The sequence below is a fragment of the Dendropsophus ebraccatus genome, chromosome 1 (genome assembly GCF_027789765.1).
Source record: "Dendropsophus ebraccatus isolate aDenEbr1 chromosome 1, aDenEbr1.pat, whole genome shotgun sequence".
Classification (NCBI taxonomy): domain Eukaryota; kingdom Metazoa; phylum Chordata; class Amphibia; order Anura; family Hylidae; genus Dendropsophus; species Dendropsophus ebraccatus.
Genome location: NC_091454.1, coordinates 207,997,249 through 208,057,297, shown reverse-complemented (window position 1 = coordinate 208,057,297; position 60,049 = coordinate 207,997,249). Strand labels below are relative to the sequence as shown.

General features: G+C 44.6%; 2 protein-coding genes across 2 annotated transcripts in view; both read left to right on the top strand.

The window, feature by feature from the left end:
• COLGALT1 (collagen beta(1-O)galactosyltransferase 1) overlaps positions 1-504 on the top strand; it is a 21,451-nt gene extending 20,947 nt beyond the window's left edge. The window contains exon 12 of the mRNA XM_069945988.1: positions 1-504. This exon is cut by the window's left edge and continues 495 nt beyond it. The gene's annotated coding sequence lies outside the window, so the exon portion shown is untranslated.
• Positions 505-31,629: 31,125 nt separating this feature from the next.
• On the top strand, positions 31,630-59,584 carry LOC138784247 (adhesion G protein-coupled receptor E3-like). Its single transcript, XM_069959762.1, has 20 exons — positions 31,630-31,696; positions 33,945-33,980; positions 37,759-37,938; positions 38,129-38,221; positions 39,065-39,196; positions 39,693-39,770; positions 43,405-43,527; positions 45,880-45,941; positions 47,264-47,344; positions 51,839-52,007; positions 52,166-52,276; positions 52,360-52,544; positions 52,709-52,876; positions 54,026-54,220; positions 54,770-55,005; positions 55,571-55,631; positions 55,722-55,813; positions 57,016-57,184; positions 57,300-57,401; positions 58,327-59,584. The coding sequence occupies exons 1-20, from the start codon at positions 31,666-31,668 to the stop codon at positions 58,387-58,389; spliced, it is 2,367 nt and encodes a 788-aa protein (XP_069815863.1). The 5' UTR covers positions 31,630-31,665; the 3' UTR covers positions 58,390-59,584.
• The last annotated feature ends 465 nt before the right edge of the window (positions 59,585-60,049 follow it).

The following is a 60,049-nucleotide window of genomic DNA, read 5'->3' as shown; positions in this document are numbered from 1 at the left end:
AACCAGGGCTCTTTAACAGGAAAAAAAGGAAAAGGATCGCCTCCGCTCTGGGTTTATTAATAATTATATATTATTTATATATTTAGTTGTGCAAATGGAAATTGCCTCCTTCTATCCAGTATAGGGCTGAAAACCAGCAGCTGAGCTGTTCTGAGGGTAGTCTATAGGAGTGGCCAAAGAGTGATGGTGGATGTGGTCACGTCTTATAATAAATGTGAGACGTGTGTAGGTGGTCCGCCAGCCTCCTCACCCAGCTGCTGGGGTTACACAATGAATCTTGGTTCCTCATTTTACACTTGATCAAAGAAGCAAATCCTGAAGTCATAAAGTCTGATCACAATAGTCGTGTCACGTATACTTGATGGGCTTGTATGGGCCGACGTTCCTTGTTTCTAGTGACTTGACAGGCTGCATTCTCTTACACATAGGGATTTTCTATTTATAGAGCAGGGATAGGGAACCTTGGCCCCCCAGCTGTTGCATAACTACAACTCCCATCATGCCTGGACAGCCAAAGCTTTAGCTTTGGCTGTCTAGGCATAATGGGAGTTGTAGTTTTGCAACAGCTGGAGAACCAAGGTCCCCTTCTATATAGAGATCAGAGAAGTGCAATACTTTCTGATGTCCTGATCTCTATGGAAAGTGTCAAGGAGGCAGGCTCTTCACATTAGGTGCCCTATACTCTCCTCAGTCCCGCCTCTCAGTTATGATTGACAGCTCTAGGGATCCATCTGGAGACTGCTAGAACTGTCAGTTTTAGATAAGAGGAGGAGCCTGAGAATCTCTTAATAAAGAGAGTACGACTCCCATTTTTAGACACAGTTGGTGCTGGCTGAAGGGAGAGAAACAGCAGATAATGTACTTTGTTCCCCAATCTGTGTATGGGGCTGTTAGCGTGTTGGTCTGATGGCTCTAAATTGCTGACACTCTCCATAAAATAAAATAAGTTCTGTTTATGCACCTACCACTAGATGGCGCTGCTAGCGACTGAATCTCGAAGAAGAATCAGTCTCCTTCTCCCTCTGGCGGCTGACAGTATAGTCTCTCCCTACAGATGGGTATGCAGAGTAGTGAATGTATGTCGTGTATTACATTCACTGCCTTAATCATCCTGTGCTTTCTACCCGACTTGATTTCTGAATCTTGGTGGTGGGGAGATTGAGAGTAACAAATAATGAATGTATATTGCAAAATTGCTTTTATATCACATCTAATGTTGTGATATCAAGCAAGTTTGCAATATACATTCATAATTTTTTTTATCATGCTGTAAAACAAAGCTATACTTACCAGAAATCCGTGTTGGTTGAAAAAAAGTCTAAACACAGGAATTCCGGCCAGTACAGAGAGTCACGACTCAATGTGTCCATCAATCACATGACTGCCTTCTCTCTGTGAGCGCTCAGCTGGCCTGGGGTACACAGGACTTCCTGTCTTCTGACTGTTTCCTGTTTTTTGAGAAAAAAAAGTTAGAAAACAGGAAGTGCCGTGTTTTCCATGATAACTAAAAAAAAAAAATAGAACTTGCTTTATATCACATCTACTGTTGATTTAGATTTTGGAAGTTAGAACGACAGTGACACTTTAAATCTAGACAATGACTATGATATTTAGTAATGGGACCTGCCCTTAAAGGGGAACTATAAGCAGGTTAGGCGAATCAAACCTGCTGTTATGGTCTCTATTGTACAGGAGACACTGAGGAGGAAGGTATGTCTCTTACCTTCCTCCTCTGTGCCGTTAGTAGTTAGCTCCATGGTCTGGTAAGACCATTAGGAGCACTGCCCTGCCCCCATAGCGCCTTTCTAATGATAATGAATGGAGCGGACCATCCAGTGCCGAATCGCCGCTATGGGGGCGGGCAGACCTTGGAGCACATGACTGACTGCAGAGGAGGGAGGTAAGAGACATGGCTTCCTCCTCGTTGTCTCCTGTACAATAGGGACATATGCTGCGTTTACACGGAGCGATAATTCGCCTGATCGTACCATTAACGATTTTGAAGTAACTATTTTGTTTTTATAACGATATAGCATTTAGACGGAACGATATATCGTACGGAAAAATCGTTTTGCGATCTCTTAAGCCTATCTCTTACATGGGTAAAATCTGTGAACCGCTGTTTACACGGAACGACCTGCGACCTGCGAATTTTTTGCGAACGACTATTTTAAAACATGCTGTAAGATCAAAATGAGCGATTTCTCGCTCGTCGTTTGATCGTTTGCTGCGTTTACACGTACGATTTATCGTTCGATCGTTATCGTGCAAATTCGAACGATAATCGTTCCGTGTAAACGCAGCAATAGTTAGATTAGTCTAACCTGCCAATAGTTCCCCTTTAATGAATTGATGCTAAATATTGTACTTAAAGTGAATGTCTACCTTTTAACAGAGCATCACGTTTAAGTCCAGGAATATGACACTGTAAACATCTACTTCCTGTCGGCCATAGGGTTCATTGCATAAAATTACACAATATAACTAGTTGGGGCAAAGACATGCTTGATGGAGTCTAGACCATAGACCACAGACTGCACAATCATTTAGTCTATAAAGGTAGCTGTACATTCTCTCTAACTGTTGGCCAACCATACACCTGGGAAGGTTCGGCAGGGCCAAACATCCATGTTTCCTTTATGGGGGGAGGAGGGATAGGCAGCTGCTAATTACTATTATAATATTTCTTAATGCAGGTAAATCTGCAAGGGAGGAAGCAGCTTTTTTCCTTGTGTAGTCAGCACACCATATGACCGACAGACCCCGAGCTTTAGTTCACATATCTTTAGCTTTCACTCTATATAGTTGTAGAAATGCTTACTGCGTCTTTTGTAATAAAGTTTCCCATACTCCCACAGAGAGAGAGAGACGTCTACACCATGTTCCTCCTTGAAGCCCTATTAATATACACTTGGTTACTTGCTCTTACAGTAACTCCACCACGCGCTTCCTCGTACCCATCAGCCATAGGGATTGGCCATCCCTACTGAGGTCTCCTGAGGTCATTTCTGCTTTTAGTAGATCATTCCTCTTACTATACTTAAGGCAGAATTTCCCCCAGAAATGGCGCCCCTCTCCACCATGGGCTGTGTCTGGTATTGCAGATAGCAGTAGTTAAGTCTGGGGCTGTTTTCACGTTCCCTTTTCCTCTCCATAAACCCTGTTTATTGCTGCTTTTACATAACCATATTTTTTTGCACTCTTTATATCCCATTCTCGTGGTTAGCCAAGTAAGAAATGGAATAATTCCCAGCAGAGGAACGTAGGAAATCTGGAATGAATCATAGGATAGGAAAGAAAAATTCCCATTTCTCTTGTATGGGCTTCATTCCCAGGGTTTTTTTTAAAGACATTTTTATATACAAAACACAGCTCGACGGATGTTTTAGTACTACAACTCCCAGCATGTCCTGATAGACCACAGCAGAATGGTGGAATAATTTCTCATTTGTGTTCATGACTTACTCTAATACCCAAGGTATGCCAAGTAAATGTTGAGAGAATGCAGCCAATCAACTTACAAGGAACGTGTGACATCAGTGTCTGACTGGGGTATCTGGGGCATCTGGGGCCCACCAGAGAAAATGATCCTGGGGGCCCACCAGTGAGAAACAACAGGTCAGTCAGTGTTTGTGCAGGTTCTAAAGCTGGCGGCCCACCGGAGGATCCTCTGGTCTACTAGTGGGCCAGTCCGACACTTTTTTTTTTTTTTTCCTTCTGGAATTCAGCCAGGTTCACCCTGCATTTATAATGTAGATCACAGGTATCCATCCTGCCGACAATGGGATGGCGATGAATACTATGGCCTCCATCCACAGTTGCCATTAATTTCAGTGGCTTCAGTAGTTACTCTGTTCAGGCCAATTTCCACTGGTATGTGCTAATTTAATGGGACTCGATTATGCCCCCTTTGGACCCTTGCACACTACACAAATCACGCAGATTCCTTGCGTGATCCCACTTGACTCTCCGCCAGTCCCATAGGCTCCATTCTATGCTCAGACAGATTCAGCGGTCCGACTTGTCAATTCTTTGAGCGGACAGCCGAATCTGCGTGATCATAGAATGGAGCCCATGGGACCAGCGAAACTTCAAGCGGGGAGGGGCGAGCAACAGAATTTGCGGCAAGTTATCCACGTGATTTCCTTACTGTGCATGGGCTCTTTAAGTTAATAGTTCACTAGTTTATTCGAGCCATTGAAATGAATGACACCCACAAGTATACGCCAGTATCCTATTCTCGATAGGATGCACGCGGGTAATACACAGGGTGAACCTAATCCCAAAAGGATTCTAGCCTAGTTTTTGTGGAATTTTTATTTTATTGAAAGTACTACAGTCTTTTTATAGATAAATTTCCCCTTTTATGATTACCGCTTTGTGTGAGGGTGGAAGATCTCTTGTATATGTATTTTGGAGTGGAAGACGATCACTTCTCTAATAACTGACTTCAATGCAAAGGGATTCTTGGATTCTTTAGTCGGAGGGATTAACACTTTCTAAAGGGAGGGATTTTTTTTTTTTTCGGTACTGGTGACTAAGGGCCCTATTCCACCGGACGATTATCGTTCAGATTATCGTTAAATCGTTCGAATCTAAACTGTAATCGTTCGGTTGAAATGTAGTGAACGATTAACGACTGAGCGAGAAATCGTTGATCGCTTTATAAGACCTGGACCTATTTTTATCGTTGCTTGTTCGCCAATCGTTCGCATTAAATAAGAAATTGTTCGGTCGTTTGCAATAGATACGAACACAATAGCGAAGAAAAAAAATCGCAATTACGATCAGAAGTAACGATTATCGTTCCATGGAAATGAGTGAACGTTTTCAGGTCTTTCGCAATAACTGTCGTTTGAGATCGCTAATGATTATGCAAACGATAATCGTCCGGTGGAATAGGGCCCTAAGGGAGGCAGACAGGGGTACTTGGGTGAAGGCTTAGAAGCCCAGTGCTGGTGGCCACCTGTTGTTTACAGAGTTCTTTATATTTTTGTGCTTTTTCCAATAAAATAATTTTTACAATAATTTTGTCGCTTTGTGGTTTCCGGATTGTCATCCAACCACTCTAGTTAAAAATGGCACCATCACAGTTGTCTTGCCCTCTGCAATAAATTGAATAGTGTATTTAGATGGTTAACTGCCCTCCATGTGATAGCCTGGGTTTTTCCTAATCTGTTGGCGGATCGCTTTACTTACTAAAAGTTCCTTCCTCCAGAAAACAGCTCTACAAGTTTGCGCACTACAGGGGAGATTTATCAAAAATGGTGTAAGTGAAACTGGCTCAGTTGCCCCTAGCAACCAATCAGATTCCACCTTTCATTTTTCAAAGAGACTGTGAGGAATAAAAAGTGGAATCTAATTGGTTGCTAGGGGCAACTAAGACAATTGTGCCTTGCACCAGTTTGATCGATCTCCCCCTAGGTGTCTCCCTTCCTTGCTATGTGCTGTTCACTGACTGTTGTGAGGGGGAGAAGAGGGAGCAAGAGAGCATAAGAAAGCCTGGACTGCAAGCTCAGCCAGTGTGCTTTCTAAAGATGGTCCACACGTGGCCTAAAAGGTAAAGCAAGGCTTCCCTGTCATCTCTCACCACCCATGCACCAGCAGGCACACTGGTATTTTCACAAGGGACCTGCCTTAATCTGTATGTTCTCAGTTCTGCATTGTCTGGTTACACCTCCATTTAGCTTCTTAGAAGCCGTCACCACTTAATGTAACCTCTTCATTTGTGTGCTGTTTCTTTTCTGTTCCTCCTGTAGCACCTTGCCAACTCAGTGCATCAGTAACCCCTTTTCCCTTACTTGACATGTAGAGTGGGGTACTGTGTCTATCATCCCTTTTTTAGTGCCGCCATGTTCATCCAGCAGCAAATCTTGGAACAGCAGAGAGGAGTAGGTGCTATGTTGTGATTGGCCACAGAAGTGAGTGAGGAAGTACTTCTGTGTAGTACTGGCAGACAGCCCAACTCTGGTCCGGCCTACTGAAGTGTAAGAGAAACCACTGTGTACCATGGAGGGGACTCTCCTAGGCTCAATAACAGCAGCGAGACCCTAAAATCACCTTGTCACTACTCTGAAGGGTTATCGTGACCAAACCTGCAAAATTTAAAAATCTTATGAAACTATACTTGCATAAAACTACAATCTTATGAAAGTACACTTTGCTTCATGTGCTCCATGATAGATAAAGAAATGTCTTGAAAGGAAGGAGAATTGCTAAAGAGAGTCTTGTAACACTGCCATGTAACCTTTTTGCATGTGTCGGCAAAACTGCTGTCATATGGAGAAAACCCATACATAGACCCCCCCCCCCCCCCCCCAAATCCAATGGATTCCAGAAAAGTGTCATTGTGGCCACCTGTGGTGTTTGTCTGCTGGACAGAATAAGTCCTATGTATGATGGAGGCTTCAAAGCGACATTAGTAATAGATGGCTCACTTCCCAGCTGATGTCATCTTAAAGGGGTTATCCAGCGCTACAAAAACATGGCCACTTTCCCCCTACTGTTGTCTTCAGATTGGGTGGGGTTTTGAAACTCCGTTCCATTGAAGTAAATAGTTTAATTGCAAACTGCACCTGAACTGGAGACAACAGTAGGGGGAAAAGTAGCCATGTTTTTGTAGCGCTGGATAACCCCTTTAAGGGTATGTGCACACCAGGGGCGTTGCTAGGGTCCTAAAACATCCGGGGCCCAGGCCCTCTGAGTTCCATCATAAGCGGTTAGTGAAGGAGCCTAGTGCAGAAGCTAGTAACCCCAGTGACTGCTTTATTAGCCCAGCTCTATATCTGCCACTCAATAACTGCAGCTCAGCATAAACAGGCAACCACCTGCCCTGGGCTCCTGTCAGGGTCACTGTCATCGATAATGGTGCACACCACTGCCCAGGCAGCTCCTTCACAGCGCCCCCTGTACACAGCCTCTGGGAGGTCTGCCCTAACTCCTCCAGGCCAGTGTTTCACAACCTTTTCTACCTCATCTCCTACCAGATAACGTTTTACAAAATGCAAAAACGTAATTCAGTGACTCACAGGCAGGGCCGGCCTTTGGGGTGTGCGAGCTGAGCGGTTGCACAGGGCGCATCACTCCTGGCCAGCTAGGGGGCGCTCTGGCAGTCAGCTGCACACTTAACTGGTCTGGCAGAGACATGTTCTGTCTGTCTGCCAGAGCGCCCCTCTAGCTGGCCGCCTGCCCTCCTTACATAGTAGTTGGTTTGGGCGCTCCAGACAATAGACGGGCTAGGGACCTGGCAAAGTAATGTTCCGGGTTGATCCCGGTAAGCCCCGCCCCCCGCCGACAAGCCCCGCCCCCGGCACCCACCACATGTGGGAGGCTGACTTTTTTCTTGCCACATTGCAGCCTGCAGGGTGCTCAGGTCCCATCAGTGCGGTGACCTGTGACCTCTGCCCAGCCATGTGCGTCCTCCCTCCTCCTAATCAGCAATGCTGCAGCCTCCAGGATCCTGGGCCCCTGCTGTAAGTCTGATGATTGTCTCTCCTCTGTCTCTCTACCTCTTTCCCTTCTATCTATCTATCTATCTATCTATCTATCTATCTATCTATCTATCTATCTCTATCTATCTATATATCAGCTGAAACAGTGCATAACTACTGCCCCCAGCATACCCCAACATCTAAACAGTGCATAACTACTGCCCCAGCATACCCAACAGCTAAACAGTGCATAACTACTGCCCCAGCATACCCAACAGCTAAACAGTGCATAACTACTGCCCCCAGCATACCCCAACAGCTGAAACAGTGCATAACTACTGCCCCCAGCATACCCCAACAGCTGAACAGTACATAACTACTGCCCCCAGCATACCCCAACAGCTAAACAGTGCATAACTACTGCCCCCAGCATACCCCAACAGCTAAACAGTGCATAACTACTGCCCCCAGCATACCCAACAGCTAAACAGTGCATAACTACTGCCCCCAGCATACCCCAACAGCTGAAACAGTGCATAACTACTGCCCCCAGCATACCCCAACAGCTGAACAGTACATAACTACTGCCCCCAGCATACCCCAACAGCTGAAACAGTACATAACTACTGCACCCAGCATACCCCAACAGCTAAACAGTGCATAACTACTGCCCCCACGGTAAACAGTGTAATTGCCAAATAGGCCAAGTGCAAATTTGCTGTTTTTTAGTGAAGTCACATCCCAGAGAAAAATTCAAAAAGTGATTAAAAGGTCACATATATAACGGGGGGGGGGGGGGTAGATGATTGATAGATACATACATAGATGGTACTTCTATCGGGGGTCGGGGGGTTTGGAGGGGCTGGGGTTTAGGGGTGGAGCTTGTTGTAGTAGGATTTAGTATATTGTATCTAAATCCTACAGCCTCCTGTCCCGTTTGTGGTTTTATTGTGGGGGGTTGTCTGGAGGGATGGGAGGCTGTGAGATTTAGTCTATGTCACCATTAGGGGGTATCAACAGGGGCGGGGGGGGGGGGGGGGGGCGCCAAAAGAAAGTTTCGCACAGGGCGCCATCTACCCTAAGGCCGGCCCTGCTCACAGGTGACGTCTTCTTTGATCTGAAATGTTCTCGTTCCCTTTTCCTCTCCATCCAGCCCAGGCCTCCATGATGATTTCTTCCAGCTGCAATTCATCTCCTCAGAACCTGCCAGACAAACATCTTAGGCTCTGCACTTCTCCTTTAACTTCCTTCCCTTTTCCCCTCCTATAGGCTCCCATACAGTACTAATGCCACTGCTTGATGTCAGTGAGTAGGTGGGTAAGTGTGTTGCCCCCTGTATGTAGGATCCCCTGCTGTGCCCCATAGTAATAATGCCTCCTGCTGTGTTACCCCACATTGTAAAATGTCCTCTGCTGTGTACCCTCATATTGTAATAATGCCCCCGCTGTGCACCACCATAGTAATAATGCCCCCAGCTGTGCACCCTCCTACACTAATAATGCCCCCCAGCTGTGCACCCTCCTACACTAATAATGCCCCCAGCTGGGCACCCCCATAGTAATAATTCCCCCAGCTGTGCACCTCCATATAGTAATAATGCCTGTGTGCCCTCCATACAGTAATAATGCCCCAGTGTGCCCTCCGTATAGTAATAATGGCCCTGCTAAGCACCCATATTGTATAATGCCTTCTGCTCTCCCCTCCATATAGAAATAATGCCCCTGCTGTGCCCTCCATATAGTAATAATCCCCTCTGCTATGCCCCCATATAGTAATAATCCCCTCTGCTGTGCCCCCATATAGTAATAATTCCCCTGTTGTGCCCCCATATAGTAATAATTCCCCTGTAATGTCTCCTGCTGTGCATCCATATAGTTATAATGAACCCTGCTGTGCCCTCCATATAGTAATAATGTTCCCTGCTGTGCCCTCCATATAGTAATAATGCCTCCTGCTGTGCCCTCCATATAGTAACAATGTCCCCAGCTGTGCCTACTATATATTAGTAATGCTCCCTGCTGCACCCACCACAGTAATTAAGTTCCCCTACTGCCTGCAATTAACCTGACCGCCATCCACCCCCCCCACACACACACACACTACCCCACCGGACCCCCCCATCCCCCCACACGCTACCCCACAAACACACAATCTTACCAGACCCCTCCACACACACGCATGACCCCCCCCCCCCCCTTCCCCATGCGCGCGCACACACACACACACACACACACACACACACACACACACACACACACACACACACACACGCTACCCCACCCCACCCCACCCCACCTTGGCCCCATCTTAACCCCCCCAACACACACACAACCTCACCTGACCCCCCCCACCTCCACACACATATATATTATCCCACTTGGGCCCCATCTTAGACCACACACACTACCTCACCCCCTCCACACACACATACTACACAACCTGACCCCCCCCCTGTCCACACACACACATACCTACATAGCATACATACATACATACATACATATTACCCCCCACCCCAAATACACACTCCACCTCACCTGACTACCTCCATACACACATACCCCACCACCCCCACACACATACATATCACCCCACCTGGGCCCCATATTAACACACCCCCACCCCCGGTTACAATACTCACCAACTTGCACCAACAGCCAGGTAATCCAGGTCGCTGTCAAGAAGCGCGGCAAGGCAGGAGCTTGCCGGGTGACTTCCTGGATTGTCCATCAGTGGCAGGAGAGAGGCTGGGCAGGAGCGTGGCGCCGCGGCGCCCGCATCAAATGCACAAGTGTCGGGTGATGTCACTGAAGATGCGTCTGAGCGGTCTGAGGCGTCTGAGTGCAGCCAATCAGAGGTGCGGATAAGGCCAGATGACAAGCCATTGTTTTATCTGTAGTTGCGGCACCTAATTAAATGAGTGGCTCCATGCAAATTGGGACGGTTACAGATGAAAACCTATAGTCCTGTCCGCAGTTGCGGGTCTATGGCCATGGACAGCATTGCAGATGAATGAATTAGGCCTTACACTCAATTACAGTGAATTCAGAGATATGCTCCTGAATAACAAAGATTCCGCACACTAGTCCTCTCCATTATGTGCATGTGCTCAGTAGTCCTCGATATTCATGAGCACCAGCTCCCTCTGCCACCGGTTGCTAATTGGCTGTTGACTATCTATACTGTTTGAAGTTACAAATCAGTAACATAAAACCCATTGTTAAACAACAGTCAAAGAAGTAACCTTAAAGGGATTATCCAGCGCTACAAAAACATGGCCACTTTCCCCCTACTGTTGTCTCTAGTTTGGGTGGGGTTTTGAAACTCCGTTCCATTGAAGTAAATGGAGCTTAATTGCAAACTGCACCTGAACTGGAGACAACAGTAGGGGGAAAAGTGGCCATGTTCTTGTAGCGCTGAATAACCCCTAAGAAAAATCTTAGTAGCTCTAGTAGCTTCAAAAGTATAAACCACTGGTTCATCACTGTTCATCACTGGTTCATCAGTCTGTGAATAATGAATATGGACTATATTCAGGACTAAGAGGAAATCCTGAAATTAGGAAAGGGAGGCCACAAAAAAGGACCCACCACTCTCCCCTCCTGAACTTCTACAGTATATAAATTTTTTCCTTGACTGTCTGAAATATTACGTGGTGAAGCTTATATGTATGGCCGCTGTGACTTGTTCTGTATTTGCACCATGTTATGTGACGGTAATAACCATTTCTGTTTGTTCCCCTTATCTTAGCAAAACACTAAATTACATGAGAAAAACTCATTAGTTATGTAAACGATGTAACGTGAAGCAATGAACCGCAGGAACCCGCCCCGCGCTGTGATAATACAATGTGGAGTCTGTCCTAAGGATGATTTATGGTTTTTCTCCCTTATAGTATAAGGATATGGACACACAATATTCTATTCATATGAATGGGATTGTTTCTGCAGCGTGTGAATTCCCCTGATGACTCTGATATGGGGCCGATATACGGCGGACAGAAAACCTGCCCCATTTATAGAAGCAGCCAAATCAATAGGAACTTAGCAAGTTTAATTCACACGTCGCAGGCCTTTCTTTAATTCTTAAAATGGAACAAAACAAATATCAAAACATTAAATTTTTTTTAGAAATTTTTAAAGATTTTTTTTTTCCCCTCCATAATCCACATGATGAGATACCTGTAAACGCTATATTTATATATATATATATTTTTTTTTTTATTGATAAATTCAGATGGCAAATACTATCTGGTCCAATTGTTGCGAAGGATGGAACCACAGAAAATATATATATATATATATATATATATATATATATATCTATATCTAGATGGAAATGGTTGTTTTCACGTAGAGTGTTTTCAGATGGTTTTTGATGCTGCATATTTTGTATTTTGTTACCGGTATGAAAGTGGACCCTGAAAGGGTTTCCTGGGCTGATATGATTGTTGGCCTATTAACCCTTAGGGGACACAGCCAGTTTTCATTTTTGCGCTTTCGTTTTTCCCTCCTTGTGTATATAAGGCCATAGCACTTGCATTTTTCCACCTAGAGACCCAGATGAGCCCTTATTTTTTGCACCACTAATATTACTTTGCAATGGCAGACAAAATTTTTGCCTAAAATATGGCATGAAACCAGAGAAAAATTATCTGTAGTGAAATGTAAAAAAAAATAAAATAATGCAATTTTTTTAATTGGAAGGGGGGGGGGGGGATTTTTACGGCGTTTGCCCTAGGATAAAACTTGGCTTTAAAAAAATTAAAACCTTTTTAAAAAATATATATATATATGTTCCTTAACCCCTTAGGGACCAAGCCTGTTTGGGCCTTAATGACCAGGCTCATTTTTCAAAATTTGACCTGTCTCACTTTATGCGCTTATAGCTCAGTGATGCTTTAACGTATGCTAGCGATTCTCAGATTGTGTTTTTTCGTAACATATGGTACTTTATGTTAGTGGCAAAATTTGGTCACTACTTTGTGTGTTTTTTGTGAAAAACATCAAAATATAATGAAAAAGTTGAAAATTTTGCACTTTACGAACTTTGAAATTCTTTGCTTCTAAAAAAAAAAAGGCACATGACAAAAATTAGTTAGTAAGTCACATTATCAATATGTCCTCTTTATTCTGGCTTCATTTCGTAAACATATTTAACTTTTTTAGGGTGTTACAGGGCTTAGAAATGTATCAGCAAATTATCAAATTTTCATGAAATTTCCAAAACTGATTTTTTTTTAGGGACCAGTTCTTTTTTTTAAGTTGATTTAGGAGGCTTGTATGCTGGAAACCCCCATAAGTGACCCCATTTTGGAAACTGGACACCTTAAAGAATTAATCTAGGGTATAATGAGCATTTTAACCCTACAGGGGCTGGAGGAAAGTATTCACAATTAGGCCGCAAAAAAAAGGGAAAATAGAAATTTTTCAATACTTTAATCTTAACAAATATATTATCTCATTTTCATAATAAACATGAGAGAAAATGCACCCCAAATTTTGTAACGCAGGTTCTCCTGAGTACAATGGTACCCCATATGTGGGCGTAAACCACTGTATGGACACACAGCGGGGCTCAGAAGGAAAGGAGCGCCAATTAGCATTTTCAGTGCAGATTTTGTTGAAGAGGTTTCTGAGCGCCAGTTGCGTTTGCAGAGCCCCTGTAGTGTCAGCAGAATAGAACCCACCCCAAAAGTCACCCCATTTTGGAAAGTGCACCCCTCAAAGAATACATCTTGGGGTGTGGAGACCATTTTGACCCCACAGGTGTTAGAGGAAAGTATTAAAAAAAAGACAGTAAAAATGAAAAAATAGAATTTTTCCAATAACATTTTTGTTTAGTTTGAAATTTCTCAATTTCACGAGGAACAGGGGAGAAAACTCACACCAATATATGTAACGCAGGTTCTCCTGAGTAGAACGGTACCCCATATGTGGGCATAAACCACTGTGTGGGCACACAGCGGGCCTCGGAAGGAAGGGAGCGCCAATTAGCTTTTTCAGTGCATGATTTTTCTGAAGAAGTTTCTGAGCGCCAGGTGCGTTTGCAGAGCCCCTGTAGTGTCAGCAGAATAGAACCCCCCCCCCCCCCCCCAAAAGTCACCCTATTTTGGAAAGTGCACTCCTCAAAGAATTCATCTTGGGGTTTGGTGACCATTTTGACCCCACAGGTATTGGAGGAAGGTATTCAAAACTAGACCGTAAAAATAAAAAAATAAAAAAGAATTTTTCCAATAACATGTTTGTTTGGTTTGAAATTTCTAAATTTCACTAGGAACAGGGGAGAAAAACAGGTGGTTACAGGCAGTCTGTGGCAATCTGGGGTGGTTACGGGCAATCTGTGGTGGTTACGGGCTGTCTGGAATGGTTATGGGCTATCTGGGGGGATACGGGCAATCTGGGGAGATTACGGGCAATCTGGGGTGGTGACGGGCAATCTGGTGTGGTTACGGGTAATCTGGTGTGGTTACAGGTAATCGCAACGATACCAAATATGTATAGGATTTGTGTTTTTGATCACTTTTAGGTAATGTTTTATAGTGTATGGGGAATGTAATGCATCTTTATTATTGGGGGGGCTGGGGGGGGGGGCTGTGTTGTGTTTGGTGTTTGTGTTTTTTTTTCCACTTTTTTTTTACTTTTACACTAGTGTACATTACTGTACACTAGTGTAAAATACTTTGATCACTGATACAATACATTGCAGGTACAAGTATCAGCCATAGGTGTGAGGTGCAGCACTCTTTTTCTTCCCTGAACCGTATTTTGTTTCTCTCTTTTCTCCGTGTTTTGCACTCCTCCTGGTGAGACCCACATGACCGCAATTAGCAGGAGACACCTGAGTGCTCATGGTTTTAATCCCTCCTGTCTGTCCCATTCTATTTTTGATAGTTATGGTGAGTGCAATACCTTATCCAGACTTGTGCTGTTTGGGGGCAGCTTCCTCCGCCGGTGGTGCTGGCTGGGTCTTGGTGTGGCATTTTTGGGTCTGGTCCTGTGGCATGGGGGTTGCAGGGCCGTTCCATGGCCTCCCTTCCCTGACTGTGCACGCCTGCGGGGGTGGTGGTCGCTGACCGGCACAGTGTGGACTTAGTGTAGGGACCCATGTGTATCAGATACCTGCACGCGGTACATGGGGCAGTGTGGCTTGATCAATTCACATACAGAATTCTGATGTTGTTAATGCAGCCGAGAGGTACAAGTATCAGCCATAGGTGTGAGGTGCAGCACTCTTTTTCTTCCCTGAACCGTATTTTGTTTCTCTCTTTTCTCCGTGTTTTGCACTCCTCCTGGTGAGACCCACATGACCGCAATTAGCAGGAGACACCTGAGTGCTCATGGTTTTAATCCCTCCTGTCTGTCCCATTCTATCTTTCATAGTTATGGTGAGTGCAATACCTTATCCAGACTTGTGCTGTTTGGGGGCAGCTTCCTCCGCCGGTGGTGCTGGCTGGGTCTTGGTGTGGCATTTTTGGGTCTGGTCCTGTGGCATGGGGGTTGCAGGGCCGTTCCATGGCCTCCCTTCCCTGACTGTGCACGCCTGCGGGGGTGGTGGTCGCTGACCGGCACAGTGTGGACTTAGTGTAGGGACCCATGTGTATCAGATACCTGCACGCGGTACATGGGGCAGTGTGGCTTGATCAATTCACATACAGAATTCTGATGTTGTTAATGCAGCCGAGAGGTACAAGTATCAGCCATAGGTGTGAGGTGCAGCACTCTTTTTCTTCCCTGAACCGTATTTTGTTTCTCTCTTTTCTCCGTGTTTTGCACTCCTCCTGGTGAGACCCACATGACCGCAATTAGCAGGAGACAGCTGAGTGCTCATGGTTTTAATCCCTCCTGTCTGTCCCATTCTATCTTTTGATAGTTATGGTGAGTGCAATACCTTATCCAGACTTGTGCTGTTTGGGGGCAGCTTCCTCCGCCGGTGGTGCTGGCTGGGTCTTGGTGTGGCATTTTTGGGTCTGGTCCTGTGGCATGGGGGTTGCAGGGCCGTTCCATGGCCTCCCTTCCCTGACTGTGCACGCCTGCGGGGGTGGTGGTCGCTGACCGGCACAGTGTGGACTTAGTGTAGGGACCCATGTGTATCAGATACCTGCACGCGGTACATGGGGCAGTGTGGCTTGATCAATTCACATACAGAATTCTGATGTTGTTAATGCAGCCGAGAGGTACAAGTATCAGCCATAGGTGTGAGGTGCAGCACTCTTTTTCTTCCCTGAACCGTACAATACATTGCAGTACCTGATGTACTGCAATGTATTGTATCATGTCTCATGCTGACAGGCAATAGCTACGGCCACCCCTGTCAGCATGAGGCATCTCCATGGTGACCCCGGGGACCTTCATTAGGACCCCGGGATCACCATGGAGACATCGGGACCCCGGACGGTGCTGCGGGACATTGCGATCGCGTAAGTGACCCACAGCGCCGTACGGGATCCACCGGGACCCGTTAGATGCTGCTGTCATGGTTTGACAGCGGCATTTAACGGGTTAAACTGCCCGGAGCGGAGAATCCTCCGCTCCGGGCAGTTACAGGAGGGTGTCAGCGGTCACACTGACCGCTGATCACCCGTCCTGCAGCCGCCGCTGGGCGGTAATTTATTCCGATGCGCCCGCCGTTAAAAGGCGTACGCATCGGAATAAAGCCCATTAGTGGCCGCCGTGAAAAGGCAGCATGGCGGTCACTAAGGGGTTAAAATCGCTCTATTACCATGCCTATAACACTTTTATCTTTTGGTCTATGGGTCTGTGTGGGGTGTCATCTTTTGCGCCATGTTGTGTTCTTTCTATCGGTAACTTGTTTGCGCATATGCGACTTTTTGATCGCTTTTTATTACAATTTTTCAAAATTTGATGCAACCAAAAATGTGCAATTTTGACTTTGGATTTTTTTTTAAACTTACGCCATTAATCGTGCAAGATCGGGAATGTGATAATTTAATAGTTCAGGCGATTACGCACGCGGTGATACCAAACATGTTTGTTTGTTTGTTTGTTTATTTTTATTTATTTATAAAATGGGGAAAGGGGGGTGATTCTTACTTTTATTAGGGGAGGGGATTTTGTATTAATAAAAAAAGACATTTCTTTTACACTTATACTAGAAGCCCCCCTGGGGTTAGGGTGATTCCCCCTGGAGTTAGGGTTATTCCTCCTGGGGGTTAGGGTTATTCCCCCTGGGGGACTTCTAGTATGACTGCTCTGATCTCTCATTGAGATCTATGCAGTATAGATACTGCATAGATCAATTAGATCTGTGCTCTATTGCTTTCGGCTGCTGCAGCCGAAAGCAATAGAAAGCCGAGCCGGGATCAGCGCCATTACGGCACCGACCCCGTCCCGAAGCAGATGCGGGGATCGCTCCTCAGCGATCACGTCGCATCTACATCTGTATGCAAATACTTAATTAGCAAGCACGGTGATCGGACCCTGCCCGCTAATAGCCGCGGTCCCCGGCTGCATATAGCACCTGGGATCGTGGCAGTTCAGAGCGGGGTCCCCGCGTGACCCTCCCCTGAACTCCCATAGCAGCACCAGGACGTTCAGTAATGTCCTGGTGCAGCTATGGGTTAAAGTAAGGAGCTGCAGTCGCCCCAGCGCCAGTATATCGTGGGCTCCTGAACAGCTGATCAGCAGGGGTGCCAATAGTCGTTTCTCGATTGATGGCTTATCCTGTGATTAGGCCTTGTGTTATATAGTTCCGGGGGGGGGGGGAAACCTTGAAGCCTAACCCCAGCTAAAAATGGAAGCAATCAGCAGGAGATTAACCCCTGTGTTCTCCACAGGATGTTCACAAGACTACCATAGGGTCGTGGAAAAAATTCTGTAAACTGACAATGGGGCGTGACAATTTTCTGTTCATTTCTGGGTGTGGTGCTTCATGGATGGACTTGCCTTCACTTCATGTCTTATACATCATCTCTGAAGCAGGTCCCCACTCATCTAAACCACAAATAATGTTACAGCCAACCGCATTTCCTAAAAGAAGTATAAATGTGATGGCAGCCACAGTGGCAACCTCTCCAGTCACCAATCCCCGCTAGGGGATCCTGACGGTCACTGCTCCCAAAAGGTGGGTAAAGGTTTCTATGTAATTCTAGGTGATTTTAAGAAACTTTGTAATTGGGTTTATTACGCAAATATGCCATTATCTGCATTCAAAAAGACTTTTCCCAGCCACCCCCTTCCTCCTCTCTCTTATCCACTGCTCATTATCAGGAAATCTCGACTCTTTTACATTAGTCGAGCCCTGTCTGTTCTATGGAGGGGGGAGATTAGTCGCCAGCAGAGAACAAAGGATTACACAGTGGGACCTGTGTGAAAGCCACTATTCAGAGGTCAGAGAGGTCAGTGCTGACTGTCAGAGGAGATAGCCCGGTGATGTAGTTGTAAATTAACTCCTTCTTGTCCTGTTTTGGTGCCCCATCTCCCTCCACCCCTCCCCTCTCCATAGGAGAAACATGAAGATGGGGGGAGAGCTTCAAACTGCTTTTTCATGATAAAAATGCACTTTTCGGCTAATAAACCCAATTACAAATTTTCTTAAAATTGCCTGTATCAGTGTGGAAGTAGTTTCTGGGTATTGCAGTGCGCTCACTGTGCAATGCCCCAGACATGATACTTACGGCGCTCGTCATAGTCATAGGGTCCTAAGGTTGGGGCCGCAGGATGATGCTAATCTAAAGCTTTCCTATAGTTCTGACATTGCCAGGCCTCTCTGTGCTCCCCTTCTTTCTCTGGCTAATTAAGTTGTTCCTGCCCTGGGTAGAGATGGCTAAGGGGCAGTAGAGGGTGCTACCCACAGGTGTCTGGAAGCTTCTAGAAAAAGCCTGTGTAGTGACGAATCTTTCTTCGGTGTCGAATTTGTTGCATACTTATTGTCACACCTTCCTCTTTTTATTTCCTGCCTTGTTATCAGAGAGATTTTATTTTTACATGCATTAGTTTCCATGAATAAATCTCCTGCCCTGTTTATTTTCTGTTCCAATAAGCCTTATAGAGGAGGGGTATATGTAAGATAATCAGGAGACACCTGTGCTTTGGGGTAGCAGTAGGTTTAAAAAAAAGAAAAAAAAAACCTCCACCCCACTTGGAGCTGCTTATGAATTGTAATAATAAGGATTCTTTACAGTACAGCATTGTGTGACTGAACAGAGCCTGGTTGAGTATTATGCACTGATAAGTAACCTACTATGGTTGCTTGTTTGCAATGTGCACAAGAGCTAACCATCAAACAATTTTTCAACCAGTCATATTGGAGGCTAGTGGTAAGAAACAATGGCCCAAGAGGGCTCATTGTTACATATCTCTGCAGGAAGAGCTATGATGACGTTGCTTACATTGTGCATCTAAGCTGCCTTCCCATGCAGGAAGAGAGCGCTGAGGCCAGTGATTGTAGCATTGAAGGCAAAGGACACCGGAAAGGTGGTGGCAAATATACAGTCATGGTCAAAAGTTTTGAGAATGATACAAATATAAATTTTTACAAAGTCTACTGCTTCAGTTTTTAAAATGGCAATTTGCATATACTCCAGAATGTTATAAAGAGTGATCAGCTTAACAGCAATTACTTGCAAAGACAATATTTGCCTAGAAAATGAACCTTATCCCCAAAACACATTTCAACATCATTGCAGCCCTGCCTTAAAAGGACCAGCTAATATCGTTTCAGTGATTGCTCCATTAACACAGGTGTGGGTGTTGATGAGGACAGGGCTGGAGATCAATCTGTCATGATTAAGTAAGAATGACACCACTGAACACTTTAAAAGGTGGCTGGTGCTTGGCATCATTGTTTCTCTTCTGTTAACCATGGTTATCTCTAAAGAAACACGTGTAGTCATCATTGCACTGCACACAAATGGCCTAACAGGGAAGAGTATCGCAGCTAGAAAGATTGCACCTCAGTCAACAATGTATCGCATCATCAAGAACTTTAAGGAGAGAGGTTCCATTGTTGCCAAAAAGGCTCCAGGGCGGCCAAGAAAGACCAGCAAGTGCCAGGACCGTCTCTTAAAAGTGTTTCAGCTGCGGGATCGGGCTACCAGCAGTGCAGAGCTTGTTCAGGAATGGCAGCAGGCAGGTGTGAGTGCATCTGTGAGGTGGAGACTCTTGGAGCAAGGCCTGGTCTCAAGGAGGGCAGCAAAGAAGCCACTTCTCTCCAGAAAAAACATCAGGGACAGACTGATATTCTGCAAAAGGTACAGGGAGTGGACTGCTGAGGACTGGGGGAAAGTCATTTTCTCTGATAAATCCCCTTTCCGATTGTTTGGGACATCTGGAAAACAGCTTATTCGGAGAAGACGAGGTGAGCGCTACCACCAGTCTTGTCTCATGCCAACTGTAAAGCATCCTGAAACCATTCATGTGTGGGGTTGCTTCTCAGCCATGAATAAAGAATGGTACCAGAATGTCCTCCAAGAGCAACTTCTCCCAACCGTCCAAGAGCAGTTTGGCCATCAACAATGCCTTTTCCAGCATGATGGAGCACCTTGCCATAAAGCAAAGGTGATAACTAAATGGCTCAGGGAACAAAACATAGAGATTTTGGGTCCATGGCCTGGAAACTCCCCAGATCTTAATCCCATTGAGAACTTGTGGTCAATCATCAAGAGACAGGTGGACAAACAAAAACCAACAAATTCTGACAAAATGCAAGCATTGCTTGTGCAAGAATGGACGGCTGTCAGTCAGGATTCGGTCCAGAAGTTGATTGAGAGCAGCCAGGGAGAATTGCAGAGGTCCTGAAGAAGAAGGGTCAACACTGCAAATATTGACTTGCTGCATTAACTCATTCTAACTGTCAATATAAGCTTTTGTTACTCATAATATGATTGCAATTATATTTCTGTATGTGATAAAAACATCTGACAAACACACACAAAAACCAGAGGGCAGCAGATCATGTGAAAATATAATATTTGTGTCATTCTGAAAACTTTTGGCCATGACTGTAGGTCCCAGTCTAAAAAACCCTATACAAGTGTCTACAGATAGGTAACATTCCCTTCTTAGAGAGATTCTGGCCAATAACCATATTTTATTGCATGGTTTATAAGACTCCATGTGACAGTTTTGCATCCCGCTCAAGGATACATCCCCTCTGTCATATCCCGTAGTGTTCCAATACCTGTGTTGCAGCTACAGTTTCATTGCATACCCTTAGGTGAAACAGTAGTGTAAGGGGTACTATTTACATATGCCTTGTAAGGAAGAGTGATGCCTTGATCACATGATACTTTTTTCCCAGCTCAGTTCTCTATGCAGAATTCTCTAGAACAGTTGTGGGAGGAGTCTGTAGTTCAACCCCCTGAACCCAGAAGGGATGGAGCCAAACCAGTCTAGGTTTGGCTTTATTCAGGGCAACATCTCTTGGCTCTGTTTCTTCTAGGCCTAGGTACACTTAGGCCTACAAAATGCAATCGCTAGCTCAAATGCTGTCCTGTATCTTTCTGCATACAATTTCTGATGCTCAAGATTTTGTTTTTTTGTTGGCGAAGGTAGTTTTCCTACATGAGGCCTTTTGAGACAATTTTTGGAAAGAAACCAAAAAAAATGCACATTACGTTTAAGATTATGGAAAAAGGCTTGCAAAAGCCTGTAGTTCAAGTAAAGTGGTAATGAAGCTATGCCTAAGTTTTGCCACTAGATGTCGCTATTATTTGTATATGCATTTGTATGTTGCACAGCTGTAGTTAACAAGGGGTTATTGTTTGTTTGTAATCTGCACACCAATAAAAGTTATTTTCTGTTCTCCACCTATCTCTATTCTCCTTTCTTTTCTATGCACTTTCTTCTCCACCACTCACAGGAGGTATTACACACCCTGTAGGAAGTAGTCACATGGGGAGAGGAAGTACACACCCACACTTAGTCAGTCCAGTGTAGTCTAGTCGGGAGTGTGGTAGTGGACAGACGTATGGGAAGCAAAGAGACTCTTTTCTTCTTGAAAGCAACACTTATTCTAATTATGCAGTGCTAAACCACTCAGGAGAGGACAAGTCAGAGATCACCCCAACCCACGTCGTTGAACGTCTCTAAAAGTGCAGGACAGTATCCTGAAACAAGAAGAACTGATTCGATAGAGCAAAGTTGCTACAAGCCTATGTACTCTATCTCGCAGCACGGGTGTAAGCCGGTAATCTTGGCCAACCTGCTCAACTCGGGTAACAAGGTCTGGGGCTTGTGTCACCCTAGGAGGATGGGTCACCCGACACTGTAGGGCAACAGGTGGTACAGCGACAAAGGTCGAAACACGGGCACAAGTAGTCTTCTACTTTCAAGTATTCTTGAGTATTCCATTTCTTCTTCTACTAAAGTTCCGGCATAGCACACTTCTAACCTGGGTTGTTCCGGCACCTACACAGTCGTTACACCATCCCTGGGTCATCTCCCCTTTCTGTGGGTGGCGGTACTGATAGTTCGGGTGGGTCACAACTCCACTCCGGACCACCGTGATAAGTACCCAAGGGACGCCCTCACAGCCCGGCAGGTCACCAACCACAGGGGAAAGGGTATAGCCAGCCTTCCTAAAATAAAAGCAGGTGTGCCCCCATACCTGTGTGCCCAACCAGCACTGGCGTCACGACAACCTACCATCCGACTGAGCTATATTCAGGCCAACCACTGTATTAGTGGCGTCACACAGCACCATCTGGCAAGTGACCGGTTGACCATAGTACTCCACAAATACATAACCATGTGCATATTATATTTTTTAAATTTAAAGTTTTTTATTTTCAAAGACAAGAAAAGAGAGTATACAATACAAATGGGAACTCTGAGGGGAAGGGGTAAATACAAGGAATGATGTAAATGCACAGAATGCAATCGTAATCGTGAACTGTAACAAAGAACAGTAGGAATGTCAACATCCGTAACATGACCAGAAAAAAACAGGATCAGTATTCTGGTCGATCTCAGCATAAGTCATTACAAAAACAATGTACTATCATATGCAAGCTGTACTGCAGAGATAGGAGAGACAGAAGCAAGAAGACGACAAACAAAACACACCGGACAGGAGAGGACAAGACAACAAGAGGATCATAAAAGAGAGGCTGTCCCTGGCGGCAAAAGAGGGGGGGCACCCTTCGGGCAACTAGGGACAGAAGGACGGTTTCAGGCCGTGGCGGTTCTATAAGAATCAGAATCCAGGAATAGGAGCCATTGGCCCCAAGTGGCCGTGTGCCTCTTCACTGCTGCCGGGGTAACAGCAATGAGGTCCTCCATGTGATGTGTCTGGGCTATTTCCGCAAACCATTCGTCAATAGTCGGAGGGTCGACGGATTTCCATTTCCGAGGGAGGACTGACTGGGCAGCTTGGAGCAGATGGCGTGCCAGAGATTTTTTGAAGCGTGACTGGGCTGTGGGGAACATGAAAAGCAGTGTCGCTTCAGGGGTATTAGGGATAGTGATGCCGGTAATTTCCTTAATGAGGCGCAAGACCGTGGGCCAAAATTACCGCAATTTGGGGCATCCCCACCAAATGTGTGTCATGGTGCCTCCCACGCCCCCACAACGCCAACAAATGTCAGGGACCAAGGGGTACCAGCGATGAAGGGCAGCTGGAACCCGGTACCAACGGGACAAAATCTTATAACTGGTCTCCTGTGTCTTACATGCCATAGTAGCTTTGTGAGATAGATAAAAAGCCTTTGACCATTGTTGAGGCGTAAAAGTTTTTCCCAATTCTGTCTCCCAGGCCGAGCAGAAGGAGGGCAGATGGTCCAGTCTAGAGGAGAGCAACAGTTGATAAGAGAGAGAGATGGCATGTGGGGGACAGGAAGGCGCCACACACAACTTTTCAAAGTCCGACAACGTATTATGGAGAGCGTGAGTACGTGAGGTGGTCGTGTAGAAATGCTGCAGTTGAATATACTCAAACAGGTGTCTGGACAAGGGGGGTGCGGAGGGGAGAATGTCGGATAAGGGTAACAGTGCTCCCCGTTTGACCACGTGATAAAAGCGGAGAGGGGTGTCCCTAGGCGTGCCTAAGGTGCATATAATATTTTATATATTGGAACTTTGACCATCTGACATACTGGGAGTTACTGGTAGATGATTTCCAATTGGTAGTAATAAAACGGAATGAAGCATCTTTGTACAAAAAATATTTTTTTTGCTTACTTAGGGTTAAAAAAACCTGTACTTATACTAGTTTTCAGACCAGTTTGGTATTATCTTACTCCTATAAACCTTGGGGCACTCCTCCTTCAGAACTTTTTTGTAGCTTCCCAAAGAAACTGGTTTGAGGGAAGGTCATGTGACCAAAGTTCCAGCATCTTTCACCAGTGATAATAGTAGCAAACAATATATTTAACCCTTGCACGTTTTTATCCCACAGTGTATGCTGAAATAGCAGCGTGACAGACAAAATAACAAGTCATACATTTTAAACTCACAATGCCCGGGTACAGATTCTTCAGCCACACAGTAACCTTATACTACAGCAGTTGGGACATGGGTACTGGGACACTGCAGGAGGATCAGAGATAACATGATGAAGGCCATACTAGAGTTTGTGTTTAGATCCCAACCACCAGCCTGTAGAAAACACCTAGAGGGATGCCCTGGGGGCTACTACTGCAGCAAAACAGTCTGGGGTGCTGTTGGCCGGGGTAGCTTTGGCGGTGTTGTGGCAGCTCCGTGGGTGTAGGCCCACTTGGGCACTTGTCATGGTAGCCATCCCGTTGGTACCGATCCCTGGTCAGACAGGCACTGCTTCCGCAGGTTTGGATAACCCAAGTGTAACCTGGTGTGTAGGTGCAAAATGACAGACAGAGTCCAGTAGCTTAACCACAATAACGCCGGTTAAGGCATACAAAAACACAGTAGTGACATCTAGTGGGGAAAACACAGAATACACTTAGACTATATCCCACTGTGAGAACCTAATACAAGTTACTTTGCCTGGGTGCAATAGAAAGTTAGTGGCACACGTGCTGGGACACTACACTTCTACCATCATCCAGGCCCGGATTGGTAATCTGGCAAAGCGGGCACATGCCCGCTGGGCTGCCAGTATTACCAATCCGGGGGCCGCCGTTCCTGGCCCCCATGTGCGCCGGCCCTCAGCAGTGGCTGCAAGAATAGCGCAGCCGGCCGCTGCGCTATTCATTCAGCCTCTGCAGAGAGCCGGCGCCCTGGCCCTTTAACTGTGAGCGTTCAAGATGAACGCTCACAGCTTGCAGCGGCCGCACTCTGCCTCTGACTGACAGAGAGCCAGGGAGCCATTGGCCCCTGGCCCTGCCAGTCACTCCTGTGGCCGGCCAGTCTTCCTAGCTGGAAGGTGTCAGGGCCGGCCCGGGGCTGCAGACGTGCCGCGCGCAGGCACGTCTGCAGGCACCTCTAACAGGACCCCAGCGGCTGACGTCACTTCCCTGACGCGCCGCTGAGGACCTGTGAGAAGAGACGCCGCCGACGCGCTGCAGCAGGGAGAAGAGGCTGCAGACTAAAGATCCGGGACCGGAAGGAAGAAGCTGCCGGGAGCGAGGTGACAGGTGAGAATGTGTGGGTTTTTTTTTAACCCCTTAACATGTGGCCATGGTGGGGGGGGGGGCACAAGGGGGGGGGGTATTCTATATTGGGGGGGAGGCACAGGGGGGGGGCTATTCAATATTGGGGGGGATGCACAGGGGGGGGGGCTATTCAATATTGGGGGGGATGCACAGGGGGGGGGGCTATTCAATATTGGGGGGGATGCAAAGGGGGGCTATTCTATATTGGGGGGGAGGCACAGGGGGAGGCTATTCTATATTGGGGGGAGGCACAGGGGGAGGCTATTCTATATTGGGGGGAGGCACAGGGGGAGGCTATTCTATATTGGGGGGAGGCACAGGGGGAGGCTATTCTATATTGGGGGGAGGCACAGGGGGAGGCTATTCTATATTGGGGGGAGGCACAGGGGGAGGCTATTCTATATTGGGGGAGGCACAGAGGGAGGCTATTCTATATTGGGGGGATGCACAGGGTGGGCTTTTCTATATTGGGGGAGAGGCACAGGGGGGGCTATTCTATATTGGGGGGGATGCACAGGGGGGGCTATTCTATATTGGGGGGAGGCACAGGGGGGACTATTCTATATTGGGGGGAGGCACAGGGGGAGGCTATTCTATATGGGAGGATGCACAGGGGAGGCTATTCTATATGAGGGGGATGCACGGGGGGGGGGCTATTCTATATGGGAGGATGCACAGGGGAGGCTATTCTATATTGGGGGGATGCACGGGGGGGGGCTATTCTATATGGGAGGATGCACAGGGGAGGCTATTCTATATTGGGGGGATGCACGGGGGGGGGCTATTCTATATGGGAGGATGCACAGGGGAGGCTATTCTATATTGGGGGGATGCACGGGGGGGGCTATTCTATATGGGAGGATGCACAGGGGAGGCTATTCTATATTGGGGGGATGCAGGGGGGGGCTATTCTATATTGGGGGGATGCACGGGGGGGCTATTCTATATTGGGGATGCACAGGGGAGGCTATTCTATATTGGGGGGATGCGGGGGAGGATATTCTATATTGGGGGGATGCACAGGGGAGGCTACTCTATATTGGGGGATGCACAGGGTGGCTACTCTATATTGGGGGATGCACGGGGGGGGCTATTCTATATGGGGGATGCACGGGGGGCTATTCTATATGGGGGATGCACGGGGGGGCTATTCTATATGGGGGGATGCAGGGGGGGCTATTCTATATGGGAGGATGCACAGGGGGGCTATTCTATATGGGGGGATGCTCAGGGGGCTATTCTATATGGGGGGATGTTCAGGGGGGCTAATCTATATTGGGGGATGCAGGGGGGCTATTCTATATTGGGGGATACACGGGGGGGCTATTCTATATGGGGGGATGTACAGCAGGGGGGCTATTCTATATGGAGAGATGTGCAGTGGGGGAGGGGAGGCTATTATATATGGAGGGATGTATAGATGAGGATGTATAGAGGAAGATGTTGCTGGAGCATGAAGCCTAAAATGTCTGTCTGGCAGATCCCGTGGAGAGGAGTCATGGCCAGAGAAGCCTTCATGATGGCCGGAGCCAGATGGAGAAGAAAAGGAAAAGTGGACGTCTCTTCATGCAGAGAAGACGCCTACTGTGAGTGACAGGATGTAACTGCACTATAATCACCTATAAGGTCTGCAGAACCTTTACACAGCTGGGATCTACATCTGTATCAGGGTGTCAAATTCAGGCCCTCCAGGTGTTGCAAAACTACAATTCCCATCATGCTTTAGCTGTCCAGTCATGATGGGATCTGTAGTTTTGTAACAGCTGGAGGGCCGGAGTGTGACACCTGTGTTCTCTGGTCACTGCTTTGGGAGAATATTGGTCTTTATATAGCGGCTGTTATTTGGTGGATAGTGGTATCCAGTCCCCGTATGCTGAGGAGGTAGTGGGCATGGTGTGATGGTATAGTGGTATTATCCAGTCACCGTATGCTGAGAGTAGTGGGCATGGTGTGATGGTATTACTCGTCCTGTGTATTCTGGTATTATTGGTAATATTAGTGTTTTATATAGTGGATTGTATTCAGTCACAGTGTAGTGGTATTAGTCACTATGTGGTGATAATGGCCGTGCTCATGGTGTGGTGATATTATTTGTTACTTATATACTGGTAGTATAGGAAATATTGGTGGGTTTGCTTAGTGACAGTATGGCAGTAACGTGTACAGTATGGTGATAATATTTGCTCACTGGTGTTATTAACTATGAGAGTATCATGCACAGAAAGTTCTAGATAGATAGATAGATAGATAGATAGGAGATAGATAGATAGATAGATAGATAGATAGATAGATAGATAGATAGGCGATAGATAGATAGATAGATAGGCGATAGATAGATAGATAGGAGATAGATAGGAGATAGATAGATAGATAGATATCTATAGATAGATAGATAGATAGATAGATAGATAGATAGATAGATAGATAGGAGATAGATAGATAGATAGATAGATAGATAGATAGATAGGAAATAGATAAGAGATAGATAGATAGGAGATAGATAGATAGATAGATAGATAGGAGATAGATAGATAGATAGATAGATAGGAAATAGATAATAGATAGATAGGAGATAGATAGATAGATAGATAGATAGATAGATAGATAGATAGGAGATAGATAGATAGGAGATAGATAGATAGGAGATAGATAGAGATAGGAGATAGATAGATAGATAGATAGGAGATAGATAGATAGATAGATAGATAGATAGGAGATAGATAGATAGATAGATAGATAGATAGGAGATAGATAGATAGATAGATAGATAGATAGGAGATAGATAGATAGATAGATAGATAGATAGATAGATAGATAGGAGATAGATAGGAAATAGGAGATTGATAGATAGATAGATAGATAGGAAATAGATAGATATCCAGTAGGAAATATCTATCTACCAGCTTATTATGTAGCTTTGATTACACATGAGATCACAACCAGCAGACACATTTTAATAATTAAAACCTTACTACTTATACCGCCATTATATGGAGACATAGTCAGGATAAAAGGATTAAAAAAAATATAGTAACTTTTGTCCAAAAACAGCACCACCCCTGTCTTCAGGTTATGTGAGGTATTACAACTTGGCTCCATTCACTTCAATGGAACTGAGCTGCAATACCTCACTCAAACTGAGGTATGGCACTGTTTCTGGAAGAAAGTGGCCATGTTTTTCTCCTTTAAAGGGAATCTGTGAGGTCCGTACCAGGTCTAGGGCTGTAGATCTCAGCAGACAGGTGTGAGGGAGATATCACTGACAGGACCTTTAATCCAGTGTAAACTTTTATAATTGTCCTTTTCATTTCCAACTAAAGTTTCACAACAGCAGTGGCAGCAGCAGCACCCTATACGTCCATCAGTCAGAGCAGGAAGGGGCGGAGGCAGAAGGTGCTGCTGTTGCTCCACATCTGTGACACTTCAGCTGGTAATGGAAAGAATGATTATAAAGGTTTACACTAGACTAAAGGTCAGGTCCCTGACCTGTACGCTGGGATCTACAGCTGTGTACCTGGTATAGACCCCACAGGTTCCCTTTAAGGGCACGTTCATACCTAATCCAATGCAGATTTGATGCTTCTGATTTAATCAGTTGAAATGATTGCATAAATATGCGCATCAAATCCACAGCAGATTATGTTATAGCATTATTTTTAGGTGCTGATGGTGGGGTTCACATGTTTAAAGGGAACTAATAAGCCCGTTTGAGCTGATATGACTTTTATTCCCCGGCTCGTGACTAGATACAAGCGGGGAAGTAGTCATGGTGGTCGGCTCCCCGCTCGTATCTAGTCACTGCGCTCTGCCTGTCAGCGCGCTCAGAGGGGATGATTGACAGGCAGAGAGGTCCGTTACTGGCCTCTCTGCCTGTCAATCATCCCGCCGAGCGCGCTGACAGGCAGAGCGCAGTGACTAGATACAAGCGGGGAGCCGACCACCATGACTACTTCCCCGCTTGTATCTAGTCACAAGCCGGGGAATAAAAGTCATTTTCTCCGTTATAAAGCACCTGCTGCGGCCGTGGTCGGTACTTGTCGCGGCCGCTCCAGGTGCTTTATACAATGCTCCAGGGAACTGATCGGTTGATTGTTTCCCTTTAAGGGAGTAGTGGGGGACATGGCTAAATGAAGCAGAATTGATATACCATGATATGGTATGTGGGCTGCTGGGGTTTGATTGCCAGGGCTGATTTTAAGTCCCAGTCCGGCCCTGCCATCATCTATGTGAGAGTCTCTTCACTTCATCAGCTCAAGTAGTGGGGGAAGTCTGGAAGCACTCTACCTACCATGACTGCAGTGACCCTCAGTGTGAAGCAGTCCATGACCAGATCGAGACAACCATTCAGGACTACAACTCTCATCATTCATATGCTCCAACCACCAGACTATAATATGATTCTATTATACTCTATACATAAAACACTATCCATCCTACATGAACTGATCACTGAATATAACCATGATGTAATCCTATTCATATATATACTGATATATATTCATACATATATATATGTAATCCTATATATATATATATGTATATATATATATATATATATATATGTAGAGCACTACAACTCCCAACATGACCATAATACAATTCTATTATACTCTATACATAGAGCACTACAAGTCCCAACATGGTTGAGCACTGCTCGTGATAGGATTCTTAACACATAATAGGGTGCCTTACAACCAGAGATGAGATAATTTGTTTGTAATGTAACTTCGCTCATCTCTACATCCAACCCCTAATATGACCTGATCTCATAGTTGGTGTAGACAGTATATACTTCCCGCCATGTTACACCTGATACCCGTGCTGTCATCATGCTCTATAGGTTTCTGTATGTCACCACATCATTTGCCTATTTACTCCGGTAATCTGTGTCCTTCCTTCTCCTTCTGCTTCACATCACATCACGTACTCTTGTGACGGATTCCCACAGGGCTGCCGACCTCCTGAACCATCAGTTGTGAAATGCTCTGTATTTCTCTTTTGACCACCACCTCAAAATAGTTTTGCAGAATACATTTCACTACTAGACAAGAAAATGTCCCAATGGCTGCCGAACCACTGACCTTAGAATCATTCATTCTCTCTCTCTCTCTTTCTCCCTCTCCTCCAGAAAGACCGAAAAGGCAGCAGGCCGGAAAGTAAAGCCATACACAGATATCAACGGAGTACGTCGGCTTGACTTGCACTTTGCTCCACTTCAGACGAATCTCTTGTAAGGGGATGGTTCATCCTGATTTTTCTTAGGAAGTATTAGATAGATAAGGTAATCCATGAGGCAGTTACCCCACCTTTAGGTTTAGCACTGCATAATAAGCTTAAAGAAGTCTCTCAGCAGAATCATGAGCATCTAGACCCTGTTAGGGGACTTGGCCGCCAGGCCGGGGCATACATTTCTGTAGGAACCACTTTCTGTCTGACTCTCAGAACACCCACTAGAAGACCACACCCAGGAATTAACAAGGCCTTAAAAAGACTAAGCTCCCATTGGTGGGGAAAGTACTGGAAGGAACAGGGCCTAAGTGTGTGGTGTGAGGTACCCAGGCCAATGATTGACTAACAAAAGAGAACATAACACAAAGTTAGCCCCCTTTTTTTTTTTACACCTTCAGCTATGTAAGAGGTAGAAGACGTAAGACACCTATTACGAACTGTCAGTGGCACGTGATAGGGGTTTTCCTGAACCAGGAGAGCTACAGGTTGGGGAACACAGCCCATATTAATCTGCCCCATTGCTAATGCTCACCTGTCCTGGCTTCTGCACTGCTTTGGTGCTCTGACCTGTTCTGGTCAGGTCTGGATGCTGTGTAACCTAGGCAGAGCTCATTGCACATGGCCCACATTACACAGGAAGTGCTGAGTGACAGGGCAGGGGAGGGACAGAGGGCTTCCTTGTTCCTGCCAGCAATTGGCTATTTAATGGTATCAGCAAGGGGTATTGTAGAGAAAAAGGAAGTTTGTAAATCAACTGGTGTCAGAAAGTTATACAGGTTTGTAAATTACTTCTATTTCAATAATCTTCCAGTACTTATCAGCTGCTGTATGTCCTGCAGGAAGTGGTGTATTCTTTCCATTCTGACACAGTGCTCTTTGCTGCCTCTTCTGCATTCTCAGTCCACTACTCTACAGTGACAACAGTTACCCCTGTTGGCTGAACACCTTGCTAGATGACACCACAATGGCACCTATCGCTTATGGACATATACATAGTACATAGAGCTCCTACTCTGAGATGGTGTTGCTTTCTGCTGACCAAAATGGGTCATGAGGGAAAGGATCTAAACATGGGCCATGTTAGACGGAAACGTTGGGATATGTTCTCCTAGGCCAGTGACGGCTAACCTTGACATTCCAGCTGTTGCAGAACTACAATTCCCATCATGCCTGAACAACCAAAGATATGGCTTTGGCTGCCCAGGCATGATGTGAGTTGTAGTTTTGCAACAGCTGGAGTGTCATGGTTAGCCGTCACTGGCCTAGGCGGCGGCCTCCACACCTAACCCTTGTCCCGGCCTTGCTGTTTTTATATCAAACCTCTTTCAGCACAAAAAAAAAAATATTTATGCATCAGTTTTTTTCTGTATTGTGGAAGGAAGTGCTATGTAATCCCCAGTGTTCTAGGCAGATTGTATCTGGGTGCAGAGAACACTTCTCTATTTATCTCTGCACTTCTCCACATCTCTGGTCACAATGCAGACCTCAGGCAGACTCCTGCTCTATGGTGAGTAGCTGAAACTTGTTGGGGTTGTGGTATTATTTTCTACTATAGTCGCACAGATTTATCAAGCTTATGGGGTGTAGAAAATATAGATCCTCAGGTTATAGAATCGGAATGAGGCCTGTTACTGGCTGGTGAGTCTATGGGATGAACTTTCACCCTAAGGCTATGGACTCCATACTTTGTACTGATAACATATATGGGTTTCCCTGCATCTAGGCTTCCCAGTATAGCCCACTCAGGGTCAGGTTACTCTTGGGTTCAGTGAGGACTGAACATTCGTAGAGCCTACTACAGTGATGGCTAACCTTGACACTCCAGCTGTTGCAAAACTACAATTGCCTAAACAACCCAAGATATGGCTATGGCTGCCCAGGTATCATGGGAATTGTAGTTTTACAACAGCTGGAGTGTCAAGGTTAGCCATCACCGGCCTACTAGCTTGGGGGCTTAGGGAATGGTCCTGGACCCAGGGTTTGCACTTTGCAGTATAAGGCTATGTTCACACTACGTATCTTTCCGGACGTAGTGTGAACCGCGGATATTCGCACGTAGGAGGTTGATGCGTTCGCTTGAAAGTATTCGATATACGCCTGCACAGTGCACACTACGTATGAACTTACGACCGGATCGTATACGGCGCCGTGAAAAATGAACACGACCATTGTTTGGAGACGGAAATGTTCCAACTCACGGCCGTGGATTACCATGCGGTCCCGTACGGAGTACTTATTTCAGCCAAATTGAACTTGATTTTTCGATCCAAAAGGTTCTGTGTGTTTTATTGGGCTGGGCGAAGATTTCCAAGTAAATGACCTGTTTCAGATCGCTACGAAACAAGCTAGGGAAGCATAACTGTACTACGGGCGTATGTTCACGGTTCGTACGCATCCGGCCGCATGTCGATTTTTCCCACGCCCGTAGTTCCAGCCGCACATGTACGGCGGCGTACGAAATGCGGCCGGAATCATACGCAGTGGGAACATAGCCTTATACATCTCCGTACATTTGTGTATAATTTATATAATATTTTTGTTTTTTGCACCTGGATGAGGGAAAGCTCGATGTAAAATAGCTGGATGTAGAAACCAGCTGCCATTTAAAGGGATAGTTTAGTAAAAAAAAAAAAGTCATTTAAATCAACTGGTGCCCAAAAAAAATCGGAGATTCGCAATTTACTTCTAAATAAAAAAAAAAAATCTCAGTTCTTCCAGTACTTATCAGCTGCTTCATGTCCTACCGGAAGTGATGTGTTCTTTCCAGTCTCTGCTGCCACATCTGTCCATGTCAGGAACTGTCCAGAGCAGTAACAAATCGCCATAAAAAGAACATTTCCTGCTCTCAAGACTGGAAAGAAAATACCACTTCCTGCAGGACATACAGCAGCTGATAAGTACTGGAAGACTTGAGATTTTTTTATTAGAAGTAACTTACAAATTTATGGCACCTGTTGATTTGACAGATTTATTTATTTATTTATTTATTTTTTTGCTGAACTACCCCTTTAACACCTTGTTGCTGCACGCATTTAGGTTTGCACACATAAGTTCAGCTTTTAAGAGGTTGTCCAGTGAAAATCTTTTTCTTTCAAATCAACTGGGTTCAGAAAGTTATATAGATTTGTAATTTACTTCTACTTAAAAAATCTCTAGTCTTCCCATACTTATCAGCTGCTGTATGCCCTGCAGGAAATGTTGTTTTCTTTCCAGTCTGACACAGTGCTCTCTGCTGCCACCTCTGTCCATGTCGGGCAGTGTCCAGAGCAGGAGCATATGCCCATAGAAAACTTATCCTGCTCTGGACAGTTCCTGACATGGACTAAGGTGTCAGACTGGAAAGAATATACCATTTCCTGCAGGACATACAGCAGCTGATAAGTATAGGAAGACTGGAGATTTTTAAATAGAAGTAAATTACAAATCTATATAACATCTATATTTCATCTCCACTTAGCCCCATAACATAAAACCCTATAGTGATCTAAGTTGCTTTCAGCATAACTATAAGGGGCTTGGATGTCGGTGCTGGGGCACCTCTAGGTAGTGTCACATTACACCACTGCAGGGTTGTTTTTTTAGCTAAAGACAGAATGTTTTCCTAAGAAATAGGAAATATAAAGGAAGGACGTTACTTCTCTTACTGACTATGGCTAAAAAAAACCTTAAAGCAAACACCACCCTACAGGACAAGATGTCTCAAGCTTACGTGTTACGACCAGAACCCCTCATGTGACAGGTTGTTTCTTCCTCAGGGCTCTGCTGGCTTTTGAGCTGCTGTACAGTGAGAGGTAAGTCACAGGGGAAAGAAAGGGTTAAAGTAATACTGATGGCGTACGCTGTGGGAGGGGCCAGATGGTAGAAACAGATATACAATGTAATAAAGGTTTTGGTGGGTTTATGATTTGAAAAACTGTCTAAGGGCCCTATTCCACCAGGCGATTATCGTTCAGATTATCGTTAAATCGTTTGAATCTAAACGACAATCGTTCGGTTGAAATGCAGTTAACGATTAACGATCGAACGAGAAATCGTTGACCTATTTTTATCGTTGCTCGTTCGCAAAACGTTCGCATTGAATAAGACGTCGTTCGGTCGTTCGCAGTAGATACGAGCGCAATAGCGAAGAAAAAACGGTCACAAATACGATCATAAGTAACGATTATCGTTCCATGGAAATGAGTGAACGTTTTCAGGTCTTTCGCAATAGCGGCCGTTTGAGATTGTTAATCGGTAACGATTATGCGAACGATAATCGTCCGGTGGAATAGGGCCCTAAGGATGGCAAGTCGGGAGGGGAGTATACTGGAGTGCCCCTATGATGTGTGTTGGGGGGGGGGGGGCGCATTAAGTAAAGATGTCACATATCCTTGTTGCTTACCGAATGGCGGTGGTCATGTGACACACGAGAGTCTTATTACTAATTACACACTTATTACACTCGGGGGTAATATAGATGCAGCGTCCTACTATGCGGTCCTGTGGGATAAGCATGTTGGTTGTGGGATATTTGCCTTGTTACTGATGTGTTGTTTTCTGTCATTTGCCTGTGATAATTCTGTGTTACACTGTGCTTTATACTTCACTATCTGGCTATGAGAGAGGGGCCCATACATTTGCACATTAGTACATTTCATTGCATTGGGGAATATTCTGGTTTTTGGAAAGAACCATTTATGGTGCGTTCACACCTACAGGATCTGCAGCTGATTTTCTGCAGCAGATTTCATTTAAATAACTGAACACAGCATCAAATCTGCTGCAGATCCTGTAGGTGTGAACGTACCCTTAGGGTATAAATATTCCTGCTGAAATACCTTCATACCTAATCCATCAATCCATCTGGAGGTATTGCCAGACAGGAGATATGGACACAGACAATAGGAATTTGTGAAGTTGCCAAGGGCCCCATGGCACATCTAGGACCATAAGGGTTTGCGTCAGAATCACCTAAAGACCTGCACCCCACAGTCGGCATTGCAGCTCCGCTTCAGTGAGTACAGTTATTCAGCATAAATCCACTTGGAGCCAACCAGTCAGCACACATCTGTGAAGATTCCTAAGACTAGTACGCTTACCTAGAAGGGAGCATATTGTTTTGGTGACCCCCACATTCAATTCCTTGTTTACATAAGAGGCTCCGCCTAACCTCAGCCATCATTTTCTCTGATAGCTTATCAGTAACTGTGCCACCAATTGTTGTGGGAGATTAAAGGGGTAATCAATCAATCATAAACATAGTTTTTACACTTATGCTGCGTTTACACGGAACGATTATCGTGCAAATTCGCACGATAACGATCGAATTCGAACGATAATCGGCTCGGGTAAACGCAGCGAACGATCAAGCGGCAAGCGATAAATCGTTCATTTTGATCTTTGACCATGTTCTCAAATCGTCGTTGATCGTTCGCAAAAAAAATTGTAGATCGATCCGTGTAAATAGTCGTTCACCGATTTACCCTATGTGTGAGATAGGCTTAGGCGATCGCAAAACGAATTTTCCGTACAATATATTGTACCGTCTAAACACTGATCGTTATGAAAACACATCGTTACTTCGACATTGTTAATCGTACGATATGTTTGAATTTCCCGCTGTTTGCAGGTCCCTGAAGCTCCAGTTGGTGTTTTCATTTTTTCTTTACTTCCTGGTTTGGGGTTTCCCATGATGCACTTTGTCTCCTGTGATGTCTAACTGACTCTGTAAAACTGTTAGATGGCTTACAGCTTGTTCAGCCAATCAGAGCTGAGCAACCTGAGTCCTCTGGCAAAGGGAGGTTGGCCTAACAGGGCTTAGACCCGCCTCCCTCTTGATGAAGTCATTGTCACAAAATGGCTGCCACAGAGCAGCCTTGGGTCAACAGTCATTAGGTAAGAATGAGTTTACTTCGCTTCCTGGTGGGGGGGGGGGAGATAGAGAAGGGGGCAGATAGGTGATTGAAGCATATTACAAAGTTATATAACTTTTTAATGTGTTTCAATTACTGGGAAAAAGCTTTTCGCTGGAGTACCCCTTTAATTTTCCAAAATAAAAAAATCTGTCACCTCTTACTCCACTCTGCCACTGGCTGACTTTATCTGCCCCGTTATATGTCTTCTGCCTAGAGGCCAAGTGTAAATGTGGTAAGGTAGAGGAGTGATATAGAGGAGGGGGATATATACAGTGGGGATGAGGGGTAATATATAGGCAGGGTATATATGTAGTAAGGTAGAGGAGTGATATAGAGGAAGGGGATACATACAATGGGGATTAGGGGTGATATATAAGCAGTGTACTAATGTAGTAAGGTAGTGGAGTGATATAGAGGAGGGGGATACATACAGTGGGGATTAGGGGTGATATATAGGCAGTGTACTAATGTAGTAAGGTAGAGGAGTGATATAGAGGAAGGGGATACATATAGTGGGGATGAGGGGTAATATATAGGCAGTGTATGAATATAGGGAGGTAGAGGAGTGATATAGAGGAAGGGGATACATAAAGTGGGGATGAATGATAATATATAGGCAGTGTATATATGTAGGGAGGTAGAGGAGTGATATAGAGGAAGGGGATACATACAATGGGGATTAGGGGTGATATATAGGCAGTGTACTAATGTAGTAAGGTAGAGGAGTGATATAGAGGAAGGGGATACATATAGTGGGGATGAGGGGTAATATATAGGCAGTGTATGAATATAGGGAGGTAGAGGAGTGATATAGAGGAAGGGGATACATAAAGTGGGGATGAATGATAATATATAGGCAGTGTATATATGTAGGGAGGTAGAGGAGTGATATAGAGGAAGGGGATACATACAATGGGGATTAGGGGTGATATATAGGCAGTGTACTAATGTAGTAAGGTAGTGGAGTGATATAGAGGAGGGGGATATATACAGTGGGGATGAGGGATAATATATAGGCAGTGTACTAATGTAGTAAGGTAGTGGAGTGATATAGAGGAAGGGGATACATATAGTGGGGATGAGGGGTAATATATAGGCAGTGTACTAATGTAGTAAGGTAGTGGAGTGATATAGAGGAAGGGGATACATATAGTGGGGATGAGGGGTAATATATAGGCAGTGTATGAATATAGTGAGGTAGAAGAGTGATATAGAGGAAGGGGATACATACAATGGGGATTAGGGGTGATATATAGGCAGTGTATGAATATAGTGAGGTAGAGGAGTTATATAGTGGAAGGAGGTACATACAGCGGTAATAAGGGATAATATATAGGTAGTGTATACCTATAGGGAGGTAGAGGAGTGATATAGAGGAAGGGGATACATAAAGTGGGGATGAATGATAATATATAGGCAGTGTATATATGTAGGGAGGTAGAGGAGTGATATAGAGGAAGGGGATACATACAATGGGGATTAGAAGCCACATATGGATACAATATGCTCTAGAGGATTATTATAGAGAGAGAGCATATAAATACAATGATGGAGAGAGGTTACATACTATCAGTGGATGTATGTTGGATATAATACCATTACTGTATATATAGATAACACTATCCTGTATCTTGTACAATTATATTATATTGAATATTGATTCTCTTTACTATAGGAATTCGTATAATTCCCAATGAGGCCATTCATTTCACAAAGTGTAATCCATTTCTGAATCAATGTCCGGCTAATTCCACCTGTGAGGAAACAAACCATGGCGACTACTGCGCATGTCACAGCACCCACTATAATGACAAGGACAAGCTGACCATCACATACCCGGGGGGAGAGTGTCTCGGTAATGTGCACAGACTATTCCTTGTATTATTTTATACAATATAGAATCTACGATAAGGCGCTACCATGTGCCATGTAATTTGATGGGGCCGATGGGCTATTGGGCACCCTTTGGCCTCAGGGCCTGAGCTCATGGCTAATTCTGTCACGTTTCCCATACTTTTGACTGATCTATATGTTTTATCCTCCAGAATTTTGTGAGAAAGAAGGAAAACCGTTCCCATGTTCCTGTAAAGCTGGATATATTAGTAAGCAGAACGAAAAGGGACTCTATGTATGTACAGGTAAGAAGCCAGCCACAGGGTCACAGTAGGTTTGGGCTCAGTAAGGTTGGCCACATCGGTCTATAAAAACCTTGGAACAAGTAATCATCACATTCAGTTAAAGGGGCCCCGTCATTTGAAAAAAAAAACTTTATACACAATTTAGACTGCTCACTACAGGTTTGTCATGGCTTTAATGCTGCCACTTTTACTGCCTTTAAGGCCGTGCACAAAGACAGTGCAGGATCTCCTCCTCTGAGTGTGCAAACAACATAGACAATAGGCCCCGCCCACCAACTCTGGGAGACCTGAGGATTACAGGTTTAGCCTTCAGAGCAGAAATCTACAGAAAAATGCCACATATAGGATATATGATTGGGCCAGATAAAAGCCTCTCCTGCAAAAAAAAAAAAAAGATATTAAATGTGTTAAAAGATGAGATGGAGGCCTTGATTTACCTTTCAGGAAGAGTGTGGATCATATTTAGAAGGCAGACTGTCTTGGCTTGCAGGTACAAAGCCCAGGCTCTCAGAGGCTTTCTCTCCATCTTGTGCACATAGCACATGATAAGCCCCACCTCCAACTCCTCTGTTATGTCTTGTTTTGTCTGTTACTAGAGACAGATCGCAGGAAAGGGAGACACCTAGTGGCCACATCTTTAAGGCTTTTTCTGAAATAAGTAGACATTTTTGATAAAGGAAGAGATTTACCAGTTTATAATGATAGTAACCATCTAAATAAAGAATTGTGTGGATTTACCCTGAATGCTAGATCAGTATGTAACTTAGTATCCTCTGGCACATTGTCCCACGCCAATTCCTCTAAACAGCGCATGTTTCCTTTTTATTGTCATTTTTAATGCAGATAAATGTACAGATGACTCGGACTGTCCCACTGGAGCCACCTGTACGGCAAGTTTCTGCTACTGTAAGGAGTGCAGACAACAGCAAGGAAACTCCTGCGTTACTCTGGTGAAATTCAATGAAGTATGTGGAGGTAAGTATAATGCTCTAATAGAAGATCACGGGGTTTCCTGGGATTTTCAGTTGATGGCCTTAGTAGGATAGCACAGCCGAGTCTCGGAACGTGGTACTAGCCGGATATCCCTCCCCTGTTCCCAGACTCTTAATTGAGGCTCCGATGACTCTTTTGCATATGAATACTCAGTGCCGTTCTGACTAGTGTTAAGCGAACTTGACAAAAGTTCAGGTTCTGCAATGTTTGTCCGAACGTGAACATTCAGCACCTGGAGAAGTTGGATGACACCCTAAGGAGTCCTGAAAAACATGGAAACAACTATAACCTATAGCCTTAGGGCTGCATCCAACTTTTCCAAATGTCGGAATCACTGACCTTTGCACAAACATTGCCGAACCCAAACTTTTGGCAAGTACGCACTACTATAAGCGTGTATTTTCATTGTGAATTCGGTGATCAACTTGTTGAGAAGACTTACTTTCCTCAGATTACATTCATATTTCTTTTCCATCAGTCCCGACTACCACAAAAAGACCTTCGCTGACATCACATGTGACCATACGAAGCACAGCAGCAACCACACCACAACCAGGTGAGTATCTCATAAGAGTCATCACCCCGATGGGAGACATTTCCATTGTTTCCCTCTGTGTCAATCAGATAAGTATGATGCCAGGTACAAGGTGGCTTCATGTTTCTTGAATTCGTAGAAATGCAATGTTTCATTTTAAATATTTGATTTCTGCTGACACTTGGGGCACATACTATGGAAGGTAGTTGATGAGGAAATAGTCTTACAGTGCCACTATTAGGCTTGTGGGCATTGCCTGATATTGCAGCTCAACCCCACTCTTGTAAGCAAGGTATACCGATTTGTAAATGATTGTTTTTTTCCCCTTAAATCTCAAGTATTAAAGTACTTATCTGCTGTATGTGTGCGCCCGCGTGGGCGTTCGACCGGTCACTCGCCAGATGGTGATGTGTGACGCCTCTACTGTGATGGTTGGTCAGAATATAGCTCAGCCTGTAGTTGTACTGTCGTGACGCCAGTGCGAGTATGGGAGCACATCTGCTTTTATTTTAGTGAGGCTGGCTATATCCTTTCCCCTATGGTTGGAGACCTGCCGGGTTGTGAGGGGGTCCCTTGGGCACTTATCACGGGGGTCCAGAGTGTAGTTGTGACCCACCCGGACTATTGGTACCGCCACCCACAGAAAGGGGAGATGACCCAAGGATGTGGTATCTACTATGTAGGTGCTGAAACAATAATCACTGAGTCCTGTTACCATAAATAGATCTTCTTTACTGTGCGAACACTTTATACAATAGTTGACCATAGACTGTAGACGTGACTGAACAGAATTTGTGCTGAGAGCCGTAGAGTAGAATAGCTGAACTGACTTAGTTGTGCGCTGAGAAGCAGAGTGAGCTGAGAACAGTAGAGAGGAGTTTGTGCTTCAAGTTTAGAGCAGTGAGAGGAGTTTGTACTGAGAGTCCAGAACAGGGGAGAGGAGGTTCGTTGTGAGAGTCCCAACCCAATCTAGAAGTGTGCTCTGCCGGAACTTTACTGAAGACTTGAAAGTAGAAGTATATATGTGCCCTTTGTTGTCGTGTACCACTTGTTTGCCCCACAGTGTCAGGTGACCCGTCCTATAAGGTGACACAAGCCCTAGACCTTGTTGTCTGAGTTGAGCAGAGTGGTCAGGATTTCCTGGTTACACCAGCACTGTGAGATAGAGTTTGTAGGCTTCTAGCATCTTTGCTCTAACCGGATCAGTTCCTCTTGTTATCAGGATACTGTCCTGCACTTTTAGACGTGTTCTCAGCATGGGTTGGGGTCTTCACTAACTTGTCCTCTCCTGAGTAGTTTAACACAACATAGCGTGTAGAAGTGCTGCTTTTGAGAAACTGGTGACTGCGTCTCCCATGTGCGTCTATCCACTACCACCGACTAGACTACACTGAACACACTGACTAGGTGTGGGGACCTGGCAAAGCCAGGGCTCAGCTGGACTACAGCAGGGACTGTCCTATCTTGCGTCCTCTCTCCACCAAGACTTAGGTAAAACTCACTAAGTGTGGGTGTGTACTTCCTCTCCCCATGTGACAACTTCCTACAAAAGGTGCAATGTCCCCTTTGAGTGGTGGAGAAGAAAGTTTAAATAGAAAGGAGCATAGAGATAGGTAGAGAAGAAAAGAAGGCTCTCATTGGTGCACAGATTATAACAAACAATAACCCCTTAGTTACTACAGCTGTGCAATATACAAGTACAGTTACATACAGTAGCGACATCTTGCGGTAAAACTTAGGTACTACTTCATTACCACTTAAAGTACAAACATTTGCAAGAGGTGTAAAATACTAGTAACACCCATGGTGGGACACCACATATGCCCTGTAGGAAGTGGTGTATTCTCTCCAGTCTGCCACACTGCTCTCTGTTGCCACCTCTGTTTCTGCCAGGAACTGTCCAGAGCAGGAGAGGTTTTCTATGGGGATTTGCTACTGCTCTGGACAGTACCTGACATGGACAGAGGTGGCAGCAGAGAGAACTGTGTCAGACTGAACAGAATACATCACTTCCTGCAAGACATACAGCAGCTGATATGTACTGGAAGACTGGAGATGTTTAAATAGAAGTAAATTATAAATCTGTATAACTGTATCTACGGAGTACCTCTTAATGTAGCTGTATGATGACATTGTAATGGCATTGTGCTGTGCATTGTGTGTACAATAGCAGCGTGTATATAATATTTGTAAAGACTTTACAATTTTAAAAGAAGGACATAAAAAAGTATAGATTTTATGGTTTTATAGTGTTTACTATGCTGTATAGTTATATTTTTTTTCCTGTGGGTCAGCGCAACGTCAAATGTAGCTAAATTGATTGAGTTTTCTTTTTTTTTTTTTATATATAATTTATTACAAAATAGCACTAAAAAAAACCCCCCAAAAACAAAACAGCAATCACTTCTTTTTGTGTTGTTATATTCTTAGAGCCATCCTTTTTATATCTTTCCGTGTAAGTGTTTTTGTTTTGTTTTTTTGGAGGATGAATTGCTTTTTTCTTTGATACCATTTTGGGGTTTATATGATTTTTTAATTACTTTTTATTATTCAGCTTTGCGATTTAGAAAACTTCACAACTTTATAGCGCAGGTTGTTGTGGTCGCAGTAATACTAAATATATAGTGTCACTTTTAATTATTTTATTTTTTTACTATTATTATATTTTTTTTTTACATTCTTCCTAACAGTAATACATTGCAGTGCTTCTGTCTTGCAGTCCTGTCAGTGTAGCGCCTTCATTAGGTCCCAGATTGCCATAACAATTTGCCATCCCTCCACAATAAAGCTGGGGTCTTACACTTGTGCTGTAGCCACAGTGTAAGAGGTTAAAGGGGTATTTTCTTCAAAATCAATCAATATTTAAAATGTATATAGATTTCTAATTTACTTCTATTTCTGCTGTATGTCCTGCAGGAAGTGGTGTATCCTTTCCAGTATGCCACAGTGCTCTCTGCTGCCACCTCTGTCCATGAGAGGAACTGTGCAGAGCAGTAGCAAATCCCCATAGGAAAAACCTCTTCTGCTCTGGACAGTTCCTGTCAAGGACAGAGGTGGCAGCAGAGAGCACTGTGTCAGACTGGAAAGAATACACCACTTCCTGCAGGACAAACAGTAGCTGATAAGTATGGAAAGACTTGAGATTTTTAAATAAAAGTAAATTACAAATCTATATAAGTTGATTTGAAAGGATTTTTTTTTCCACTAGAGTACCCCTTTAAATTCCCAGGGGTTTATGTATAATTTATAAAGGAAATGTATATATAATCACAAGCAATGTGAAGGGTTTAGCTAGAAATTTCCATAAAAACGAATTATAGGATAGGAACTAGGGATGGCCCGAATCTGCTTCGGTTCGGGTTCGTATGAACCCGAACGCTCTGCATCAGATTCCCGCTGTCTGCCCGCTCCGTACAGCAGGTGGATACACCAGAAGGACTACCTAGAAAACTGGGATACAGTCTATGGTTATGGCTGTATCCCAGTTTTCCAGGCGGTCCTCCCGCTGTATCCACCCTCTCCACGGAGCGGGCAGACAGCGGGAATCATTACAGAGAGTTCGGGTTCGTAGGAACCCGAACCGAAGCAGGTTCGGACCATCCCTAATAGGAACACATAATTGTTTAAGCTCTTATTAAAACTTCTTCCTTATCAGTCCTGAGTTCAACAGCAGCCACTACAGAACCCCACCACATCCCATTCACATCATCAACTGAAGCCGTATTAGTAACATCACACAAAACCTCAGAGGAACCAGAATCTCCGACGACGCAACCAGGTGGGCACATCCAAAGACTTATGGACCCAATGTCACATGTTCATTCTTGCAATATCACACCCATCCTTAAAATGTGGTCTCTCATCCCATCCTCTATGTGCAGGTATCACCCCATCGTAGCCTTTCGGCTCGGAACCCCTTCAACAACATGTCTACCATGAACTGTCCTCCTATCTCTTGTCTAACACACTTTTTGACCTGCTTCAATCTGGCTTCTGCCTCCACAGCTCTCTTGAAACCATGCTAACTAAAGTGGTCACTGCTCTACTAACTGGTAAAGCCTTATCCTAATACCTTGTGCTCCTCCTTCTGGACCTGGCCTCACAGACTCGGCCATCTACTGAATCCTCACCAATGGTGAGGAGCAAACTTGAGGTTCTTCCAAACTCAAACGCCCAACATTTGACTCCTGCTGGATGAAGTTGGGTGCTGCCCTAGGGAGTCCTGGAAAACATCATGGAGGAAACAGGAATTGATAATCTTTCCTCCATCTCGTTCAATCTCTATCAACCGATCAATTTCAAGTAGAGATGAGCGAACCTGGAGCATGCTCGAGTCGATCCAAACCCGAACTTTCAGCATTTGATTAGCGGTGGCTGCTGAAGTTGGATAAAGCCCTAAGGCTATGTGGAAAACATGGATATAGTCATTGGCTGTATCCATGTCTTCCAGACAACCTTAGAGCTTTATCCAAGTTCAGCAGCCCCAGCTAATCAAATGCCGAACGTTCAGGTTTGGTTCGACTTGAACCCGAACCCGGTTCGCTCATCTCTAATTACAAGTCCTTGGCTTGGTTCACACACATTGTCTTTTTTTGGCCATTTGATGTCTGTCTTTTTTAGATGTCCATCATTTTGAGGCCAAATAACGTCCGTTATTTTGATATCACAGTCGTCATTACAAGATAATGGACGCTATTTGGCCTGAAACAGATGAACGTCCACAAAGACGGACATCAAATAGCCAAAAAATGTGTGAACCTAGCCCTTACCAGCAGATACTACCTCCACCCCAAACATTTCTATAAATCCCCTTCTTTCTCGACTTTGACTCAATTTATTGTACTTGTTTTTATGCTATGTGGATGTATTTTAACAACTTATCCTATTTACAGTGTCCTGGAACTAATGGCTTTGTACAATAATAATACTAATGAATTCTTCCGTTCATTACAATTCCAAGTGCAAGGTGGCTTCATGATTTCTGGCATTTTCTTAGAATTCATAGACTAATTTTTTTATGGTAATTTGTGGGTCTATTGGAAGAACCCATTGACCAATGTTGTACATCAACCTCTACCAGCAATAAAATAGAAAAATCTATCATACAACGCGCACGGCAGAATATATATAACTTCCTGTCTTATCTCTACTTCCATTCTCTCTCACAAGAAGACCTGGAAAAAAACATCTTCCTCCTGCCCTACCTTTTTTTAAATCTTTATTCTACAATCTGATTTCTATTCTTTTTTTTTTTGCAATTGTAATGATGCATGTAGTATTCTTATCTGTTCAGATATACAATGACAATAGCTATTTTACTTTCAAATTTTCAGCCATGGTTCCCTAGAGGTTTCCTCCACAGGGGATTTTCATCTCCTGAGGGCTTGATAATGACATTTTGTTGAGGATAATTTTGTAGTTCCAAGTTATATGATTTACAAGTTTGCAAAAATTTTTAAATAAACAGATTAAATACACGACATATTTTATTTACTGACAAAACCAGAAAAATTCTACAGCAACCTCCAAGTGCAGGACTTACTGTACATACTCTCTTTGCAGTACACACAATAAAAACCTGATCTAAAGATTTTTTTTTTTAGCAGGGTGTTGATTTGTTCCCCATTGCCTGTGCTCGGTGCAGGTCCAGCCGACCAGCCGTGGGAAAGTGGACGGGGCTTTATTTAAGACCAACGTACTCGTATGCTCTCTTTATAAATGTCTTCCATAGGATATTAAATAAATAACCATTTTTGCTGGTCAAATTAATGTTCATGACAGATATTTGTGAACATTTTGTGCAAACAATGGACGTTATTTTTTGTTGTTCACGCACTTTTTTTAATTTACCATCCTTACTATTAAATTCAATGGACCTTCAAAAAAGAACCACACCCAAAAGGGCCTGAACTAGAGTAAGGTAACAGCAACCGTCAGTGTAATGAGGGCCGCCCAAAACATGAACCTTGACGAACCCTGCAAGATTATATCTGATAGTTGAGATGGGAATATCCATTTAAATGTATAAATCTTATCCAGTAAGTAGTTAACTGCATCTAACTTGAAGCTGGTATATAGGCTGATTGACGCCCTTTACTATTATCCTTTACTGTATGTTCTTTCTTCACAGACAATGACAAATGTCAAATTAAATCCAGAACTGAGCAGGAGTGTGAAAACCATACTAACAAGGTATGTAAGGCTACTAAGTACAAGTAAAAGTATATTCACATACATATGTAGACGTATGTGTCTCCATGGCTACAGACTACAAACTAATCCTATGTAGTCTGATCCTGTGTTATTCTCTTTACTCTGTCCTGCTACAGTTTTAAACATTAGGATAGGTGCACACTTTCTGACGCGGATTCCGCAGCTCGCAGGTTCATTCTTTGGATGGATGGCAGAATCAGACTTCATTCTGTGCACGCGACGCGCGTGGCTGCCAGAGTCCGCAAGCGTGTGTGAGTTGCGGAATCTGGGTTTTCCGTTGTGATTCCGTAGTGTGCACGTACCCTTACAATAGGGTACTATAACAATAAATGTTTTCTTTTAGATCAACTGGTGTCAGAAAGTTATATAGATTTGTAATTTACATCTATTTCAAAATCTTCCAGTACTTATCAGCTGCCGTACGTCCTGCAGGAAATAGAGTATTCTTTCCTGTTTGACACAGTGCTCTCTGTTGGTGACAGGAACTGTCCAGAACAGTAGCAAATGCCCATAGAAAACCTCTCCTGCTTTGGACAGTTCCTGTCACAGACATGATTGAGGGAGAGGTGATAACGTTGACCCTTTAAGCCAACCCCCATGCACTTACTCCAATAAGACACTCACACTAAGGTTGTGGAAGAAAAGGCCATGGCTTCTTTATTCACAAATGAACAAAAACTGGTATAAAACAGTATATATAAATTATATAAATATACACCTGCAGCGATGGCAAAAATACTACCAAACTACCGTTAAAGTGGTTGTCCAGCAAAAATCTTTTTCTTTCGAATCAACTGGTTTTAGAATGTTACATAGATTTATAATTTATTTCTAGTTAAAAATCTTAAGTCTTCCAGTACTTATCAGCTACTGTATGTCCTGCAGGAAATGTTGTTTTCTTTTCAGTCCAACACAGTGCTCTCTGCTGCCACCTCTGTCCGAGACAGGAACTGTCCAGAGCAGCAACTAATCCCCAGAGCAGCAACTAAACTAATGGACAGGAGGTTGTAGGAGGGTGTCACTTTAAGGCCCCGTTCCCACTGAGCAAAACTAGCGGAATTCCGCGGCGGAATTGTCCGCCACGGAACGCCGTTAGCCTCCCGCTCATAATGGGAGTCTATGGGAGGCGCGCGCTCCTGCTCTCCCCACGCTGAAGAATGAACATGTTCATTCTTCAGCGCGCTAGTTTTGCTCAGTGGGAACGGGGCCTAAGACATGGTAGATGTGTAACGTACATGGTAGACTAATAGATGGCAATTACTGTCAATGCATTTAAGACCCTCTGGTTCATCTTCCCATAGGATACAGTGTGCATGTTCCTGAAATCCATTGTGAATATTAAGGAAGAAGCCTGTAAGAGCAATATCACTAATACCGTCAAGGTAGGTAAAGAAGTGATAAAATGTGAAACATCCTTATTTTCCCTGCTTGTTTTTCCATGGCTGAGGGGTATCTTGGTGCCAATTCAGATTTTGTAGCAAGGTTACCACCTACCATGTGCCAAAACTAATACTAAGGTCTGTTTTGCAGCTTTCGGGCTATTAGGCCCCCTCTAGCACAAGGGCTAAGGCATACCTCACAACTTTTGCAAAGAGCAAAGAGGGACATGTGCGCCGTGGTCCCCATAGCCACGCCCCCATAGCGACCTCCATAGCCAAGCCCCCATAGCAACCCTCCATAGCCACGCCCCCATAGCGACCCTCCATAGCCACGCCCCCATAGCAACCCTCCATAGCCACTCCCCTACAGTCACCACATGCTGCTGACTGAATAGTGCCCTATACAGTATCCAATCCCCCCCAAAATGCCCTATATAGTATCCAATCCCCCCAATAGTGCCACACATAGTATCCAATGCCCCATATAGTGCCCCACACAGTATCCAAAGCCCCATATAGTGCCCCACATAGTAGCCAATGCCCCCATATAGTGCCCCACATAGTAGCCAATCCCCCCATATAGTGCCCCACATAGTATCCAATGCCCCATATAGTGCCCCACATAGCAGCCAATGCCCCCATATAGTGCCCCACATAGTAGCCAATCCGCATATAGTGCCCCACATAGTAGCCAATGCCCCCATATAGTGCCCCACATAGTAGCCAATCCCCATATAGTGCCCACATAGTAGCCAATTTCCCATATAGCGCCCCACATAGTAGCCAATCCCCCCCATATAGTGCCACACATAGTAGCCAATCCCCATATAGTGCCTCACATAGTAGCCAATCCCCCATATAGTGCCCCACATAGTAGCCAATCCCCCATATAGTGCCCCACATAGTAGCCAATCCCCCCATATAGTGCCCCACATAGTAGCCAATCCCTCCATATATGCCCCACATAGTAGCCAATCCCCCCATATAGTGCCCCATATAGTAGCCAATCCCCCATATAGTGCCCCACGTAGTAGCAAATCCCTCCATATATGCCCCACATAGTAGCCAATCCCCCCATATAGTGCCCCACATAGTAGCCAATGCCCCCAAATATGCCCCACATACCTCTCAACTTTTGCAAAGAGCAAAGAGGGACATGTGCGCCGCGGTCCCCATAGCCACGCCCCCATAGTGACCTCCATAGCCACGCCCCCATAGCAACCCTCCGTAGCCACGCCCCCATAGCGACCCTCCATAGCCACACCCACATAGCAACTCTCCATAGCCACTCCCCTGCAGTCACCACATGCTGCTGACTGAATAGTGCCCTATACAGTATCCAATCCCCCCAAAAATGACCTATATAGTATCCAATCCCCCATTATAGTGCCCCACATAGTATCCAATCCCCCACATAGTATCCAATGCCCCATATAGTGCCCCACACAGTATCCAAAGCCCCATATAGGGCCCCACATAGTAGCCAATGCCCCCATATAGTGCCCCACATAGTAGCCAATCCCCCATATAGTGCCCCATATAGTATCCAATGCCCCATATAGTGCTCCACATAGCAGCCAATGCCCCCATATAGTGCCCCACATAGTAGCCAATCCGCATATAGTGCCCCACATAGTAGCCAATGCCCCCATATAGTGCCCCACATAGTAGCCAATCCCCATATAGTGCCCACATAGTAGCCTATTCCCCATATAGCGCTCCACATAGTAGCCAATCCCCCCATATAGTGCCCCACATAGTAGCCAATCCCCCCATATAGTGCCCCACATAGTAGCCAATCCCCATATAGTGCCCCACATAGTATCCAATCCCCCCATATAGTGCCTCACATAGTAGCCAATCCCCCATATAGTGCCCCACATAGTAGCCAATCCCCCCATATAGTGCCCCACATAGTAGCCAATCCCCCCATATAGTGCCCCACATAGTAGCCAATCCCTCCATATATGCCCCACATAGTAGCCAATCCCTCCATATAGTGCCCCACATAGTAGCCAATCCCCCATATAGTGCCCCACATAGTAGCCAATCCCTCCATATATGCCCCACATAGTAGCCAATCCCCCCATATAGTGCCCCACATAGTAGCCAATGCCCCCAAATATGCCCCACATACCTCCCAACTTTTGCAAAGAGCAAAGAGGGACATGTGCGCCGCGGTCCCCATAGCGACCTCCATAGCCACGCCCCCATAGTGACCCTCCATAGCCACTCCCCTACAGTCACCACATGCTGCTGACTGAATAGTGCCCTATACAGTATCCAATCCCCCCAAAAATGCCCTATATAGTATCCAATCCCCCATTATAGTGCCCCACATAGTATCCAATCCCCCCAATAGTGCCACACATAGTATCCAATCCCCCATATAGTACCCCACATAGTAGCCAATGCCCCCATATAGTGCCCCACATAGTAGCCAATGCCCCCATATAGTGCCCCACATAGCAGCCAATGCCCCCATATAGTGCCCCACATAGTAGCCAATCCCCATTTAGTGCCCCACATAGTAGCCAATGCCCCTATATAGTGCCCCACATAGTAGCCAATCCCCATATAGTGCCCACATAGTAGCCAATTCCCCATATAGCGCCCCACATAGTAGCCAATCCCCCATATAGTGCCACACATAGTAGCCAATCCCCCCATATAGTGCCCCACATAGTAGCCAATCCCCCCATATAGTGCCCCACATAGTAGCCAATCCCCCCATATAGTGCCCCACATAGTAGCCAATCCCCCCATATAGTGCCCCACATAGTAGCCAATCCCCCCATATAGTGCCCCACATAGTAGCCAATCCCTCCATATATGCCCCACATAGTAGCCAATCCCCCCATATAGTGCCCCACATAGTAGCCAATCCCCCCATATAGTGCCCCACATAGTATCCAATCCCTCCATATATGCCCCACATAGTAGCCAATCCCCCCATATAGTGCCCCACATAGTAGCCAATGCCCCCAAATATGCCCCACATAGTAGCCAATGCCCCCATATAATGCCCCACATAGTAGCCAATGCCCCCATATAGTAGCCAATCCCCCCATATAGTGCCCCACATAGTAGCCAATCCCCCCATTTGTGTGGCCCCACGGAAAAAAACAATAAACCAGTAACTCACCTGTCCGCCGGTCCCAGCAGCTCCTGCAGCCTCTATCATGAATTACTTCCGGTACAGTCAGTGTCTCTGTACCCCGCTGCCGGCCCCGGAGGATGACGGGAGTGCGCGCTCTGCCGGGAGAGGAGCTGCTGGGACCGGCGGACAGGTGAGTTACTGGTTTATTGTTTTTTTCCGTGGGGCCACGTAATACGGGACACTGGGTGCCATCCCGGGACCGCGGGACAGCACCCCGAAAACGGGACTGTCCCGCAGAATCCGGGACAGTTGGGAGGTATGGCTAAGGTGCTGCTGCCTCACTGCTAGGCCCTATTACACAAAGCGATTATCGGTCGTATTTGGCCGATTACGGACTTTTCCCCCGATAATCATAGACTCTTAGCAAAACTTGTTGCTGGGGCTTGTCGGTTTGAATGACAAGGATCAGACTACACACAGGATTTGTTTGTAGTCTGTAACCATACAGACAGATCTTCATAAAAAAAAATCCTATATGCTAAAGGCTAGGAAATATTTAAGCAACACTAGTTTTAAGAATATTCATTCCTCATCCTAGTGCTGTCCGATTATAAGAATTCAACTTAATAAAATAAATTATAGTCTTTATTTTTTATTTTTTTAACCAACTGAAAATGAATATAATTGTTTTACTGGACAATTTATGTAGGGTGGATGAACATCAAATAGACCATTAATATGGATGTGAATCACCCTAGGTAGATTGTACAACAAGCAGACTGATCTCTTGGGACTTCAACAATACAGCCAGTATACAGTACTAGGATTCATGGGGCCCCAGAGCAAACAACTGTATGGGGTCCCCCAACTCCTCAACATATTCACCTGGCTTGACGCGGTGGTGCTGTCCCCCTTCGGATGAGGATGGCTTTCAAACACTGTGCCCTGGGGTGGGGGGCAGCAGTCCGGAGTTCCAGCTGGTGGGGGCAGCTCTGAGACACTTGGGGGGGTGCAAGTTAAAGGGGTGCAGGCTGCTTTAAGACAGTCTGTCTGTGTGGGGGGTGGGGGTCTGCAGGCTGCCCTGTGTCCCCGTAGGCGTCTCTCATCTCAGACAGTGTGTCCGGGGTGAGGGAAGAGAGCGGGCGAGGTGAGCGGGGGGCATTGGTGTGGGTTGCTCTGAGTCCCTGCGGACAGCTCTCAGACAGTGTGTTGGAGGGGACTGTCAGTGTTGTAGCACCAAAAAGACAGGCCATGCTTTGTCAGGGGGCCCGGGCCCAATAACAGCCGCGTGGTCTGCCTCCATGGTAGCTACTCCACCGGTACCACCATTGTTGGTGTAGTTGTTTTTTTTCTTGGCATTGAGTTAGTTATATAACGTTCTATATTTCCTCGTCTAGAAGGTGGCATCTCAGATTACTGACCTTCTCAATCAAACTTCCTTGGAAACGCTCAACCTCCCGAACCTCCAAAAAGTTGTTGTTGGAGTAATAGAGAATGTGGAAACCTCTCTACTGGCATCTTTCTCTACAGACCCCAGAAATGAACAAATAAACTCCTCTGAAATAGGTGAGTAGGAGTTCTTTTGAGCATGACCCCCCCCATACTAGTATGTAAGTCTAATGGCTGAACGGACATCTGGAGCTTTTTCTCGGGTATCCTGGAAGATCTGGTTATCAGAATACTCCTAGATAATCATGTCTGGTCCTCTTTTCTATCTCCTATAGAGGCTGAAATGAAGACTTCTCATGACTATTGTGATGAAGGCTCTTCCATTATCCTAACAGTCAACGACAACACAATGGAAGTGCCGTGTTCACTTGTCCACTCCGTAGGTGGTGAGTGTAGACTGCACTGTACCGACTATACACTTATATTGTTTGATGGGATGCTTATACTATACTATTCATGTGTTTATCAGGTGGCGCCATGTTTATCTCATACAGAGGTCTAAACTCCAGGTTAAATGGCAGTATTCTTGCCGCTCTTGGGGATTCTGATAATACAGCAACAGAAATGATGTCCCCGATGGTTGGTGGAGCCATCATTGGTGACAATACAGAGAACCTGGACCCTCCTGTTACCTTCTCATTGAAACATCTGATGGTCAGTACAAGGACTTACCACCATTATAACCCATAGTAACTCAATGGACTGAACCAATGAGGGTCTACATGGAAATATTAAAGAATTTTCGTGATCATTATTATTCATAATTGTGAGCTATAAAATAACCCTGTGTATCTGTCCACATCTATTATCACACATAGGCCGTAAAACCCTTTCACGATGTACGGTGCGTGTTCTGGGACACAAAAAATGACGTTTGGTCTACACGCGGATGTACAAAAAAGACATCAGCGCAAGAGAACACGACAATTTGCGTCTGCACACATCTCTCCACCTTTGCTCTCCTCATGGCACCCACAGAAATCCAGGTGATGTAACTATAATGGCTGCCCCATTACCTGTATATTCTTATTTAGTAGTATTTAAGCTGCTTATGGACACCATACATTCTAGACAGGTACACCTGTCCAATGATTGCCGAGTACAGTGCCGTCTTCAGTAGTCCCATAGACCTTGAATGGAGTGACAGCGCACATAGTCAACCGCTACTCCATTCACATGGCAACTCAAGATCCCGTTTTTGATCTCAGCACTCAGACCCCAACCAATCAGTCACTTGTCACATATTCCGTGGTGTTTAGTTTCTGTCTTTTGTCTTTTTAAATACAAACCCTTTAAGAATTGCTTTTGGACAGACCCACCAGCTTGACCACTTCTGACATTCTAGGACAACGGGAAGAATACAACCAAAGTAGAAACAAGTTTCTTCCAAATCCCATCAGCACCAAAGTTTTCACCAGTGCCCCTGCTGCGAGGCAGGATAGCGTTGGCTACTAGTAGAGACCCAGGTTGCAAATGCAGACTCAGATCACAGATTAAGGCCACGACCACCTGTCTGGATTTACATGTAGAGCCATACACTTCTACATGAATCCAGGCAGGAGATTACTTAAAGGTAATCTGTCACTAGGTTTATGCTGCCTTAAAAGAGGGCAGCAAATATTAGTGAAATGAACTGCTGAACAGATCAGTGTATTATTTATATCAGTTCTTGCCACACCCCTCCCCCGCCTTCCAGCTGTTAATTGACAGTTGACTGCCTATATACAGCATGAATAAATAACTACCAATCAAGAACTGGTGGGCGGAGTTTTCAGCTTCTCATGAATATCCAGGACTACTGAGCTCATGCACATAATGGACAGGACTACTTATTGTCCATGTTATTCAGGAGGAGATCTCGGGACCAGCTGCACAGAACTTTGTAAGTGATACATCATTCTGTTCAGCTTCTCTGTCACTAGTTTATGCTATCCTGAGATAGGACAGCAGAAACCTACTGACAGAGTCTCTTTAAGTCTTTGTAAGAAACCAGTCCTAATAACTACAACCCCCCCCCCCAGGGTACTGTTCTATAGAAAACCAGAATTTTCAAAGCACCTGATGTACAATTCTGTATGACTTCTAATATAGTCTTACACTGTCACTGTAAGCCCTTATTGTTTTCTCTACTACAGGAGGACACTGGCTTGAGACTGATCTCCATCATTGGCCTCAGTATATCTCTCGTCTGCTTGCTTCTCTCTTTCCTCACCTTCTCCCTCTGTCGGTCTCTGAGAAGCGCCCACACCTCTATTCTAATGGTTCTTTGCGGATGTCTCTTCCTGGGCCAACTTCTTGTTTTGGTGGGGCTTGAACAAACCTCGAATAAGGTAACTATGCTTATCACTATTCTAGAATTATAAAGTACTATGGATCTTCCATAACCAATGGGGGCGTCTCTTTTCTTTTCTTCAAGTTTCTGTAAGACTTCAGTCCATTAATATAAATAAATAATATAAAGATATACATTTTTGTGATAACATTCTAAATAACTTATCATTTAAAATTTGCTCCTTCTAGGTTTAGGAGTCCAGTGGGTGGTCCTGCATACAGAGGTGGTTTTCAATCACCATGTGGGACTGCCCACTGGACTCCAAAACCTAGAATGAACAGAAGTTTAAATATATTCTTAATTTTGCTGAATGTTTTCCCACAAAATATGCAGTGTATCTACTTGACACATTTTGCTCTACAACATTCTACCTCCAGTTATGTTACATTTGTAATAGGACCAATTCCCATTAGGTTCTAGGAAAGTTATGCGCACATCATATGACCTTAAACAGCCCGAGATCTTAGTCCTCACACCCTTTTGACAGCTAGACTGCTTATAACCTGATATCACAGCCTGATTTAACTCTTCCCTATCTGTATCTCAGATCCTGTGTTCGGTGATTGCCGGCAGTCTACAGCTCATCTTCCTCTGTGCATTCTGCTGGATGTCTCTGGAAAGTTTCCTTCTCTTCTTGACCGTCCGAAACTTGCAGGCTTTAAATTTTATGAAGTCTCAGCGCTCTTATTTCCCATATCTCTGTCTGATTGGGTTTGGAATTCCTGTCATTATAATGGTTATATCAGCATCACTATATCCACATGTCTACGGCGGAGAGACACAGTAAGTTCCAGCACTAACTATGGGGAAATTTAGATTCTTTAGTTGGCAGTTGGGAACTGATCAGTCGGACAATACCCGAGGCCTGAAATGCCCCCAAGTACCCACAAAATTTTTCTTTGGGGTCAATAACTTAACTAGTGTCATAGGTACCATGGAGGCAGACCATGCAGCTGCTATGGTGCCCATGTGGCATGGAGACCCAAACCCTTCAAGGCAGAGCGTAGGGCTTGGGATGTAAGAGCCTCCCTGAGCGCCACCAGGGAAGGGGGTGTAAAAAGCCACTCTGAGCACCCCCTGGGGAGGGGGTTGACACTAGGATTCATAGGGCCCATACTGTTTCTGGGGCCCCTTGAATCCTAGTTACGCCCCTGAACTTAACACTCAACTGTTGCATGGGCATGGTCACTAGCCCAATCTCAAAAGTCCAAGATGGTCTAAGTCTACCAACGAGACATGATAGAGAATGTTTTGTGAGCTCCCATCTTTTCTGTTTCTCCTTCCAATTTATAGAAGAAAGAATTCATAAAAAGAAGACCAGTTGGTTAACTTTTCTTTTTGCCTTTAGTTGTTGGCTCAAAGTTAGTCACGTCTGGAGTTTCCTCGGTCCGGTCTGCATGTTCATCTCTGTGAGTATATAGTATCAGTCTCAGCAACTCCCTTCTTTTCTATTATAATCTTGGTAACTCATTTCCTCTTCTCCATAATTCTTTTATTAGGTTAATTTCACTCTCTTGGTCCTCACATTCTGTCTCCTGAAGAAGAAGTTGGCCTCTCTAAACTCCAATGTCTCCACCTTGAAACATACCCGGTGAGCCCAAAACAGAAACAGAAACACTGGACATCAGTCAGTAGTCAATAATGTACAGTTTAGGTTCACATTTGCTTAAAGGGGTTCTCTTTGGACGAATCCTATTTGTTAGACAATAAGGTGATACAGGTGATCCCCAGCGATCAACTGTATTCAACTGAAAGAATACAGTGACATGGCAGGGCTTCACGTTCCGCACTAGCGTGTCATTACACCACCTCGAATCGCTACGGCACATACACAATTGAAGAAAAACTAGAGTTGGAGACCAGAGATCCGTCCTGAGAACGGTACAAGAATCCAGAAGGGGGCAGAGAATACCACAACAGAGGCGGCGCAGGCCTAGGGAACAAATGCTCTAGGCCCCACCTCATTGACTCTGCTACTGAGGATAAAAGATCATTTTTAACCTGATAGCACCAGCAGTATTTTAGAAAATACCTTCCGGAAGGACTTCACCTCATCTAAAGAACGCTACCAGTAGTTTGGGGGGTGGGTCAGTGGGTACAGGTTTGCTTTAAACTCCCGAATACCTAATAGTTACATTAGATTGAGTCATAAGATTTTGTGAGCAGTTGCCACTAGCGACCAATCAGATTCCAGCTCTTAGGTTTCCAATGTCCTTTTGAAAATGAAAGTAGCAATCTGATTGGTTACTATGGACAATGGCTCCGCTGTACCTTACCATTTAGGACTAGAGAGGTACACAGGAATTCCGACCAGTCCAGAGAGTCACGGCTCGATGTGTCCGACAATCACATGGCTGCCTTCTCTGTGAGAGTTTAGATGGCCTGAGATACACACAACTTCCTGTTTTCTGCCTCTTTGGAAAAAAAAGAGTCAGAAAACAGGAAGTGCTGTGTTTTCTGATGCCTAAAATTACAAACTGTGATGGTGGCTGATAACAGAGAACAATATGTCAAGCTAGGGAGGTACTTTTACAAAAACCTTCCTGGACACCTGATTTGGGAGGAAAACATTGAGGCATTCTGATACCTATAGAGGACAGTAGGACATACAACTGACAGAAAATAGACCTTACCCATTAATTTTTATAATATTGATATAGATCTTTTTTTTTCTCTTTACTATTTTTTAGTATAGAAATGATATTCTATTGCTACATGGAAACACTACTGAAATGTTTCATGATTACTTCATGAAATATGCAATGACATACTATAATCTTTACTTTCCTGCAGCCTCCTGGCATTCAAGGCCTTGTCCCAGCTCCTCATACTGGGCTGTACATGGATTATCGGCCTCTTTCAGTTCGGATCTGGTTCCATTGTTGCGTCTTACATCTTCACCATCTGCAACAGTCTCCAAGGAGTCTACATCTTCATTGTCCATTGTCTGCTCAACCGCCAGGTCATGTGACTTCCATCGCCCATAATTTCCCCCCGATTCTCTGTTATGATCCCAGTCTGATTCTCTCAGTGTCGGATTCTGATGATATCTCTGATTGTTTGACTTTTACTTACAGGTATGGGAAGAATACAGCAGAGGATTCCGCAGATTTTCTAAGAAGCCTACATCAGAAACTCTATCTGGTAGTACTGTGCCCATGACTCTAAAGACAGTAAGTGTTAGTATCGTCTGGCGTATAGTAGTATCATTTCCAGCTATGTCATTAGAGTTGCAAAGCTTTCCACACAAAATGGGTCACTTTTTTTTTTTAAACCATTTTTTTTTTGTCAATTACTAGAACATATTCCCTTTCCATCAAAGTTTTACAAATTTTATTCAAATAATCTTTAGTTGTATGTTTTTTTACTGTACCATGATAACATCACCAACAGATTTCCCACATAGTGTTGAGTTGTCTTGTTTGGGGGCATTCACATGTTCTGTGGTTTCCAAGGACTGGATCCAGCTTTTCAGAGCACCCGGAGCAGAGTACAAAGGCAGCTGGCTGACAAGCCAACCGCTGAGCCTAGCGAAGCGCTTCACTAGTACTGTAAATTCACTCAGCCCTAATCAGTATGATGCCGGGAGCTCAGAAACTGTTTAAGTCTTCTGTATTTTGTATCTGTTGTATCTGTACAGTAGCGCAAAGATTTAAACTGTTTCGGAGCTTCCGATATCATCATGGTTCATGATGCTGAGAACTCTATTCTGTAGCATATTGTCCATATTTCCGAACTGTACACGGAATGTGGGAGTGCCCCCTTACAGTTGGAAGTAAAAGTCACCAATATCTAATTAAGTTAACAACGCACAAACGGTTGTATCATTCCTTTTTTTTTTTTTTTTTGAGCCCATTGAGTAAACATCAATAGTGCAGGGAATAAACGTACAGTAATTACCTTTTCTCCCTGCACTGTGGATGTTTACATAATGTGCTCAGTAAAAGACATGAACAGTACAATGGTTCCGGTGTTATTAGTTTAGTTAGATTGTGTTCGTCTCTATCAATGAGATCACATTTTATTAGAAACCAACACAGAAATCCCTTATACATTACTGTAGTTATCCAGATCACCCAGTAATATGTTGTCATACATTCACAGAGTCAAGTCTCAGAGGCAGGAAGAGAAGATGGTCTGGGCAACCTGAAGAACCAAAAATGCTGAAAATGATTGGACTCCTCATCATTCTGTCCCTGTACACATACACATGATACCCTCCAGTACAGCAATGTATGAAATATATGAAGACATTAAGGCACCTAGAACAAATAACTGTGGTTCTGAGGACATTAAAAAATTGTATTCATCCCAGTTGGCATCAAGTGGATGAAGACAGTCAAAGAGAAGCAGTGAGTCTTAGAGACACTTAAAGGGGTAGTTCTCAAAAAATGTTTTGTTTTAAATCAACTGGTCCCAGCAAGTGCCAGGGATTTGTAATTTACCTCTATTTAAAAATCTCCAGTCTTCCAGTAATTATCAGCTACTGTATGTTCTGCAGGAAGTGGTGTTGGGATTTTTTAACAGAAATAAATTACAAATCTTACAAATTTCTAGGACCAGTTGATTTACAAGAAATCGTCGTAAAGATGAGATATACTTGTCCACAGCTCAATATACCCATATAAAATCATTATTTATTCCACACAGTGACCCGCTAAACCGCCCCCCCCCCCCCCAAATCATGGCTTACGTTTTTTTTTCCATGGACACTAGAAAGTCAAGGAGTTTCTGTCCTCCATCTGTACTGAACATGTGCACGAGCACTTTTAATCTTTATTATCTTTGTACACACAGGGATGATCAATAATATCTGATAATTTATAAATATCCAATAAGTAATAGACCTGCATGTCACCCAAATCACCTATAAATGGGGTTGTCTTCTGCACATTATTGTGTCAGGGCCTGGGCCTCCTGAAGGATCCTCTGGTACCCTGATGGGCTCTGCTATCAAATAATTTAAAGAGTAAAAAAAAATTTTGACTTTTGTCAGAGGGACACGTCAAAAGTTTTGATCGGTCATCGATCAAGAGAACGAGTCAGGACAAGTTTGTTATGTGACATGGACGACCTCATAATGTAAGTCTATGGGGCCCACTAGGTCGAAAGTGAACGCATGCAGACTGCTCCCGTGTCTTTCTCCTGATCGGCCGCTGTCTGACCGCTCAGACCCCAAACAGTCAAAACGTTTGACATGTCTCGCACTTTACACGTTGCATTTCCTGTATCTGACTATGTAATATAAACTTCAACGGATGCTGGTTGGAATTCATCTTTTTCCAAGTCTACCTCTGGCCTACATTGGGATAGTAGGCCTTCAAGTGCATCCATCCAGACTATGGGGGAGACTTATCAAACATGGTGTAAAGTGAAAGTGGCTCAGTTGCCCCTAGCAACCAATCAGATTCCACCTTTCATTTTCCAAAGAGTCTGTGAGGAAGGAAAGGTGGAATCTGATTGGTTGCTAGGGGCAACTGAGCCAGTGTCACTTTACACCATGTTTGATAAATCTCCCCCATTCTTGGACCGATTTTCTAGGTGCTCTTTGGTTAGGTCTTCCTGACATGTCAAAAGCCCATTCATGCAAATCATATACACATTACTATAGATCCTATCCCAGAGCTATGGGCAAAGAGATTTTTTTTTTTACCACAGATGTGCTGGACGTGAACATGGCCGAGAAGATTGATGTATTGTAATCATGCTCCTAAACTCTACTATATATATATATGATAACTATGTGGTTTTTATAGTCTTCTAAGAAGTTTTAATAAAGTTTAATTATATATTTGTGTGGTCTACAAATGCTTAATGCAGTCAAAGC

Excerpts from the sequence above, each read along its gene's own strand:
- LOC138784247 (XM_069959762.1), top strand. The coding sequence starts at position 31,666 with ATGCAGACCTCAGGCAGACTCCTGCTCTATG. Across the intron at positions 39,197-39,692 it reads ATTCAATGAAGTATGTGGAG|TCCCGACTACCACAAAAAGA; the intron begins GTAAGTATAATG and ends CTTTTCCATCAG. Across the intron at positions 52,008-52,165 it reads AATAAACTCCTCTGAAATAG|AGGCTGAAATGAAGACTTCT; the intron begins GTGAGTAGGAGT and ends TATCTCCTATAG.